At 41.4% G+C, this 72,089-nt stretch overlaps 2 protein-coding genes across 4 annotated transcripts; both read right to left on the bottom strand.

Moving 5' to 3' along the window:
* Nucleotides 1-18,675: 18,675 nt before the first annotated feature.
* On the bottom strand, nucleotides 18,676-23,436 carry PHLDA1 (pleckstrin homology like domain family A member 1). Of its 2 annotated transcripts, XR_010080253.1 has the most exons (3): nucleotides 22,532-23,135; nucleotides 22,182-22,429; nucleotides 18,676-21,675 (listed from the first exon to the last, which is right to left on the bottom strand). XR_010080253.1 is itself a non-coding variant. In XM_063396439.1 (2 exons), the coding sequence occupies exon 1, from the start codon at nucleotides 22,996-22,998 to the stop codon at nucleotides 22,537-22,539; it is 462 nt and encodes a 153-aa protein (XP_063252509.1). In that variant the 5' UTR covers nucleotides 22,999-23,436; the 3' UTR covers nucleotides 18,676-22,429; nucleotides 22,532-22,536. The 2 variants fall into 2 exon arrangements, 1 of the variants encoding a protein (XP_063252509.1); XM_063396439.1 differs by having other exon boundaries at nucleotides 18,676-22,429; nucleotides 22,532-23,436.
* Nucleotides 23,437-30,071: 6,635 nt separating this feature from the next.
* Nucleotides 30,072-55,898, bottom strand: NAP1L1 (nucleosome assembly protein 1 like 1). Of its 2 annotated transcripts, XM_063396437.1 has the most exons (15): nucleotides 55,752-55,896; nucleotides 42,734-42,768; nucleotides 41,974-42,062; nucleotides 40,783-40,885; nucleotides 39,596-39,737; nucleotides 39,057-39,137; nucleotides 38,687-38,815; nucleotides 38,097-38,168; nucleotides 37,344-37,483; nucleotides 35,464-35,609; nucleotides 35,359-35,378; nucleotides 34,091-34,213; nucleotides 32,827-32,859; nucleotides 32,350-32,400; nucleotides 30,072-30,797 (listed from the first exon to the last, which is right to left on the bottom strand). In XM_063396437.1, exons 2-15 carry the CDS (start codon nucleotides 42,748-42,750, stop codon nucleotides 30,762-30,764), a joined length of 1,182 nt encoding a protein of 393 aa, XP_063252507.1. In that variant the 5' UTR covers nucleotides 42,751-42,768; nucleotides 55,752-55,896; the 3' UTR covers nucleotides 30,072-30,761. The 2 variants fall into 2 exon arrangements, with proteins under 2 accessions (XP_063252507.1, XP_063252508.1); XM_063396438.1 differs by lacking the exon at nucleotides 32,350-32,400 and having other exon boundaries at nucleotides 55,752-55,898.
* Nucleotides 55,899-72,089: the final 16,191 nt, after the last annotated feature.

Genomic DNA, 72,089 nt, shown 5'->3' with positions numbered 1-72,089 from the left:
GAAATGAACTGTGGTGAATTAGACCATCGTCTAAACCAAACCTGGGCAGAAATGGTAACCCCCCAGAGAAAGCTGGGTGCAGGAAAAAGCACGCAGGCATGTTGGCAGGACAGGCTAATTCTTGCCACTGGACTTGGGTGAGCAGCTCTGCATTCAGAGGCAGGCTACCCATCAGCTTGGTTCAATCCCTACCGAATCCCTGAATTAAATCCAATCCTTATTACGGGTGGTAGTGCACAAATAAAACCCAGCGGAAGGACAGCAAGTAGCAGAAGATCTTTCCTGGAAACAAATAACATCCTATTTTAGTGGACCATTGTTGAGACTAATGCTTGATGCACAAGGAAATGAGCATGAGATAACGTTTTCAAAATAGGCCGTGACCCTTCTGCCACATGGGCCCGCGGTATTGTGGTGAGTAATGTCCGTCCTTATCGAGGCGCCGCGCGATTCCCGCCCGGGAGCCTTGCAGGGCGCGGTGCCAGCCTGGAGCCGCCACACCAGAGCTGTGTGTGCCCTCCTGAGGGCCGTGTCCTCGCAGCACAGCTATTGCTGGGACCAGCGCAGAGGCCAGGAGGGCATTCTGGAGCTAATTTAAAACCCTCTTCCTCTGGAGACACATCAGCTCTTCCACATTGCCAGGCACGTGGGGTGAGTTGCTGCAGCGAGAGCAGTCATGGAGCAGAGCCCCGCGGAGAAGGGGAGCACAGTGGAAGGGTGGAAGCCACATTCAGCAGGATTTTGCTGTCCTTGCTCTGATAAACTGCCTGAAAGGTCTGGCACCAAACCCAGCTGGCCTCATATGAAATGTGTCTTCATGAAAGGCAGAGTGATGCCAAAATATTCATAGCAGCCCATGCCATCAGTGGAAAGAAAATAATTCAAGATATGAGAAAAATCGTGGCATATTCTGATCAGAAAGACATGATTCATATTCTCAGTGCCACAGTATACATGTTCTTATTGTCAAAGTTTACACTAGCAATAGCAAAACTTTTGGCACAAAAGAAAATTAATAGCTTACATCAAAATAGTTATTTATTTTCTTATTAATTTCTCTGGATAGATAATGTACATCAGGAAAAATATCAACATTTTTTCCTAAAAAAACCCAATTTTTCCTCAAGGCTCAATCCTAGCCTTTTCTTGTCCCATTTCCCTATCCTCACAATAAAAATTTTTAATGTAAAAAGTAAGGAAAATCAGATAATGTATCTAAATAGATGGAAAACTGCTCAGACCCTTTCACAGCCCAGTCAGGATTTTGGAGTAGGGTGAAGGTGAATGGAAGCAGCTCAGTCCAGGTTACTTGTGTCACTTTATACTCAGGAATTTTTATTTCTTACTTGAAAACAGTTACTAGGTAAAAGGAATTTCAGTGTATACCCACAGCCTTTACAACCATATACTGTTCATGAATCATTTCCTCTGAAGTTAAGGAGATGAGGTACACAACTGTATCATTGCACACGCTTGTATAAAAGGTACAAAAGGCCTTTTCTTTTGAAGTTAATAGCAGGAGAATGAAATAATCTCTTCTTTTTTTACAAGAGAATAGTTTCATTGTTCTGCCCACATACTTATTTGTTGATCTGACATCTGTAATAGTGAAGTGGAAGAGGAAAGGGAAGCGGATGAGAGAAATAAGTGAATTAAAATATTTGGGATAAGCTTTTGGAGAACACTATACGACTATGCTTGAGTAAACTTGACATGATCTAAGTAATAGCACAAATAATCAAACACTGAAGGAAAAAGTCCACTCTGATCTGGTTGCAAACATTGACCTCTCTCATACCATCACCCTTCCTACAGTGTTATTCTAATTTACTTCTAGGGCTGTTCCCTGAAGACCTAATTCCCTTTTGTGAGTAGACAAAATTTCCATGCTGGCTCTGAGAGTTGTTTTTTACTATAATCTGTTTGTTTCTGACAGCAGCTCCTTGTGCCAAGTTAACTCATTCAAATTAAGTGTGGTTCCTCAGTTTTAGGTGCCCCGTGGGGTTCACACCATACTGCTGTGGACGGTGCTGAAAATATCAACTCCTTGGCAGGGCTAGAGAGTCTTGTCCTTATCTCCAGCCCAGAGTCCAGGTGAGGGGCAGCCCCATGGCCTTGCAAAGTGTGAACCAAAATGTAGGTGGAGGGAGCCTTTACATCTTCACTTCTGCTACAGAACACCAATGCTGGCATCTCCAAGCCACCACAACCAGGGGTTGAGCACCCTCCTCCAGAGGAATAACTCACCTGAATGGGGCTGTCTGGAGGGCTAGCAGCCACCTGACTTGGTGGCCCTACTCCTGCCACCAGGCAGTGGAACTTGTGCTAGAGAGGAGAATGAGACGGAACCGCATAGAAAAAACATACCCCAACGTTTGCAAAGTTCTGCTAATGAAGGCAACAGTCCTTGCACTCCTTCCTTGTGCCAGGGACTTGTTGCTGAACCAACAAGATTTAGGACCTTGAATAACAAGTTAGAAGAATTTGGCATTGTGCAAGGAAGCCCCTCAAATTTTGCCAGTATTCCTCAGCAATGTCTCTGCTTGTTAAATATTTTCTGGGTGTAATGAGAGGGATAGCTTAATCACCACGTACATTTTTATGTGGAGCAGCTGTCTACTCTGTCTGCTGTCAGAAATGAAAAGTCCTCTGGGAATCCCTCTGAGAAAACACATTTTGTCTTCTAGGAATAGAATGGTTTTCTTTTAATATCCCCTTCAACTGTAACTCATTTAGCTTATAAATCTTGACAACAGATTCCGGCCACTGATGTACTGTTTTCTTATCCTAAGCCTTTTTTTTCTCTCCTTCCTCCTTGGATACCTTATACTCTGTGTTTAATGTGAGACACAGCTGTCTCTGCCAGCAGGAGTTCACATTCTAAAAATCACCAAGCTTTATGCAACAGGTGTTCCACCAACCCACTGTGAAAACATTTTCTTCATGCAATGAAACAATATACTGGCCTGGGATAAAAAAATAAATCAAAATAAAAGAAGGAAAGATTTGCTGGCTGGAAATAAGACTTGGCACAACTTCAGCTTAAGAGCTGAGTTTTTCTTTTTTGTCTTACAGGAAACCTAAATAGCTTCCATATAAGTGGATGGGTGAAAATAGGCAGGTAGAATAAATAAGTAAAGGATTGACAACGGATAATCAAGAAGAATCTTCTTTTAAACATATGCATCAGTTGCCCAGTGCCACTTCATTGAATAGTCTGGGTACACTTATCAAGCAACAGAAACAAGGCCACAGACCAATGCATTTCCACCTCTTGCAACTTTCAGTCCCGCAATGTTTTTCCACTCCATGATATGTAGAGTCCTGAGTTGAAACTTTTAAGTCTAATAGCTTTTGCTTTTTTCTTTTAGTCCCACTTTGAAGATCCTTCAGTTACCCATAAACCACAAGTTTAAAATGATTGCTCAAGTCAAACAAACCTCATGGTTGATAGAAGCTACTCACATCCCCAAAAAGCTGAAAACAGCTACTAATAGTTTTAAAATATATGCACTGTGTGTATAGTATATGTATATACAATGTAGAATGTCATTATATTTTGACATGTGATACATAATATTATAACAAAAATGCCCCTGCTGCCAGGTGGTTGCAGAGAGTAGAGCACTTAAAGTGTTTTATTCAATGCTGTAAAAAAGCGCTTAAAATTTCATTCAGTATGTATGTAAGAGACAGAATGACAGTCGGTACTGAAGCCTTCAAATGGATCAGATTAACAGTCTCTCAGGAGACAGAGTTATGAGCTCAGGAAGTGCTTGAGCACTTATCTGCGTGCTTTCTTCTGACAATGTGTTGGGAGGCAGAAAGTGGGGACAGCAAGAAAAGCAACAATTTCACAGGGGAAATACACAGTACAGAAAATGGCACTCGAGATCTGGGAGCAGGATCCTGCTCCTTCCATCTAAAAGAAAAACTGATTTGATAGTTCAAAACCCTTTACAAAGAGGACTTTCAGCCTGGGCACATCTACCCATCTCCTGCCTCTCCCCAAGGCCAAGTGTTTGAATGGCCTTAATTCACACTCAGGAGTAAGACCACACTCCCCTGAGAGTTGTGTGGTTTTAAAGACAGGTGGAGCATTTCACCCTACCTTCTCTAATAGATTTATGACAGATAGAAAGAACATAAGCAAAAAAAGAAAGTTGAAAAAAACCCCTATCATTGGCTTACATGCACAAGGTTGATCCAAACAGTGATGATAGAGAATAGATAAGACAGTGCTGATCATGACCATACATATGTCTCCTCAACGCTAGTAACATATTTGAAAAACAAAGTCTTGAATATTTTGTTTACATCAGAGGTTTCACTATCAAGGCATGAAAGGAAAATGTGCCAAATAGCTGTGACTAGGGCAAAAATGAAGGAAGGATTTTTGAAGTACAGGCAATTCATGTTACTGTCTAGTGGATACCTAATGGAAGACTGTAGTGCCAAGAAACTGAGCACAGTCCAACCTGGAAAAGCACTGTGCAACTTCAAAATTATCTCATATCCCTTCCTCAATTACAGCTGATCAGTCAGTAAGACAAACCTTCTGCCTTTCAGTAGGCACAAAGGAAGCAAAACCCTCCAAGGGTTACTGTGTACCTGAACAACAGTATCAATAAGCTCCTGAGGGAAATAAGAAGAGCCAGCCAAATGTTGACTGTGAGGATTTAAAACTCTGCTGAAACATGTGTTTCACATTCAGGCTTTTCCTGTGAATTAGCTAGCTGTTCTGAGGGTACTGAAGATACATGAGAAAGACTTCAAGTCCTAAAGTGAATGGAGGGATTATATTTGTTAATACTGTTCCAGAGTGCCCTGAATCCCCGAGGACGAACAATATCTGCCCGCATATGTGATAATTACTGTTTCAGTTTGGGACTGCCAGTGGACAATTACTGTGCCTCTTTGCTAATCAGGTGCAGCCATCAGCACTACAAGCATTCAGCACCCACATTGCATTATTGAGACAACATTTGTTTCTGTGGTGATCAGAAGTGGCTATGGATTGCTTTCAGAGAAACTTCAGGTGTGTGAAATGCTGAGACTTCGTGCTGCCAGTGTGTCTTGGGTTACGTAACAAAAAAAAAAAAAAAAAGTGTATTCTATTTCATCTGTTGAAACCAGTTGGGGAGATTTTTTTTTTTCTTTATCTCTTGTGACTCCAGAGTGGAGGGGGGTGGATGCCTTCTGATAATAGGCCAGCTGTTAAACCAGGTGGGGCAGTGTTTCTTATCTCTTCCACCACTGTCCAATCTCCAGGGTGGGGGGGATATCGTCTGTTAATGGGCCATTAAGGCTCACCAGTGACATGACACATTACATCATCCCATTGTGAGATGCACCACCCAGTGTGGGGGGAGCCAAACATTCCTATCCAGATAAAAAGTGAGATGTAGGAACACCAAGCAGCCTCTTTTTCACTAGATTCTTGTAGGAAGACCCTACCCATCTCACCAGCACTGGACCCCTTTATCTACAGGATCATCTCTGCTCCACAGAACCACATCTGTTACTCCAGGAAGACTTATTTGGACTGCTTCCAACACCCTGACAACAGGGTGTCAGATCGTATCTCTGACTCTGTCAGGGTTTTCTAGGACTTTTGTTTGTCTGTTTGTTTTTTTGTACTACTGCATTGTACTTTCAATATTCCTAGTAAAGAACTGTTATTCCTATTCCCATATTTTTGCCTGAAAGCTCCTAATTGCAAAATTGTAATAATTTGGAGGGAGGGGGTTTTACATTCTCCATTCCAAAGCAAACTCCAGTTTTCCCTGACACATACCTGTCTTTCCAAACCAAGACACAGTGTCAGTCACAACCAGCATGGTGGCAGCAAGACCAGCTCAGCTGCCTGTGCCACACTTGCATTAGGCCACAGGTGGGTACTTCATTTTGTGCTTTCTGCTCTTAAGTAAAGCCTCCTTTCCCACCACATGGTCAGAGTCTCTGGAGGCTGCCAACAGGCAGGGTTACAATGCCAACAGCCCATCACCCAGCCGAGACTGCCAGCAGCCACGCTCCCCCTATGGCTATGCTGAGCTGGTGGGCACCATCCCTGCACAGGGATGTGCTGCAGAACGTGCTCAGGCACACCCTGCTGAAGTGGGAAGGCCATAATGCACAAGCACACCTGTTTCCTAGCAGCCTCCAGCACCGCCAGCTGACAGGGCAGGTAGGATGTCCAAGCAGGTTCAGCTCACGGTATCCCATCCAGTAGCAGTGCAGACCCTCAGCTGCCAGGGTCCTCCCCTTGCCTGAGAGCCCTCAAGGTCACTGTAAATGGAAGCTCTTTGGCCGAAGATAAGTTATTCCTGCAAGGCATGTATTCCTACACAGTGCAAGGGCACCCAGAGGAGCCAGAGGTTTCCCGTACGCTCAGTGCAGCAAGCACCGTACTTGGAAGCAGCTTGGCAGGAGGTCTGAGCCTTCCACACCTCAGACCGAGCCCTCCCCCCCTGGCCTGCCTTTTCTGCCCTCAAAGAGGGAGCACAGTGTAGGTTATCCCCTTGTAGCCCATCTCCCTTTTAATTAGATTTCTTATCTTCAGCTACAATTATTGCAGTAGGGCCATAGCCATATGCAGCAGTGTAAAAGGCCGAGCAGAAAGTTGCATGTGGCTCCAGGATGATGTTCAGATGGATGCCCTGTCAGGGAAACAGCTGGGAATATTATCTGGAAGTGGCTCACCCAGGAACCACCATCAGCTGACGTACTCCCCCCTTCTACTTTCAGCTCCTCAAACCTTTGCCCTCTGACAAGGGAGCAAAGCAGGGAGATATTGACTCCAGCTTCTGCAGGAGCAGTCCCACACCAGGGTGGAGATGGGATGGATATGCTTCCCTCTCAGATGTCTGACAGCCAAGAGGGACCAGGCATCTGCAGCAGGGACAGTTCTAGGATTGGCCAGGCTCTGTTCTACCAAATGTGTCTAGACCCTGAAGAATACTGGGGGAAACTCAGCCCTGCTCTCTCCACCTGTCCTGGCACTGCCAGCCTCATGTGTGCCAAGAAAAAAGGGCATGCTGGACCTTGAAAGGATCTGGTGAAGAAGGAGCCTGACTCACCATTGCACTCCTAATAGTCCTAATGGCAGCAATAGAGAGCAAGGGAGAAATAGGGCAGTGAAAATAAATAGCTCTACTCTAGAGGAAGTTCTGAACATTTTAGAGGTTGCAGCTGGGCAGCTCTTCTGGAAAACATTTTAATACAGGGAACTAAATGTTTTCCCTGGAAGTCTGCACTAAAACTGGATCTCTTGAGTGAGAGGATGCATCCTTTGGGCGGTAATTTGCTGATGCTATTTCAAAAGTGTTGAGGTGGATCATGTACAACTTGTCTCAGCATCTCAGTCATTTCAGTTTTATGTTCTGCATTGTGGGAATGGGCTTTTTCCAAGTTTTTGCAGCTCATAACACAGCAGTACTACACTAGCTTCTCAGTGCTAATACAAAGACAAAACCCTGCAGCAGAATCACTTCTGCACTAACATAGAAACCTCATTACAAGGGGTAATCAATCCAGCCTTAGCTATTCTGTTTTATCAGGTCACTTCCCTTTGGGAAACCTCTCCCTCTCCATAACAAACAGGCATTTCAAACACAAGTCCATCTTCATAATGGAGGAAGGCAGGATAGGCTTCCCTCTGTCTGTTTGCCATGTGATAATTGATTAGCCATCGGGCAGTCATACATTTGAGTCCTTGCAATACTTCTGAAAGAAACAAGATTTCTTACAGACATGGTAGATGATACCTACAGAGCCTACAGTTTTAAGTAACTAAAGATATTTGTGACTGGGGATGTGACATGGTGATGGTAACTTGGCTGCAATGTTCAAGAGTCACTGAGGATCTGAAGGTCTTTTGCTTGGAGATCGTTGCCTCTCCAGGCTGCTCTTCTGTGACTCACTCCACAAACCAACCTCATTGCCACAGCCAGGAGGAAATGATTCATAAATGCTGACCTTTCCCCTTGCCACCCCTGCAAAATGAGGTCTGTGTACAAGCACTCACAGAGCTGGAGCCATGGGAATTACAACTAGATAAACCATCCACTGACGGCAACATCACGCAACCACTTCCTTGCCTGTGCTAATGGTGGAGATGTTTGCTGTGAGCCAGGCACACTCATAGGAGAACATAACTGGGGCAAAACAGACAAATTAGGCAAGGAGAAGGTGACTCAGAATAGGGGAGGTTGAAAAGGAAGGGTCAGAGCTGGATGAAATCTCTTGGTCTCCTCTTTGCAGATACGTGAAGTCAATGTCTCATAGAAAAATGGACAGAGTTAATAAGACTGATATCCTTCATGCAACATATAGTCTATGGGATTCACTGTGTCAAGTCAGCAGTCATTAAAGAATAATATTGCTTTGTTATTATTTGCAACTTCCCCAGGACACAGGATTCCCAGCCTTGGGTTTGCAGCCTGCTGGCATGCTGCACAATCGTGAGGTGCTGAGGGGTTGGGACCCAAAGCACTCTAAGCTCAAGCTCCTTTCTCAGGAGTGGGTACAGCAGATGGGAGGCAAATGCAAGAGGGAAGGATGGATACCCCTTTGTCTGATCATTGTGAGAGCTTGTGAATCATCCTCGTGACCTAGGAGGTCCTCTTCACTTCTAGGCAGACCTGTCATTGAAACTTCCCAGTTTAAGCATCCCAGAATTTATTTCAGTCCAAATACAAAGACAGCCAATAAGACCAAGGTTTTCAACTCTTTATCACACCATTTTGGGCTTCAAATCTGTTCAGCAAAGCAGTATTCCCAGGTCTAGCAGCATGCCTCATACAGCTATCACCAGACATGCCTAATTCAACTAGCAGGAATGTCACCAGGACTTGGCAAAAGAGACTTGCTCCTTAAAGTCCATATTTCTGTGAGGAGTTGCCATGGAGGAAGACAGTAATGACAAACGGTTCACTCTCCTTTAGGGAGAGTTGTCTCTAACAATATGGCATCTAGGTACAAGTTCCTCTTCATGTACCAGAACCTCCACCTCTGGATACAGTGGGTGTGGATAGAGGGTATAACAGCCAATGTGTACTCACAGGGAAAGCTGCAGTCTTTAGAGGTGGGACTCTTCTTCAAGCTGAAGCATTAGGGTGGTCCCAGCTGCAGCACACGGCTGTGGCCAGCCTGTATTGGGGTCAGCAGCCAGTCCCCAGCATGGCAGGCTGTTCTGGAATTTGGGATGCAGCCCCCCAGCATTGCCCTGCCTTGCCCCCATGCAGCCAGCTCCCTGAGCAACCAGTCCTACAGATTGACAGCGTGAGGGCACGGACTTGCAGCCAGGGTAGGGGGTGTAGGACCATGCAAAGGCAGATTAAGGACCTGCTCCTGCTTCTGCTCCCAGCACCCTGTGACGAATTTGGACTTCCACGTTTTTCCCCCCAGCACTGACAATGTTTTTGCAAAGGAGGCAGCAGCTGTGAATCCACCCAAGTGTGGGGTGCACAGGGTGCTGGCTGCCCAGGAGCAGGCAGCTGCCTGGCAGGGCATTCTCAGGCAGCCTTGCAGCTGGGGCAGTGCCCCCTCCTCCTTGGCCTCCCCGGTGGCAAGTACCCCCCTGCACAGCTTTCCTTGCAGGCTGCGCGGACAGCATGTCAGGGCTTGCAGGCAGCCTCAGCAATAGCATAAATACAGCTCTGCTTGCAAAGGCTGGCTCAGAGACAGGGTGAGCAACGGAGGAGAGAGCTCAGTAATTATTTATGCTGCACAGAGAAAAGAATCATTAAGCAGATGTTGGCAAGCAGGCAAAGGTACCAAGATAAGACAGACTTCATAGTTTAAGGGTTCTGGGGAACCAGGGACCAAGAGCAGCATTTCAGCCACTTGATGTCTTATAGACCCAACTCTGCCAGCATGACAGAGGTTTACCTTCTTCTCTGATGTCCTCAAAGCACTTCTCAACTGCAGCATCCTGCAGAGAAATGTAAGTAAAGAGAAAGACAGCAAACTTTCATCATTATTGAACAATACCCATCTTGTTGCCACTAACACATTTTGAATTCCCAGAGACAATTGGGAAAGTCGAACTGTTTTGAAATTACAGACTTGGACCCAGGCCAGTTGTCCCTTCAAGGGTGCACAGCTGGGTACCATGTGCCAATGAAGCTCTTTCTTCCTTATCTAAACAAGCACTGGAGCTTCTTCTGGGACCAACGGGACTCATTTCTCAGAAATCATCCTACCAAAGGGCGAATACCTGAATATCTGGTACTTTTCCCTTTTACTTCTCTTCCCAACAACTGAGTAGCTAAAGCAAACTATGACAAATGCAACTGATTTTTAAATGTCTGTTTCATATCAAATACAAATTGAATAGGATGCCATGCTTCCCATTTTGATTGCAGATTTCCTAAAGGGGCAAGTCCTTCAGTGAAGTCAGTGAAATTCTGTCACAGATTTCAGCAGTGCCATAATTACACCTCTAGAGCTTTATTCTTTATTTTCCTGAATGCCCCACTCACTTCAGCTGTTCTAAATTTTTGGAAAGGTTTAATCACTGCTGTTAGCATGGCAAAGGTGGCTGCACCAGAAATATGTTCACCTGGGGTCAAAGGGATCTCACTGGGTGGTACCCATCTCAGCAAAGCCAGGTCTGGTCTTCACTAAAGCTTCCACCAGTGTGTTTTGAAGTCCCTTAGAAAGATTCCATCAGATAGGGGCACTATCTGATTACAAGGCCAGGGAGGGGCAGGGAGAGGCCTTGGTGTCCCATATCCTCAAGACCTTTCACAGAGCTGCTGTGTTTGAGGTCACTGTTTCTTAGACATTTCATTAATGTGTCACTCCCTCTAAAGGACCGAGGCTCTCCCTGTGCCCCTGGGTAATGCTTAGGCTGAAGGGCAAATGTTAAAGGTTGGAGTGTTCTTCCCTTTGGGCCTGCCTGAGATCAAATTGCCAAGGAGGCCAAGCTGTAAGTCAGAAGAAGGGGGGTGAGTTATGCAGCCCCCTCCACCATCCACTTTCCATCAACATGCCGGTAACAAATCCATCCTCTGCAGAAAGAACAGCCTTGCAGTGTGCCAGGGGACCAGAGAGGAGGAATCTCGACATGTCTATCAGGGGCTCACCTTCTTTGTGGGCAGCTGGGCTCTGGCACCTGCCGTGGAGCCCCCTCCATCACCCCCACGAGCGACCCTGGGGGTGTGCGCATTTCCACTCCTGTGCACGCCCCCATGCACAATGAAGTACAGGCATGAATGTCTCCAGTGGAGTAGACCCAAGAGCTTTGAATCATCCAATATGAAAAATTCAAACACTTCCTATGGCCTGAGCTGCAAGATGAGGAAATATGACAGCTTGTCAAGGGTGGGCAGATACTGAACAGCTCTGGCTGCTGAACAGACTGATTTTTCCTCATTCCTAGCACTGCACTTGCACGTGTTGTGTGAGCATAAAGGAACTGAACAGCCTGAGTAGGTTGTGTGCAAAGCTGGGGGCTGGAGATCTCTTTGAAGCTCCTGACAAACTTAAGAGCAAGGTTTCTTGGAGAAGGGAGGTGAAGCATACAAAAACTGAGCTTTCCCCTTCAAAAAGCCGGTAAAGGCTGGAGAAAGAGACAGTTTATAAAAGCTGAGTATTTTACAGGTTGAGAATGGGCAGCAATTAATGTAGGTCACTGCAGTTCTGAGCTATTTAGCCCACTGACATTATAGCATCTATAGCAACACTGCTAAATAAACCAGCAATAGTAAATTTCAGATACAGCTTTCCAGTGTCATGCAGTCAACATCTGGGAGCTGAAAACAGCTGTATCCTGGTATGCCCTCATGAGTGGCCCCTAAATCTGGGCTAACCCTGCCAGCTCCATAGAATGCTATTAGGAGTTAGGCACCCGAATAAGAATCATGCTGAACAAGACCTGTCTTGCACTGCATCACGAACTGAGAATTCTATGTCATAAAAGCATTTTTCTTATCCAAGTTTTACATTCAAGCCACGCCACCCTGATGTCTCCCAGGCTACAGGTCAGTGAGATACTGGATGTACGGAGTTCTGTGAGGTCTAGGCTAAAGAAAGGACACACAGTATTGGAAGACCTGTTAAGAGTATCACATAAATATTCTGTGCTTTTAGACCATTCCTGCCTTTCAGTGCACCTTTACTCTCGCCTGCAGCAGAAGGGCAGCAGTGACAGCAGCAGAGGCAAACCATCTTTCACCTTAATCAATCACATGTGGAAAGCAACTTTAGCATCTGTGAGAGGGGGAGCTCCATCCCATCTCCTTAATGTCTGTGAATGCTTTTCAATGACTGCAACAAAGGTGTGGTAATAAAAAAGACCTTCCTGAAGGACACTGGTGCAGCAGTGCTATTGTAGGGCTTTGCCTACCAAGTACCCCTGGGCCAGTTTGTGCGGACTGTGACAGCTGAATTAAGAACAAGCTCTGGCTATGCTGGAATTTCATTTTACAAGGGCAAATCTAATAGAGGATGTCTGCATACCAACTGAGCAGAGATGTACCTGTGGCTGCTCCAGGGCTAGCAAACCTTTCTTTAGGGGACACTAGCCTCATCAGTAAAATACATAGAGTGGGTGGGGGAGCAGCTGCTCTCATCGCAGGTCCCACTAAATACTGCATGCTGGACTCAGAGATGAGGAAGAGAAAAAAAAGGGCTGAAGAAAGGCTGTCACAGTGCCACAAAAGGCAAAGCATATACAGAGCCCAGCAAAAGTAAATTACTCCTCCCAAACTCAGCTTGATTTAAGGTTTCAACTTTAAGTGAAAAATATCCTTAAGTGAATATTCTGAAAATTAACCATTAAATCCACTTAGATTCAGTTAAATTAAAACAAAGGCAGCAAAACGATCTTTGTAGCCATGACAGATTTGCAAATATACATAATCTCCACTTTTATGCAAGCTTTGCATTGCGTTAGGTCTCTGCCATTGCCCAGAACAAAAATGAAATATTACATTAAGGCTACTTGCATAAGCATTCACCCTTTTGCAACATGTTTCAGCAGCAAAAGAGATTGTTGAGCATTTTCTACTGTCATGAAAATTGACCAAGTTATTTAGAATTATCTCTGAGAAGAAAATACCCTTTGGTAGATGGCTCTATGGCTGAAATCAGCAGAATCAGGGAAAAATTAGGAAGAAAGACCCAACCCTGCAAGTGAAAGTGCCACCAAGCATGGATGCTACAGTCCCACCCCTGGGATGACTGGCACCCAGCCCACTGGGCTAGGGGACCTCTGTCCTCAAGGTGTGTTCACCTCGCACCTTGAGCTCAGAGCACCCATTTTCCCCAGCCCAATTTAAGACACATCACTGGAGCTGTTTCTGAGCTTATTAGCAGCAGAACTGCAGGGTTAAAGGTGTTCTGCAGAGCCCGTGAAGCTTTCTGGCCTCATTCAGCTGCTCCTTGCAGTGCTAGAGCTTGCAGAGCCCTGGTGAGGAATGGCAGTACTGGTGAAGCTGCCAGCAAGGCAGTGGCATGACACAGCCCAGGGGGGCTAGCGAGTGCCTTCAACGTCATTTATGACAAAGCTTGTTCCTTTTCCGTGCAGCAGGAGCCTTTGGAGTGAGTGTGGCCCAGGAAGGCTCCTCTGACCAGACGTACCTAGCAGAAGGGCAGAGGTGAGTGCAGACACCCATCTGGCTGCCCGAGTCACTCCGGGAGGCAGCTCCCGTCCGGGGAGCCCCTCCTCAGCCTCCCTCCCGGATGAGTAAAGATGAGGGTGAGGGTGGCAGACAGCTGACTGCCCCGTGGCTACAGTTTCACAACTCTAGTCATCTGTGGGCCAGGACTGCAAGCTTCCTAAACCCGCAGGAAAACACACAGGAACACTTTCCAAACTGCTTGGGAGTGATTGTAGCAGCTTCCCTGGGGCAGCAGAAGCTAAGTGCCTCTTTGCAGCTGCTGCTCTCAACTGCCTGGGCTAAATCTTCAGCACAGGAACAGGCCCACCTGTCATCCTCTCCACTTACGCAAGCTACACTTTTCTCTTCATGAGGAGGGGAGGTGGAAGGGGGAAATGGCTAATTGTTCATAATTATCATTGTGTTATGATGTCTTAATGCCATCTCAGTCATCAGATATCCCTTTCTCTTTGCTCCCAACGACTCAGCTTGTGCTGCAGAATCGCAGTGTTTGTTTTGAGTTCAGTAGATGCATAGGTCTGACTCTCCCCCTGACTAGCATGAGGGCATCTGACCGTCCCTCTCCCTCTTCCTCAGTTCTGGGAGGACAGTCAGTTTATTTTAGAGGCCCAACCCCCACTCCCCAAACAGCAGCCTTTTCCCAGGCCAGCTGGGTGCCCTGGTGAGGAATGCTGACAATCTGCCGTCCTGGAGCAGAGCTGTCAGCGTTACTTCCCTACCGCTGAGCCCTCAGTCATCACTCACATAAAGGATAAGTATGCAGCCCGCTGCCTTGTGACAAGAGCTGTGACTTTGTTTAGGAGCCAAGCGCTAGGAAAGAGTACCAGGGAAACGTGGCTTAGTGGAACAGGAAATATTAACAATCTGTGATAAAAATGAAAAGAGCAGCCAGTACACATTTAACTCAGCTGGAGGCACAGCTCTATGACTGGCTGCAAGTAGCAGCAGCCTCCGAAAAAAACAATAAAAAAATAGCTTTTCCTGTTCAAGGTTGACTTTTAGAAAAACAGTAATTTTTTCATGTGTTCATCTGCGTACAAGAAAAGCCCCTAAGCAAAGTCATCTGCATATTGCAGTAGCTGCTGGCACAGGAAAGGACATGGAGTTTTCAGCTCCACAGATGGTTGAAGAAGCTGTTGTGAAAGCTCACATGGACTCACACAGGCCCATCATGCTCCAGCAGCAAGTTAGGATATGTGGGTTGGCTATTACAGCTTTGTCCACCAGTCAGTTTTGGTTTATTCTGATAGAAAAACAAGACTGGGATAAATGTCTCTGACTAAAAGGATTTCTCTCAAAGCTCCTTGTTTCTGAGTGAAATGGTTAAATGACAGCAGAATAGTAGAGAGAAGGAAATTATTCCCCCCCCTCCCCTTTTATTTTCCTTTGTGTGTTTTAGTCAAAGCAGGTATAGCAGATATCAGGCTGGAAAAGCTGTGTTAACACTGGATTCATATCTACAGAGTCCTTTCAAGTTATTATGGGGCTGATAACCTCTTTTTGTCCTTGTAATCCACAGCAAATAGAGGAGCTTAATCGCTCAGGAAATAGGGAACAGCTCGCAGATCCCTTCGTTCCTAGTACGCTGTTTGCACAATGCCTAGTACTGGGAATAGCCAGAAACTGATTTAATAATCTGAACTCATCCAAGACTGCTAAATCCCAAGTGAAGCCCAAGTGTTTCTGTCTCCAAGGAGCAAGTAACTGCAACATGATGAATCTTTAAGGCTGGAACTTAAATGGCAAGGCAGTCACTCATTTAGGTCTCCATCCAAGGAGCCGTGGCACTGGCAGGGGGATTGGACACTGCCTGTGCAGGTGATTGCAAGGAAGGTCTCCACCAAGGACAGCAAATGAAGCAGGCTCTGTAGTGAGAGGCAGCACCTCTCACGCAGGGACAGGGACCCTGGCTGTGGATGGAACGCTGCTCTCTGGCTCCCAAGGCATGACCTTGGGCAGGCAGCCTGGGCTCTCCAGTCCCGAGTTTCCTCTTCTCCAAAACAGAGATATGATATACAAGTGGGCTGAGAGCCTTGCAGAGAGGTGCTATCGCTGGTACAGAGAATTATCATCCCAGGCCCAGGTCCAAAGCACACAGCAACATGGAGAGCCATTCCCTCAAAGGACCCTGGCTCTGGTGCCCAACCCAAGAACAGGCCGTATGTGTTCTCCAAGATGCAGGATCACTGCTATACTTTTACCTTTGTAAGAAGCAGTAGGTGCAGAAGGTCCTAAAGGCTGAGCCTCAAAACCCAACAAAAATTAGCAACAATTAAATAATCTCCTCCTAGATGGTACATGACCCAGCTCTTCAGCCTCCTGTGAGTTACAATTGAAGCCATATGTAGTCATAAATATCAGAAATATTTACAAAACACAGACAAGATCTTAAAAACAAAAGCGGTGATTTCTTCATCTCACTGGAAGCCTTACAAAACATGGGGTAAATTGTCTTAATTGAAATATTCTGCTGACCACAGAGGGCTGTATGCTTCATTGTAATGGTTAGTCATTCTATACATATTTACTGGTTCAGTTAATCTGCTACGGCTGCTCACAAACTGTTGCAAGGCAAAGATTGGGAAGCAGGGTCATTAGACATGTTGTTTATGCAAAATCCACTGTGGTCGTAGCACAATCCAACTCAAAAGGTAAATTAAACCGCCATTCATTTCCCCTGCACTGGTGGCTGGCATAGCCAGAGACGTGTAGGAGAAGGCCAGGAAAGGCTGGAAAAGTGGCTAATTTAAAGTTCCCGTGGTGAATCTGTACTGGGATACGTATCTCTGCTTTGATATTTTTCTAAAAGCATAAACAAAGCAAAACAAAAACAAATAAACAAACAAAACCCCAAGCACTTAAACACAGAAACCTCACCTCTGGCTTTTTCTACAAGTCTCCCTAGGGAGAACTCGTAGGTGCTGCAATCCAACCAGGCTGTTGAGGCAGAGCATGAGTTTCATGCAGATGCCAGCTGGCAGCCTCACTTCCCAGTGCTTCATTCAGGAGCTGATGTCCCTTTCCTTGTGAATTTGGTGTGTACCATAAGGCCAAGACTCCACAAGTAATTGAGCCCACGCTGATGTCCCAAGCAGCTCCCAGGTCCTTTGGGTGCCAGGACACCTTGAGGATGTTCAGCTCTTAGCAGGCCCAAAGGCAGCTCTGCTCTGCTCATCTTCAGCACAGAAGGCACAAAGCAACACTCTGAGAAGTGTGTACCACAGTTCTTACCTTACACTCCAAAAATCCCACACTGGAAAGACAGAAAAAAAAACCAAAACACCTATGGTAGAGTTTATAACTTTTTTTTTTTTAAGCTTATGTCAAACTTGTAAGACTTAAATTGAAAGTCTTTACCATGGTTTATTTTATTAAAAAAATGGATAGGTGTGGAAAGTAATTTGTCACTTCCTACAAAGGACTGAGCTGTTCCTGCTAGAAACAAGAAGTCACAGGACTAAAGGCTTTCAGTTAATTCTGGTTTAGGTTCAATTACAAAGAAAATTGTTCAGTTTCAGCTGTGCTGTTATTTCAGTGAAATTGCATTCTAGTCTAGATTTCATTTGGGGGAAGGGGGGCACACTCATTTAGATTGGTCCTCTTTTGTATTTTGTTTTGCTTACAAAGCATAGGTATTATTTCATCTTCCTCTTCCTCTCCCTGTCATTTAACTGAGAAATATGAAAGGCCAGAATGTCAGTGTTACCCTAATCACACACCCTCAATACTGACACAGATCATAGGCAAAAGTCTTGCTTCTGGGGCTTCATTCCTGGGTTTTTGAATCAAAAAAGAAGCAGGCACCATTTGTGAAAAAGGTCAACATCTGTCCCAGTCTGGAAAAACTCTGGTTTATTTCAATGAACTCTGAATCAGATCCAGATTTTCTCTCTGTACCCCACATTGTACTTCAGATGACAGAAAACTTAGGAGAAAACACTAGTATACGACAATATTCCCCATTAGGGAAAAAAATGGCCCTAAATCCAGGACTATTTCATATGTGCCATAAATACAGTTTTATTTTACATCCTCTTAATCAAAAGTTAAAGCAGAGAAGCATGTATTGATGCACTTTTGTAAAGATATCACCAATGATGCTGGAGCAGAAACAACCACAAATTATAAAACTTTTTTCATCTATATTGATGTTCTTACAGAGACACACCACTGTTACTAAAAGCTTATAAGGGATACCGCTAACAGCTGAAAGCAACAGTGGATTCTTGAATAGACAATAAATTTAGAGATGGTTAACTGACTTTTCAAAGCTGCTGAGCACCAGTGCTTGTGAGAGGTCAGATGTTTAAGCTATAGTTTACATCTTAATATTAAGCTCAAATGCCTGTATTTTGACCAACATGTCTAGGTCAATGCACACTGTGTCACTGAAAGTAATACACCTTCAGGAAATGCTTGAGAATGAGGACCTGCTGCAATACAAATAAATATCAGGGGAGTTCAAGACATCTGAGCAGCTGCAACTCTACAGAGAGCTCAAAGCAGCACATTTTTCCTGTCATACCTCATTTCTTTTCCCATGAAGCTAGAAAAGAACAGGTCAGAGTTTATGCCAGATGGTGGAAGTGTTTTTTTCTAGGTTAATTTCAGGTTTCTTGCCATTCAATCATAGTGTTTACAATATATGAAAAAGAGAAACAAGGCACATTTAGTGCTTCAGTTTTAGACTCCTAATGTCTAAAAGACAGACTTTGAAAGCAGAGCAAGGCATTTACACATAACAGTGATGGGCCTGAACTGTGTTTCCCAAAGACCTGCTGCACATGAACAGTGACACTGAATATTACAGAGATCAGCTACACTTGGTGCAGGGGCTCACACATAACACACTGCAAGAAGCAAAACTTCTGGACTCTGAGTCTCATAATTGTGCTATAAAGATTTATTGAAGCATCTGCGTGGGTCTTCAGGTTCAAAGTGTTCTTCTTAGGCTCGTAGATTGTGTTTAAGACATTGGAAAAGCTTAGACCAGGCTTTAATCATCACAAATAGCCCACCAAACAACCATTCTTCCAACATACTGAGAGCTCTTTCAATAGATACCTCTTTATTTGAAATGGAATGTATCTTGAAAAATATGAAAAATAAGTCACATCTCTCAGAAATCATTTATGATTCATATTTACACACAAACTTTTTTTGACGACACTGATATTTCTGCTCACAGGAGGATATGCTAGAAAACATTTTGTACATTGCTGCAGCTACAATTCAGAAGCTGGCATTTGAATATCATGAACCTTAAAAAAGAGGAATTACTTCAGGATGTCACAGAAACAACATCCATCTTCCTTTTCCCTCCGGTTCCAAAATTCTCTTGGTCATCACAGCTTGGATTTCTTGTTGAATCTGCCCCTTGATTTTTTTTTTTTTTAAATTACAAATAATTTTGGCCTCTTTTTGAACAGACTGTCCCCACTTTTGCTACCAAGCATTTGTTGCCTGTGTGTATTTTACCAGCATTTTTGTTTATTCTCTAATGAATTTACTTCAGCCATGTGCTGTCAGATTTTTTTTTTTTTTTTTTTTTTTGTGGAAGAGGAAAGACAACTTGATTTATTTACTTGCAAATCTCCAATAAGATGGAGCATGACGTGCTGAACCTATTTTCATAGCCACTGCTTACAAGGCAGTAACGCACAGTATTAAATCCAGACTATGGATTCAAATGAATCCATATGTTCAAATGAAGACTATGCAGTAATAGAGGGACAAGATGAAAAAAATTCCAGAAGTACCTTTTATAACATCAAACAATTTCTTGGTTTAAAATTACTATCAGTCAAGGAGAGGAAAAAACAAAAAACAAAACAAAACAACAAACAAAAAAACCCCAAAACCCAAACAAACAAACAAACCCCCACAAAACCAAACTAACCCCAAAACCCAAAAAAACTCACACATCGTGGAATTCAGAGCGTGAGAAAGTTATCAGGCTGTCCCCATCAGACAATTTAGCCTAATTTATACTGACAGGGCATGAGCCACACGATCTGAATGTCCCCAGAGGACCCCAGCCAATTTGTTCTCATTCAGTTTCCAGCAGACAGTTTGGAAACAGAAGGAAAAAGTTTGATCCTTACACCCATCCCACCCTCTCAAGCTGGAGGTATCAAGGTAGATTTTGTGATGTGACCACCTCTCACACTAGGAGGCTGGCTGAAACCAAAGTTTTGAAACAGGTAACCCAGCAGGGAGTGACAATCAACAAAAGTTTAACTACATCAGTCCAAAAAGTTTTCAGATCATCCTCAAGACCAACTTAAAGCAAGAAACATGGAAGTGGGGTATTGACCTTGAACCAGTATAAAGGAGCAGCAAATTTGAAATGAAAGTAGTTTCCTCACACCTTCATGTCAATTTTCTCACTGAAATTACAATCTTTAGGTTTCAAAGTACAAGTACTTCCAGAAGAACAGTAAAATTTCAGCTTTAGAATACATCCATAGACTTTGTGGCATTCAGAGGCTTGCATCCACAAGAATAACTGCCTGTCTCAGAGAAATACATGTGTCTCTGATCAAATAGGAATTAATTCTCATCAGCTACATTTGTCCTTCAGTAGGCTAAAATGTATTTTAGTAGGTGAGATCAGTAATACATCTGTATACCTGAAAAGGTGGATTAGTTTCTCAGTAAAGTGTAATTAATCACTCTAAAGAGAGGAGCCAAATGACAAATTACAGTCTATCCTGTGAGTCTTTGACTAGCTCATTAGAGAACCCCCTTGCAGCTCTAACATCCCAGCATTAGCAGAACGATAATGGCAGATGTACAGACAAGTGGAAATTGAGTATTATGAATGCCAAGCCAGCGAACCTAATCCTAGAAGATGCGGGGCACCTTCGATTCCAATTAACAGCAAAATAACGACTTTGTTAGGACAGCTGTAATCTACCACCCTAAGTTCATCACCTTGTCAAGAGCCAGGTCAAAAAGAAGTGCTCAGGAGTAACTACGAGGATGGTCAGGGCTTAAATTCTGCATCATGACATGTTTTGCTTGTCTAGGTATGTGACCCTGACACCTGGGGGAAGGAATAAAAGACGGCTAACACAGACCTCAACTTACTCCTTACGGGACTGAGCTTAAGAGTGCAGAGGAGGGGACTGATGTACACAGCAAATTCTAAAATCTTCCTTTGAGTATCAATTCAGCTTCTTGCTTTAAACATTTACAGAAATAGGCTTGCACCAAGAACGTAAGGCTCTTGCTATCAAGTTACACCTCATTTACACAAAAAGAAAAGCCTTGGGTGTGTAGCTTTAAAAGATTTTGTTTATATTAATGTAAAGGGGCCAAAAGCCATTTTCCTCACCACGCTAGGTAAAATAAGTACCTCCATGGCTTTGATATTTTACTTTGGATCAGAGATAACGGGCCACATTGCTCTGTCCCACTGGCAGCCTCTCCATTTCATTTAAACCAGAGAACTTGGGCGGTAGCAGCACCCAGCGTGAAGCCACCCATCGTCAGAAGGGCGCTGTCCTAGAAAGCTCACTGCCCACGCCTGACTCCCTCCTCTGCACTGGGCAAGGAGCTCCGACCCACTCCCGCCAGCACCAGCAGCCAAACTCCCACTGACTTTTAAGGGGCAGAGAAACACACACCAGCTGTGCAATTAGCCCTTTGTTTTCCAACTTCATGGCTTCATCAATGTCTTCAGAGGCAAGATGGCACTCCTCTCTCAACATCTGACAGTGCTAAACACCAAAATTAATCTAGTTCATCTCAGCTAGAGAGCAACTTTAAGCTTATGAAAACTGTGACCAAAATAATCCACTTACACACTAAGACATACATAAAACAGATTTTAAACTGTTGACTGCTTTAATGCAAGACATTAAAAAACCGCCATGAAAATGTAACACAGATTGAGAGTCCAGATCACTTCAGAACTGAGCGTGCAGAGGGAGCCCTGAACTTGGACACTAAGAAACGTTCATGAACACTTCATGTCCCACCTCTGGCCCACCGGCCTAGGAGCAGGCACACCACACAGCCAGCTGGAATCCAACTCACATTCCTGTATCACAAAAGAAGCTGGTCAGATTCCTTCCGCTCATACACTAAACAGATTGGTTTTAATCTCAGAATGATGAGCAAAATTGCTTTTTTGGATAGCCAAGCATGAATAACTTTTTATACTCTTCCACCATGTTTAATATTTAAAAAAAAAAGTCATTTAAGGTCCAGACTATAACTGTTGTTCTCATTAGAGAAATTAGGTCTCATATGCAGTATAGGTTTCAGCCAAATTTTGAAACACACATCACATTTTCCATGCTGGTGGAATATAATGTATTTTGGATAAAAAATGATTTTTTTTTGTCAAATTGCACACAGTCAAAGTACCCAGAGTTTTTCCGTTCTTTTAGGGAGCTAACATGCATATTATTTTTTCCTCAACTTTTTTGATATGGCCTACATTCAAAAATGTCTTGCAAATAAGCCTTAAAAAAAGGAAAACAAAACCAAAAGAAAACAACCCTAATAAATAAAATAAAATACATTAAAATAAAGTTACAGTACATCATGTCTCCTAGAAGTCCCATCGCACCAAAGGATCCTTTCCAACGTTCATAAATAATGGATTTGAAATGTTTCTCGGCACCGAGGGCGGCAAAGCAGCAGCAGCAGCTGGCCGAGGTTCAGGCTATTGAGCCGCTTCTCTCCGGTCTACCTGCCCCTCCGGCGTTTGCCCAGTTTGTGAGCCCCGGGAGCAGGTCCGCCAGGAACGCGCCCTGCCCCTCTTCTCCGAAGCGCTCCGTGACCGTAACCTGCAGTGAGACAGAGAGCAGAGAGCAGCCCGTCAGGCGAGGGGCGGCGGGGCCGGCAGCCCCGCGGGTGCCGCCGCGGCGGGCGCGGTGCCGGCTCCGTACCTGCGCTAGGCGGAGTTGGAGGCGCCGCGGAGGCGCGGCCCGTGCGGCGCCGCCAGGTGCTGCTGCTTCTGCCGGGTGGAGCGCACGGCCAGGATGGCCTGGCGGTTCTTGTACTGCACCATCTGCAGCGTGATCGCCGCGTTCCAGCCCTGCTCCTGCGCGCACCGAAAGTCGATCTCCTTCCCCTCGGCCATCACCACCGTGAAGTACACGTACTTGCCCTTCCGCTCAACGCAGTCCACCGTCTTCATGTTCGAGAAGTGAAGCTCCTTGATCTTGGTCGCCGGCTCGGCCGGAGGCGCCGGCGGCTGCTGCTGCTGCTGCGGCGGCGGGGGATGCTTGGGGGGAATGAGGAGCAGCCCCTCTTCGGTGAGGATACAGCGCTTCTTCTTCCAGAGCTGCAGCAGCCCGTCGCTCCTCTTCTCCAGCACGCCCTCCTTCACCGCCTTACAGCCGCTCTCCAGCATCCTTCTGGCAGGGTTAGACGGCCTCCGCCGGCAGGGGCTGGGCTCGGGGTGCAGGCGGCACCAGCCGAGCACTCTCCGCCGGGCGCCGGCTCCGAGGCGGAGCGCCGGGAGCGCCCCGGCCCGCAGGAAGCGGAGCGGCTGCCGCCCGTGCCGCGGCGTGGCGAGTGGCGGGCGCTGCCGGTGCGTGCGGCCGGGGTTGTCGGCGGGCTTTTCCCTCCCCTCCGCTTTTGAACGCGCCTCTCCCACCGCAGTGACACCCAGCGGAAACAGCGGCTCCTCCCGCCGCCGGCCGGGGAAGCCCAGCGCGGTGAGAGGAGCGGAGCCGGGGGCGCGGCGGGGCCGCCCGCCGGGCGGGGCGGGGGCTGCGCTCCCCGCGGCAGCGGGCCCGGCTCGGCTCCCCGCCCCAGAGGCTCCGGCACAGCACGGCGAGGCTGCCCAGGGAAGGGGTTCCCCGCCGTAGCTGACCAGCGCTAATACAGAAAGATTACCGGGACACGGCAATTGTCCGACAGCGCTCCTTCGCCTTCCTCGGGGTGTTCCCGCACGATTAAATGTATTTCCTCAGCCTGCCTCCTTGGGCAAGAGCAGTAAAGGGCCCTCTTCTGCGTGCTTTTGATTCAAGCCAGAAAAACGGTGCCGGTTTTCAGCGGAACCCAGATATTTAAGCGACCATCGCTCCATTAAACAAAAGAAAGCTTGAAAGATCCTGGTAAAAGAGCTTGACTCCTACGCTGGCCTGGGGAGAAGCGGCTTCAACTGTATATATATTTATTTTCTTTCTGCAGCAAATTTGAGTAATGTCTAAAGAAAGACATCCATACCACTTCCCTAAGGAAACAGCAGAACCTCAGTACATGGCAATCGCAAAAGCAGACTAGGGGAAAAAAACCACAACCAAATTTAACAAAACCAAACTGGCAAGCAGCTAGGAGCATTTTTATCATTCTGCTTTGCTGCCACACACTTCCTTATTGTTTGGATTCTCCCCCAAGGTTAGCTTTTGAATAAATTTGAGTACAAAAGTAAAGTGATCTAAGGTTAATATTAAACTATTTCATTCTTAATCCTCTGATGTATCAGACGTAAATCAAAATCCCACATAGCTGAATTTGGCTGACAAAGCCAATGTAAACTGAATGCCAGAAGTTTCATACTATGTCTGAGAGCACTGCTTTTAAACATTCATTTATCACGACCATAAAAAAACCCTCCCATTTCGGCAGCTAGGAAACAGATCATAGAACACAGCACATGCTGCAGCAAACAGACTAGAGAAAAAAATCAACAATAATGATAGCTTCAATGGAGTTTATCTCTGATAACACTTTAAAAAGGATTTCCTCTTATAATCTTTTCCTCTTGAAGTTCAAAGTTAATTTGGATAAATTGTTGAGGGGTAAACGATTTAAGGCAATAAAAGCAATTAAAATTTAGCTGGTTTACCCTTCCCGAGGTAACTGGAAAACACTCAGTAACAAAGGCAACTTGACTAGCCATAAATTAGATGAAAAAGGAAATCAATATCCTAAACCATCCATTTATATAAAGGATAGTCCCTTCTCCTTAGAGCTGAATGGATATGCTGTAAGATACAGGTCATTCTCACAACCATTATATGCCTATTTTAACAGAGGCACACACATTTTCAAAAGATCTCAACACCATTCACCAATTGCCTCCACCAGCAGTTCACAGCCATTTGAACCTAAATTTCCTTGCACAAATATCTGCATCTCCAGCCGACTGTGCAAATACAAAGCTTGAGCAATATAAGAGAATTCCTGTCTTTTCACCTGTGTTTTGCACCTATTTCTTTGCTCCTGATGAGGTCTCTGGTCACGTAACACACAAATTTGAAACTGTCCTACTAAAGCAAACTGGTTAAAATGCATTCACCTATACAGAGCAGCTTAACAAAATACTGAGTTTATATAGTCACACAACACTAGACTAAACCCACGGAAGACCAATTTCTAACAATTCACCTGCTCAGTTTTGGTTGCTGCTCCGCTGCTGTAAGTGAACAGCCATTTGATTCCAGGTAAATGCACTTACCAGTAGTGTGGGAACTCACATTAAATTTGAGTGCCACATGTTACATTATAATAGCATTCAAAAAACTCTCCCCCCACCCCACAACACTGCACTGTAGCACTTAAGGACATTAACACACAATCTGTATAATTTAATGTGAGCTTTTTCTCTTGTTCTCAGTACTGACAGTAAACTGTAATTAATTAAAAAAAAAAAAAAAAAGGAGTGTAGTGTGGAAGGCCAAATATTTTCACCAAACATACAGGAGAAAGATACTAAATTCATTCCACTTTGCCCTTCTGTGACAAGGCATTGAATGTCAGATTTTTAACCCAACTCCAAGCACTGATGGACATACTCTGCTAATATACAGACTCACAACACTTTATTCCTGGTGAAATTCACCTGAGCATGTGGTCAGAAGCAAACATGCAAAACATCCATTTAAATTTGTACTCTATAAGCCAACACATATTAACAACCATTTAAAACACACTGTTTGACCAAAACAACCAGATCAGTCAAAAGCTACAAGACTAGTGCAAGATGAAATACTGACAGTTCCATGACAAAAGAACAAAATAATGTGCAGAATTTGCCAGTAAAGGATAATAAACCTTGTTTTCCTAGATGCAAGTCAAAACTGAGCTTCTGTAAATGTTTCTTACATACTATTTTGAAAAACCACATTCAGCACAGTCAGGCACACTACAATATCCCACTAAGATTTTACTTTACTTTTCTTGAAATACATATTTAAGTCACTGCATTTACATTAAACGCTTCACATCTGCTACCATTATTGAAGTTTCAGTAAATACTAGCCAGGTTCTGCAGCCATTTCTCCAGCAATAGCTGATGTGAAGATGCCTCCTACTGTCAAACCTGAAATACTGCAGTCTGAAAATGTGACCTTGGGTGCAGACTTTTCCTTTCAGGAACTCCATCTCACAGATACCTGTATATACCCCTCAGTAAACGAAGCATAAATGAAACATTCACCATAACTAAGAACCACACTGCCCCTTAACATTTCCTAAAACCCAAGGCAGTACCAAATAAACTGTGGGCAATTTACCAGCTATTGGCATAGCAGCTTCTCCAGCACAGCTTTTTTAAAGTCCTTTGGATTTTTAAGGTGGCTGTAATCCAAAAATATTTCAACTTAAGCAGACATGTAGAGAAAAAAATAGGCTGTAAAGGAGCTTTTAAGCTTCTCAGATTTGACCACTGCAATAAAGCATGCTATGAGTTCAGAACAGTTTCTCCACTACAAGGCAAATATTAATCTGAGCAATTACTTGCTAACACCTGAGCACACAGAAGCAAAGCTCATAACAGCAAGTTCAGGACTCAAGCCCCTCCTGCAGCTGTAGAGCTGTGTTGTCAATTTACAGGCTTTAGTTAGACACCTGCTGAACACAAGAGCCCTTCTGCCATAGCCTCTCAAGCCTTGTGTGCACATCCGTGGTATACACCAGGCACAGACTGGTGGAATATGGAATAACTTATCTGTGCTTGTTGTATCCCTGTCTTTCTGCTTTACTCACTCTGATTTTTCTACAAACGCTGAGACACAGGCCACATGTGGAAGACTACCAGCCTGAGCAAAAGTCTGACAAGAGGATTTAAAGAGCAACAAGACAAATGCCATATGGACAAACTTCTACCTCCCCTTGCTAATGTATAGAAGACTTTATTATTTTCAGTAGATAATTTATGTTCCATTTAGGCAAACATTAGCAATTAAAAGTCAATTATTTCAACATCCTCTTGAAATCTTGTGGGGAACCTCAAACAGGTTACTGAGCAGCTATTAAGAAATTAAAATGGAGATGTGGTTGCAACAACTTCTCTGACCTGTAACTCTTTGATTAGAGAAGACCGCATCTGTACAGAAAAGAGGAGAAAGCGCTGTAGAGCTGAGTCTACTTACTCCAACATGCCGCTCAAGACCCAACCTAGCAGACCATCAAGGCTGTTCATGTTTTCATTATGTACTTTTGTACTGAGAAGTGAAGCATTTTGCTTCCTTAAGCTGCTGAGTGTCACAGCACAATTGTCTGTCCAACAGAAGGCATTTGATCAACAGCTGCTGCATAGACAGCCTAGGAAACCTTTAGCAGAAAGGTGAATTGTTCATCTGCATGTAACTTTCCTATCAATTTCCGAATCAGGTCAACAAAGGGCCGTGAAACACAGGAAGGTTTTGAGTACCAGCTTAAAGACAAAGATGAACACATTAATTTTCTACATTTTCCTATATCCTCCTGGCTTTTTCCACTTGAAAAGTAAAACATGTCAGAATTACAGTATCTGCTATTAGTTTCAGAAACATCAACTTCAAGAACCCAGAAGAGAACCCAAGCTTATGAAGCTAGAAGACACTGGTAAGCAGTGTTGCTATGCCCAGTATTCAAATAATCTGAGGTAATACTTCTAACTCCGATGTCAGACGAACTGACATTGTTCTTCTCCAAAAGTTAAACTTTAGAATGCTAAGCTTAAATGTGGCTCCTGTATTTCAGGATGTTCTCATTATTTTTTTTAACATGAACAAAGTTATATCAGACAGGCACACTCTTCAGTGCTAATCTAATGTAGATTGCTAAAAGCAATTATGAAAGAATTGCAAAGAAGCCTCCCTCTCCATCAAGGATGAGCCCTGAACATCCATCCCTGTCATCCAAAGTCTCACTTATTTCTTCTCTTTACTCACTAACCTCCCACTTTTCCCCCCAGAATAATTCTCCCTTCAATATAGCAAACAAAACTGGACAGAAGACACCATTTACACAGGGGTTAAATTATGCTGCATTTCTGCAACTGCTGCCAAAGACAGCAGTTTCTATTTCAGTGACACATTGTCCCAGCCTGAAATCATTAACAAGTTAACTTACCCTCCTCAAATACTAAATGAGATTCTCTACACCTGGTATAAATGAAAAGTGAAAAGAATGAGTCACAACACTCCAATCAATGTTGAAAGTTTAATGTTCCTGCTACATACCGCCTTTCAGAACTGCTAAACAAGAGTGTCATTGATAACAAAACTACAGTAAGCACCAGAACAGTTTTAATTTAACCAATGCCATAAGAACTGGCACTTCATTTATATTCTTCTTTTTGCTGCAGTCTGGAGAGCACAAGAATTGCTGATTTAGAACTAGCATGTCAATCTGGATAGAAGCTTACCAAAATCTGTCAATAGGATGTATTCATGACCCTGGATCTTGCAGGCTGCAGGTGTGCTTTGACATCTAACAACTCCCCTTTTCAAATATTGTATCCCATTGTATGTTATGAAGGTGTTAAATGAGAAAGTAATCAAAGAGGAAGTCAAATTTGCTAAGCAATTTGAATTTTGAAACGTAAAACTTTTAACAGTTCATTTTCTTTTTAAAATACAATTACCAAATGCCGTTGGCAAAAATGGGCTAGATCTAAGTAAGGACTTCAGAAACTTCCCGTGTCCAGGAGTATGAACCCCAAAGCCCCATCTTAATGACTTTTCAAGCTCAGAACATACCATCACATTTTGGTCTCTACAGGTCCTCAAGTTTAAACTTAAACCTGGAGATGTTTAGAGAAGAGACCATGTGAAACCCAAACACCTGTCAAGGTCAGTGCCTCAAGGGATAAGCATATTTTGGTACCACAAAAACACAACCACATCTACTTTAACACACAGCTACCGAGAGTGGTTGTTAACGTTTCGTAACTCCTTTTTCTATGCTATGATCTGTGTTACCTAAAAACCACACAAGATCACAGCTTCATGGTCCTGCTTTACATACAGCTATAGATAATGAGGTCCTTCTTCCAAATCCACGCATATCTAGAGAGGAGACAGATGAAGCCTGACAGGGAATCTGAAATGAAGCAGTGTGGTGTTTAAGCCTTCATGGAATTAAAAAGAAAAATCAATAACAAAACTAAAACAGTTTAGTCAGAGGACACGAGACCCACATCTTCCTGAGGGGGGCTGAGGATTTAGAAGGGCACTTGGGATATGCTTCATTCTGTATTATCTACCCTCCAGCAAGAGACATGCTACAGAAACTCTTCCACCAACCCTATCCTCGAGTGGTTGTTGCTTCTTGCTTGCCCTGCTCTTTTCAAACCTTTATGGCTAAGCGTGTAAGTGGCACAAAAAAAAATGTAGCTACTACAGAAATAGATCCATGGCTAGTTTAACATTTCTTTCCATCACTACAAGGACCCTTCCATCCCTGAAAAAGCTACCTAATTGCTTAGAAGATCAGAACTTATATAGTTGTGTAAAAGACAAGACCATACAGAGTACAGCAGTATGCTACTGACTAGAAAAACTCAGATAGAATACATCAGTTCATAGCCTCTTTCAGCTCAGTATGTCACATCTCATCAAGCACCTCCACTGCTAGGCTAGAGGCAAGGTCAGAAAAAGACGAGAAAGATCTTCTAGCCCATGTGTTTCAACTGACAAAAATATCCAATATGGACAAAGTATGAACCAGAATGTGCAAACACAAGCACAGTGAACATAGCAATAGGTGAAGAATGCAGAATTTCTTTGAGTTTGTTTCCTCGTAGATGCTCGATACAGTGAGGACAAACTAGAATACAGCCACATGTTTCCAGCACTCCCTTCAGCTGCAGGGCATGTTTCCTTCAGGACCACCTACCTCCATCTACACAGACTGAAAATCCAAGGCACTTTGCTCCAGATTTCATACTAATAGGCAATACCTCAGAGTCAGGCACAGCAATAACGAAGTCCTTTATCAGATCTAGCCCCACTTCTAAGAACTTGTCTTCTCTAAAATGGCAGTGTGGACCAATCACTGAAACATCGAGCTCAGATTCACAAGTATCACACTGCAAGTGCAAAGTATGGATCAAACTTTCCAAACTATTGTGTTTGTTTTTCAAATGCTATATAATTTACTTTTCAGTAATGATTAGCTTTTGTTTCTAATAAAACATGAACTGCAGCATGTAAGATATGCATTACCAGTTTACACATGCAGATACACAAGTAATAAAACAAGACTAGCTTCCGAAAATACTAGGTTTTATTCACACCCCTGTGGTAAACAATAACCTTAATATGATGACTAGGTTTCTTTTGTAGATCACTATGTCACATAAAATACAAAACCCATAGCATAAACAAGCTGACAGTTATGAATGCTTAATGTGGTCTCATCGGGAAATTAAACAAGTTATACTAGTCTTCTCAAGTAGTCAAATCCAAAATGTATCATCATCTCCTAGTTAGTAGAAGTCACTGCCATTTCTATAACAAAGTAATGAAGGCACAGCTAGTGCAAGCAGACTTAAACCCGTTCAGACTACTGGGCTGAAAAAATACTTTGGTTGGTTCTTCAGGAGAGGGTTTTCTCTTAACAAATATTGGTCTCAGTTAACAGTTCTGATCATCTTCACAGCTGCAGTCTAATAGCTACATGACAAAGACTTCACAAGAACCAAACTATGTAGCAATGAATTAACATTCATGCTTTAGGGCATTTACTGCATTCTACATATTGGCAGAAAATTATACTGTTAAAATGCTAGGTAGATTGAACCTACATTTTAAACTGGTTCTTAAGTGTTCAATTTCTTTTTTTAACAAATTGGTTACTTAATTCTACCAAGATACAAAACATAAGGCTGTAAGTAACTAATAGTTGTGTTTAGGCTATTACAGTGCAGGTAATCCTCAAGGCCACAGACACACTGCTTCACTGCTGCTTGCATTCTGCTGGGTTTTGATCCTTCTGTTGAGAAAAAAGGAAAACCAGTTTATAGAAATAAGTATTTTAAAAGATCAACATTGCTAAGCATGCTTCCTCAAGCTGCAATAATCTTCCATCTTTTCCCTTGCACTCATTGTCTAGCATGCAGCAATATCCACACTGCATTTATTTTGGCTTTGCTGGCACATCAGGATACAATCCAGAATAAAAACCTGTTCAGAACTAAGTGTGGTGAAGTACTCTAAAAGACACTGTAACTGGAAAAAAGATAAAAGTGTTGTGAATTAACAAACAACCCAGCTCAGAAGAAGCATGCAGATCCTCTTCACAGTTTGAGACAAACTTCCTATGGGCAGTAACAAGAGTCTGGCCCTATGCCAGATGACACTGTGTAGAGCAATGCAATGAAATGCCAAATCACAGTTCCTAATGCTCTGGAGGCATCTTTTGCAATAAATTCTACTTGTTATAAAATTCTAACACGGAAAATTTCTTCTGTTCTTGAAACAGACAGCCAGTAATATGCCACAGCAATATGGGAATTCAAGGAAGTTATGGGAATTCAAGGAAGTTTGGGTGGGCAGAGTTCAGTTGCAGGTTTTACTCCCCCCAGCTATTCTAGGACCTCAGCACTTTAATAAATTCAGCTGGCTTACAGCCTACGATCAGCTTGCAGCACTATAGTACCACTCCTATCTCTAGCCCTTGAGCAGCTCTCTGAAACTGAGCCCTTTCTGAGTTGTTTCACTGAGAAAAGTAATCTGAAATGGTGGAAATAAGTCCAACTTGCAGCTGGTTTCATTTGGATTCCAAAACTTTCTTGACTAGGAAGCAATTTGAATACACTATAGCAAATCAAACATCACCAAGACAGGCATACATTTTGATTACAAGTTTGTACCCTGCCTTTCTATGTACAATGCTAAGATTACGTAATTTTCTTAACAGTACCTTGACAGTAGCCCAAATCATTCCTACTGAAAATCACTCATTTGAAATGATAAGCCCTTTTAACAGCAGGCATTTTGGAGCACTTCACATACTCCAAGACTGCAACTTTCACCTACCACATCTGATGATTTCAGGTGGCCAGATGTGCCTTTCTCTCAGCTATTAAAAAGCTATGAATTGAGTGGCTCATGATCATTTTTCCAGCCCGATAAGTGATTTTCCCTTCCCATAGAATAAGAAATCTCCCAGTTGCTCTTGGCTGTTCACATTTTAGGACTTGGCTGTAGATGCATTCCTGAACCTTGACTTCTGCTACCTCGAACAATGGAAAACTTGCCATTTACCTAATGTGAAAGAGCCTATTTTGTAATGCCTGACTAACCTCAGTGCTCAAAGCCAAAAGTCACTTTTACAAAATGACTCCTGGAGAAAGAACTTAGTAAAAGTTTCTCTACCAATTTTAGTCTGTCAGAATTAGGCCCGAAATAGCCTCAAAACAAAACATGCTCCCCCATAGGAATTATTGGTTTAATACTTAAACTAAAATCAAGATTCAACATAGATAAAATTTTAAATGTCTGTACGCATACACGAACTTTAAACATTCATTTTAATTCCTTACTTTTGGGTCATAATCAGGATCATTTTCTTCATCTGCTTCTTCTTCTCCCTCCTGAAAGAAAACACTTAATATTTCTCTAGCTTATCCACATTCAGCTTCCGGAGCCATTTTCATCAAAGTTAAGATTGAATTGCACTCAGAAACACATTAATTACCACCTTATGTTACACATATTGTATTAGTTTATCCGCCATAAAGCATATCTTTTGACATCAGTAGCAGCTTAATTTTTAAGATATCTTAAGGGTTGTCTTAGCTTGGTTTGGGTTTTGTTATTTTGTTCTTGTTGTCTTGTTGGTTGTTCGTTTTGTCTTTTTAATTATTCATCTGAGATACACAAAACAGGATGTTCTATCTTATTTCAGAAGTAATTCTTAAACTTAGTGTCCAGAACATGCAAAAACTAAAGGAACTCTTATTCAAGATAACAAACTACAACAGGGAAACTATTTGAATCAAGGACATCTGTCATCTTACCTCATCATCTGCCTCTTCACCTTCCTCATCATACTAGAAGAGAAAATAAATAGTTTTGAGAGCATCATAAATGTAGCCATTTATAGCTCACATAGATGCCAGAGACCACTCTGTATTGTGATCTTAAGAGAATCACAGAATAGTTTGGGTTGGAAGAGCCCTTGAGGGTCATCTAGCTCTAATCACACTGCCAAAGGCAGGGAAACCTTCCACTACACCAAGGTTGCTAAGTCTCATCCAACCTGCCCTTGAGTATATGTAGGGATGGGACATCCACAGGTTTTCTGGGCAACCTGTTCCAGTGTCTTACAACCTTCTTTACCCTCAGTAAAGATTTTTTCCCAATATGTAATATAAACCTAGTCTCTTTCAATTTGAACCTAGAAGCATCTGTGTCTGTGAGAATTAAAAATCTTTTTTGCATCAGCATGAGCAATGTTCAGCATCCCCTGGTGAGCTCTGGCAGAGCAGATGGCCCCTGTTCCTTGCAGCTGATTACACTGTGGTACCACTTGGGGACGGCAGGGGACAGTGGAGCCCAAGGCAACCCGTCCTGTCAGTATCTCCCTCCTCCACAGCCCCAGCCAAGCCTTTGCAACAAGGGCCAACTGTTTAGATTCTAAAATTTATTGTTAAGACAGGATTATCTAAGCCATCGTAACAGTCAAACTGTCCCTGTTTGAGTGGAGGGAGCAACAGAAAAATGTTTTACACCTGTATAAAGTTCTGAGGCTTTGTGCTTTGTCAATTTCAAGCTCAGCTCTTCTAAAACACCAAAGCTTTTGCCGAACTTGTTTTGATTATTTTTGCTTTGAATGTGCTTATCTGGCTTTTTTTTTTTTTTAGTAAGAGAGTACTTTTGAAAAGATGAGGCTTGAATCTCCTAAAACTTCATAGCCCAACATCACTGTAAGCACAAAGAAGAGGCTGAGCAGCTAAATAAACAGTCTCATTTGTTCTCTGGTAGCTCATTACAGATCCTCAAAGTATTGGGTACACTTCTCTAGGAATGCCTATACACAAAATGCTACTATGACATCCTCTAGATGACCAGCTTTACTGCTGCTTTTGCCACAAAACTCTGAAGTCACTACTTCAAAGATGAATTATTTCTATGCTGCTCTTTCCTGAACAGTCTAGGAAGCTCTGCTGCAACTAACATGGGTACATCCCATTCTGAAGATACCAATGTAAGAAATTACCCAAGGTCTTTAAACAGCATTATTTCAGGGTTTTTAGTGTTCTGAACGAACATTATACTTACGTCATCATCATCATCTTCAATAGCTTCTCCAGTGAAGTACAAAACTGACCGGGGAACTATACGTTCACGCAAGAAATGACCTATTTCAAAGTCTGCAGCAAGGATTGCCTCAGAATCATCATCCTGCATAAAACAATATCATTTCCTAAACTGTAAGATGGTAACTACTTTTGACACACACAAGTTACATGGATTTTGATGTGGCCAGATTTACACAAATCCAATTACTGACTGTTTGATTCCAGGAGCCGCTTTACAGAACTGAAACTGAGGGGCCAAGTTTGACACATTCAACAGCCCACCTGCATTGTACAGTGAGGAGCTGCTGCTCCGGTGAGCCTAATTATACACAGTTCTGGAGTTTCTTTTGTTCCAAGTATAAATATTATTTAATATCTCCCACAGACTTTCAGTTCATATGCATAATACTCTTAAAGAACTGAACAACAGCCAAGTAAGCCTACCACATTAAAGATTTTACAACCTACTTCTGGTTCCTACACTGCATCTTCTTCTTGATTTCCATTAGACAAAGCCACTACTGAAGCACCTGAACATCTAAAAATGCTCTCTGATCCAGAGACTTGCAGTCTTCTTGGTTTTCATACCAAGTGTTCTGCTATCTCCCATCTGAGCAATTATTTTCAATTCAAAAGACTTCATATTTTGTTTTTCTAAACATTATGAACATACAGCCTTTGGTGTCCATGCCAACTAGAATTCTAACAGCATGCTTCTGGAAGCTTTAATTTCATATTTCTCACTCAAACTGCATAACATATTCCCTACTGTTAAGTACTTTTAGTAGTTTATCTCCTTACAAAAACATGGCTTGCTGCCACAGTGAGCACACAGAAAAGCAGGCTCTTGCAGTTTTCTGTTCTTGTTTCATTACTTTCTTCAAGAGTTAACAGCTTGAGAAATTTTTAACAGAATAAAACACAAACTGGATACATTCAGCCATTAAATAAAATCATCCAAAGAATGCCTGAAGGGAGAGACTTACACCACCCATTAAATCAAAGACTAATAATGTAGATTATTACATTTCTACAACTGTTAACAATTTGTAAGATAGCTTTCAGGAAGCATAAACTGTTAAAGTTGACTAAACTAAACTCTATCATCCAACTCAAGCACTCTTTCTAAAACAGGAAGTTTAAAATACATACTACTCCTCATAAGTATTCTCAGTTAAAGCTGAGGCTGTTTAGTAAATTCTAAAATGCCATAAACACTCCCATAATTTTTTAAATAAGCCAACTTACCAGGTCTCCACTTTCAGGAACTGTAGAAAAAAGAACAGAAGAAACAAGTGAGTAAGATATATTCTACATTTCAAGTTAATACACATAAATTAGTATTCAGCTTACCTTCAGGAGGACTAAAAAAGTTGAAGAAAGAGTCATTGGAAACAGTTTTTGTCACTGTCCTGACTGTTCCGCGGCCCTTATGTTTTTGCTTCTTCTTAATGGTTTTCAAGGTAACATTCTTTCCTTTTTTCCAGTCTATTTGGCAACTAAAGAGTAAATAAAAAATAAATGACAGGGAAAAAACCCACAACCACCTGCAGCTTAATACCATTCCGCTTGTTACAAGTATCTAATGAGACTATCACAACTGCAAGAGACACAGGGAAGAGAAAATATGAAGGTAGTATTTATTTAGTGCTATCTTTTCATTAGTTTATAGGTTGAGAACAAGAGTAACAGGTTCATTTTAGAATTATTTCCATGCACAATTTTTTTCTTCTTCACGCTATCTCTGAAATGGTAATTTTCATTAGCTACCAGGTACAGCCCAGTTTTCTATCAACAACTAGTATTGCACCATTTTCAGAGCCACCTATCCATCATAAAGTAATGTCATATTTGGCCATGTTAGTAATATGCCAAAGTCCACCACATGTATCATTATAACCAGTAAGTGCTTAAAACAATGCATCAACTAGAGATGCAGTTTTTGGCTGATTTTGAGTTGTTTGTGAGGGTTTTTTCTTCTTGTGTTATATTTGTTTGTTTGGGTTTTGCTGTTTTGGGGTTTTTTAACTCTATCCTGCTTACAGAGCAAAATCATGCCTACAGGCTTCTCTAACAGTCAAAGCATTCTGGTGGCAAGTAAATGAAAAAGTCCCATCAGTGAAACTAACTGCATTTGCAGAAGTTTCTGATTAGATTCTTCTACAGACTCAAAGAAATGGAGTGAATTGCTTTGGGACATGAAGGGGCTGTCTTAGCTAAAAGAGAAAACAAGGATTAGGAGTTAATTATTTTTACAGAAGCAGTGGCATCTCACACCAAACTCTGCCAAGATTCATGGTTTTCAAATCAGTCCAAACTGGGGGAGACAAAACAGTTTAATTAAAGCTACCCAGGAACTTAAAACTAAATCTTACAGGACTTTGTAAAATATGTTAAGTGACTGGGAAATAAAGAGGTAAAATAAGTCAGTATGAGCAACTGCAGATAAGAGTAAAACCAACACTGACTATGCAGTGATAGGCTGTAACTTAGTTGTTATTACTCAGAAGAGCAGTCAAAACATTGGAGACTTGAACACAAAAGCTACTGAACAAATGGGCCCAAGTGTGCTCACAAGGATAATTATGTATAACACAGTTTTCTCTCATCCCTCTGTTCACAAAAAAAGGGACAAGTAGAGAAAAAATTACCTCACTGATTTAAAACAGAAGATTTCATTAAGAAAGGAGTGTGACAGTTTTTTAAATTGAGTAACCATGAATTATGATGACTGTTCTCCATGTCTTAAATAGGCAGACATTGAAAGGCAAACATTCAATGCTTATAAAACAAAATTGACAACAGCAATATAAAAAGTAAATCTGGAATAAACTCCTCAAAATGCTGCATTGTCAGACATACAAAAAGAGTAAAGGAAGCAATCAAATTCTAGCAAAAGCTATCCAGACCTGCTAAAAGATACCACCATCCACCTTTCAATTCACCTTTACTGATTGCAGAACAGTATTTCTAAATAAATACTGAGTGCATTTTAAATTTCTATGCCTATATAATACATATGCTCATAAATTATGAAATACAAATCATATGTTTTTCTATATTGTATTGAAGTTATTGATAACAACTAAAAAACTCGTGTCAAATCTAGTTGGTTACAAGTTATTAGGGGAATATCTTTTCCAGCACCTCCCCAGGATGCTGTAAAACTCTAAACCTGGACAATGCTAAGGAGAGAACATTATATTGCCTTCAAGCTATCTATTAGCACTTACCCTGTACAACCCATGATTTCTGGTCCATCAAAGGAAAAGGGATCAGAATCATCTGGCTCTGACCTCATTCTATATGTCTTTGTCAACACTTCATTTGAGAAGTAGTCGTTTGGTTCGAAATGGAATTCTAATGTGAAACTCTTAAAAAGAATTGCAGAACAGTAACTTTAGTTATTTACAAACACCTTTAACTTCTTAACACCTAAATCCAAACAATACACATGCAACAGAATACATCTTTCTCCAATACACCCATAACTTACTCTAGAATTTGCTACCCAAGCTGTACAATAGATCTTCAAATCTTTTCGTTTACTTGATCTTGCACTTTCTAGTCATTATACTGCTTTCACTAATGACAGATCTCCCAGCACACAGTTTTCCTGTTACTAATGTATAGGAAGAATTTCTAAATTTAAAAATATTAGAAAATTGTCCAATTTCTGCCAGGGAAATATATGAAATTACAGCAGTTACACAAAAAGTACCCAAAGGTATCGAAATGCAGTGGTGAAACTTAACTTATCAGATATTAAGGCCAATCTCATCAAAAGTTGAAGGTTAAATTTAGCATACATTCATTCAGGGTGGAGCAAGACTAGCACTAGACCTTGTACTGCTTTCTCAGGAGCAGCAGCTGTATATTTTCTCATGATTTCCACAAGACAATTGGCTATCACAGACCATGTTGCTAAAATACAAATAATTCTCAAGATAACAGAAAAGTAATCTTGTTTATTAAGTCAAACTAACCATAGGCTGCCCAACTTCTGAAAATTTCACTTTTATATCTTTTAAGTATTTCAGGATAGGTTCATCATGTTCCTGTAGAGAAAACAGAGTGTATTTAATTTTCATAGCATTCAATTATACACAGATTTAAGGCCTCGCAATGATAAAAAGCCATGTTTAGAACAAGTTTTGCTTATAAAAAAAACCTTGTTACAACACTGAAATATTTCCATGAACATGACCAGCAGGTGGCAACATATGGTACATACATTTCATAATGGCTGCGTACAGAGCCTCCAATAAAGTACACAACCAAAACCCATGCAAACACCACGTACAGTTTTTTAGTAATGTTTTACACACTTTTCACATACACTTCTGTAAGCACTGAAAATTTATTAGTAGAATAGGTTCAAAAAATAAAACAGCAGGGAGGTATTTCAGTGCCCTGTACTCTCACTTGAAAAGCTACCAGAGGATGACACCCAAGTGAGAGTCCCATTATTGCTCCCCAACAGATATACCAAGCACTGTAGTGTTTCCACTGCTTTCTTAAAGACACTTGGATTGATTACCAATGCAACTGTAAACAAGGCTAGACCACCACCTACCTGAACCATATCACTGAGCAAGTCCACGTTCTTGAATACTGTCAGCCAAAACTCAGGGATTCCTTTAGGGTCTTCTTTTTCTTCATCTTTTTTTTCTTCTTCGAGCTTAGCTTTCTCTTTCATTTCCTCCTTGAGAAAATAAAAATATTGGGTTTGCTTAATTTTAAGAGTGCCCATAAGGTTCATCAATTCTTTGTGGATACCAGTACAATTAAGTGTCATGTTGATGCTTTAAGCAACCATTAAGAATTAGCAACATTATTAATAGCAAATAATCATTACAAACCTGTTTTTTATAAAACTTCAGCTTACTGAATCTTATTTCATGCTTAAGCTTGAGATATTAATGAGAACCGGTTAAGATACTCACTGAAATTTCTTCATCAACATCTGCTTTCCATTCACATTCTTCTTCTGTAGGTTCATAAATGGCATTGATGATTTCACTTCGCTGGAAGATTAAACCAAGAATATTTTCAAATTTCCTAGTCATTGCAATCAGCAATGCCCTAACCAAAAAATTCCTAATCCTAAATTACACAGCTAGTAATACATTAACTACTTATCCAAATCTTTTCTTCTGGCTCTAGAAGATAGATTCAGCAGTTAGAAGGTTTTCAACACACTAAAATAAACACCAAAGTCCCAGAAAAGTAACGGTATCATCTGACATCTGCTCAACTAAATGAGGTCTGATATACTGAAGTCCTTTTGATAATTATGAAACAGACTCAACTTTTCACTCTGTTAATCTTAGTTGATATTCACTTGGATGGCAAAACTGTATCAATTGAATGTGCACATATAAGACCAAATTAATTCAGAACATGTGTAAGTTTTCTGGTTTTTTACATTCCCTTGTATTTTAGATGAAGCTTAAAAGTATAAATCAGAGTAGCATTAAAATACCTTGTCAAATAAGGGCTGATAGAGAGCAGCATACTTTCTTTCCAGCTCATGAACTTCCTCATAGAACTTGGCTTCTATCTGTGCGCACTGAACTTGAAGGTTCTTGAGAGCATTCACACGTCTTTTAACAACTTTAGGCAAGCTGAAAAATTCAGTGACAGAACTGTTACTAACACTGCATTTTAAGCACATATTGATCTCTCCTTAACCAGACCCCTTGGAAGTTAACCAACTTGTACCACAACACATTTTACACTCTATTTTAGGCTCTAGAAAGTTTAAATAAAAGCTGCAACCAATTTCACCAACAGGACTGAAATCCCTAGCACAAGCTCTTAAACTGAGGCTCAACCACAGTTAAAAAGAACCAGAGTATTTTAAACCCCTGGGTAAATCATGAGAGAAACTTGTGTAATCAGTCTTCATTCTAAAAAATTTTACATTATCAATGAGTAATAAAGTAAAATCGTAGTATTGAATACAACTAAGAAAGGTCTCACCATTAATTTGCTTGGTTTTATGAAAACATTCAAGATGGTTGAGTTATTCTTTGCTAAGAAATTTAATCTTCAAAATTTGCTGCTTTGTTTCGCTGAGTGCAGCAGCTGGTAGCACTGTCTTCAAACACTGTCTGACCCAAAGTGAGCCAGAACTGGTTTGCTAAATGAGCCACTGCATTACAAATGTGTACAAGGAAAGCAATTACTGCATGCCTCATAAATGCAGATCAACTAAGGAAAATTTTGGCAAGAATTAATAGTAAGCTTTGATACAGGAGAAAAGCACATAAGTACTGCTAATAACATTCCTGTATCATCAAATCGTTACAGTCTAAGCATAAAATGACTGTACTAGAGACACCAGGGCTCCAAGTATCTGTCTACTGGTTAAATAACTGATGTTTCATGACCAAGGCAAAGCTACAAAAGAGATTCCAAGGAGCAGGAAAGTATCCTAAGAAGCGTGCCATAGTGTAACTGCAGAGGAAAACGTCAGCCATTGTAAGTTCTTCTCTTCAAGAGACCTCAAATAAAAACTCTTCAATTCTGAGATGCACTACAGACTATATTAGTTTTTCTGCTATCTGAGCAGCACAGTGGTTTACTACCACAAATGCTATAGACAACACTGCTCACCAAACAAAATAATAATTTTAACACTCTGCTCATACTAAACAAATGTTGTACCTTTCTATGTATCCTGCAGATGTTCCTACCAGACCATCAAGTCTTTCCTGAAGGGCAGCAAGAATCTGAGGATTTTGCATCATCTGCACAGTCAACTGCCGAGCTGAGTTTAAAAAGAAAATTATGTAAGCACAAAGTGCAACTTTTGGACCAATCTTTAAAAAAAGAATTGTGCATAAAAAAAGGGAAAATTGGACAAGCAAGAATTACAGATGAAGAAGAACTGTTTAAAACTGTGTCACGTTATCCTACTACCAAAACAAGTTTCTGATTTATAAAATCCAATTTCCCTCCAGGATTCCTACAGTATAATTTCCCCTCTGATTCTCACCTCCAATAGATGGGAAATCGCCAAAAATACACATTATTCATCTCTAGGTTCCTGTGGGACACCTGAATACTTACCATTTAATTACTGTATGCCATTTAATTACTTCAGCTAATGAATGTGTTCCCCCACGTTTTGCAATCCAGTTTTGAAAACACTTCTTTCAACAGATTAGCAAAGCATAACACCTTGAGCAAAATGTTCTAGTTTATTGTTATTATTCTGTTCAAGCAACCACGTAACATGCAGACATTATTAGTTATTTCTCTTTTGGCTAATTGCTCTTTAGATTCCCTCTGTGCCCCCACACTTTAAATATAAAGCATAATTAAGACTGGTCAGCATTGACAAAACAAGTATTTTGATATGTGCTTATGTTTCTTGTTGAGGGGGAAATAAAAAAGCATTTATTAACTTTAAGAGTGGTAACACTAAACATGGTTTGTTCTGTTCACTGTCAACTCAGCAGCAAACTACAAAACAACTCATCAAAAAGAGATACACACATATACATGCACATCAATTTTTTATACCTAAAGCTTTACATTTGTGAAGTTTTTTCACTGCTTGCAGTTTTGAAATAATCCAGTCACATATTCACAACAATCCTGTCTTTTCCAACGATACAGGTGGCCAGCACTGCCTGAACTTGGCATTAACATGACTAAAATGAGTAACTGCAGACAACTAATAAAAAATCACACATTTTGAAAAAAGTCCTTGCTTCAGAACTTAAAATAAAATTGCACATCTGAAATTATTTTACCATTTCCTATTATTTTTTGAAGTAAAATATTTTAAACACACTAACTAGAAAGCACATATGTTTTTAGAGGTTTAGAAACTCTCTGTTTCAACATTACCTTTGCTGTTGCCATCTTCACCAGTTTCTTCTTCTTCTACTTCTTCAACATCTTCCATATCCTGCTGATCAAGTTCAGACTGTTCTTTGCTATTAGAAATATTCAACAGCATCAAGAAATTAATTTTATAAAATACTACAATGAGCCTAGTTCAAATTAGAGATTATGTGGGTAGAAACAAACTGTTGCATCTTTTCATCTATGACAAACAAGTCTTAATAACCAAACAAAGCCAAATTTGTCTTCACAGCAGTTTCACGTTTGACAAACCCAGCAAGGTTTAAAGAATTAGCAACTTTCCAGAATTACAAAGTTTCCTTTAGTAAAGAATTCCTTCATCTCCTGTCCTTATCAACCAGTCAAAGCCTCCTTCTGCTCCACATATCCTCCTTAAGATGTGCAGGCCTTGAGAACTGTGGGTAGGATCACCTAAACTATACTTCAAATGCCACAAAATAAGAGCACTCGAAGTATAGAAAAAACCCTATCGTGTAACAATAGGAATGGGAAATACTATCTGGTTTTCCCCTCCAGAATTCCAACTAACATAGAAAGTTGATTTGTGCCTTCTTCCACTTTTATGTTTACTTACAATTAAGATCACAAACCCATTTATCATGAGCAATATAAGCTTTTCTTCCACGTGCTATAAACCTCAGCTCTTGCCACAGTGCTCAAGGTCAGTATCTGGAGAGCCCAACCATGGCTAGTACGGCACAGAACACACTCAGAGCCTCAGTAACATAGAGATTTTACTTACTTGTCTATGTCTGCCATTCTGCTCGATTTCAAACACTAGAGAAAAAAGAAAAAAACCACATAAGAACAGCAGCACTAGATTTCAGTTACAAACTCTAAGATCATGTGCCATAATACTAAAAGAAACACAAACCATATCAGATTTATGAAACATGATAAATACATATTACAGTCTGAAGAGTGGCACATCTCCCTTGCACATTTTGAGCTCTCAGCCTAAAACATACAGAAATATTGAAAAACTTTGCTCTGGTTTAGAACCTCTAGATCTACTCACATAAATTGAAGCACCAAGTACCAGAAAATGCCATGTTGAGTTTTGGATCTTAGGACTGTACTAAGATCACTGACTGAAAATAAGTCTTAAGTGTAAAATTGGAATATAACCTGAGAAAAACTGAAGCAAAAAGGGTGCTGGTAACTGCTTACTCATTTCCAGCATGTGATTGCAGACAGAGCATACTTAGCTAATAAATCAATTCAAGTATGAAGATGCCTTTTTGTGGCTTTACTTTTAATCTCAACTTTACAAAACCAATCCAAGTAATTCCTCAGAATATCTACAATATTGCAACACTTTACAAAAAAAATTGATGCCAGGTGCCAGGCTATTTAACATGAATAATTCCCATGTCCTGAATGATCATAATTTTTTAAAGTATCTCAGTATAATCATACACATATTCCATACACAGCAACTAGAAACATTTAATATTCTATTAAATACTATTGCAAATCTTCCATACCATGAAGAACCTATGTTCTCAAACATATTACAAAATGAGTAATATTTTCTACCCACAAGAAAGTACTTAGGAGTCTCGTCTCCAAAAGGATGTTTTAGGTAACTTTAAGTCAAAGACAATACCATGCACAAGGAAACACTGTTCCATTACTACCATCTGCCAGTAATTCAGGAGGCTACAACTACCAGGAATAATTCACTGGCCCTGAAAGCAAGGAAACCAATGCTTTAGAGTCTCCAGTTTTCCTGCTGTACTGTAAGCTAAACAAATTCAAGTTTCCGCCAGGAATTTCAACTCCTTACAATGCATTCAAATGGGAATTTCAGCAAAGTGTTGGATGGATGTGTTCCAGAAAAAGTGAAAACTGTATTTGATCTGTCCAAAGTGTAGCACAAAAACACAATCCCAGTAAATCAGAACACTAACAGTCAATACGAAGAAACATGCTAGAATCTAAACTTCAGAATTAGACACCTACATTTTATGTAAATATAATCTAAATTCTTTTTCTGGTGTCATAACTACTTCCCAACAAATAAATGGAAAGAAAGGATCTGATATCCTCATTTAGGACCACAATTTCAAAGTGCCAAATAAAGCTCTAGACTGTAATTAAAAAGATTCAATTCCCTAATATGCAGAAAAATTAGAGAAGCAAGTACTTGTCCATCTCTTTCAAAAAAATAAATACAGTATTTGCTAATAAATAGAATGGCAGCTTAACGGAAACCAAAGAACATCTAACAATTCAGGAAGGAGAATTATAGCAATATTCTTGACTCATTTTATTCAGATCACATTTGCTTGTCTTGTAATTTCAGTTTTACACATGTAACAATTCCCTACAACAGTTCCAAAGACTCTCCTTTGAATATCATTCTTGAAGATCGCATGGACTGAAGACCTACAGAAACTGAAAGCATACTACAATTACAACTCTCATATACAGGTCCCTCTTTTACTTGAGCAATGCAACAATTAGCATTATTTTTGATGCACACAACATTGTATCCATGAAAAATACATAACCTTCTCCTTACACACTTCCTCTTAACTTGTTTTTAATGCAGGACCATTTCAAGGAGACTGACAGTATTGCTGTGCAAAAGAACATAAGATGCACAGCTCACCTGCCTTTCATACATTTTTCTGCAAATGCAACACAGTGATGCTTCTAGCAGAGATCAGCATTTCCTTTCTCTGTTCCTCCTATCAAAAAAGCTTCAATTTCCATAAAAGAAAAGGTAGTTCTTTCAACAAAGGTGTGACCAGTGGCAGCACAACCCCTGTGGTCTCTCCAAGTCAGTGAGCTAGATGAAACAGCAGCTGAAACACCTTAGAGGTTTTCTGAAAGACATCAACTTCCAGTTCATTTAAACATTTTTTTTCCTAAATGAAGACAAGCTTGACTATGAAAAATGATGCCTAAAAACTTTAAGAGGCAATCCAGCCCATCTCCAAAAAGGGCCATTAGCCACTGTCTTGGAAAAAAGCAATGACATGGTAAGTATGCCCCCAGAAACACATTCAGAAAAAACCACTGGCTCAGAAGTGCAGGCATTTGACAATGTCGTAACAATTTCTTATTTCAGAAGTTAGTCCTCCTTTTCCCCAAAACCACGCAGGTAAGCTGATGATATCACTCGAGTTTCTGAGTTGTAATACTCATCTCAAAGATCAGATCTAAGATTTTTCTACACTATGCAACTGTGTAGCAGAGGAAGCTTCACCAGCAGTCTGGTGTTACTGAATTCCTCACGGGGCCCTTGTTTTCACCTCTGAACAACCACTTGTCATCACAAACTTTCATCCATCCTTTCGTTGTTCATCCTCTTTCCAAGATCACTTCTGACAGTGCTAAAGGCATTCATCTACAGCACCCTGTGGGACTCCAGCATCTGCCTCTCTCTCCCCATTACAATGGGCAGTTATCACCCTCTGCTTCTGGCTCTTAAACAACCCATGCAAGCACTGTATGTTTTCAAATTATGGCCCAGTTTATTCAAAGACTTTGAATAACATTCTTCAAAGATTTTTTTGAAATTAAAATAGACTGTATCAAGCAGCTGTCAACTTCCGAGCCTCCCTCTAGTGTGTTTTTCTCTCTGTCTCATCCAATTTTTCCTATTCTCCTTGCAGCAGTCTTTTTCATGTCCAATCCTTTAATCTTCCCTCCACTTTTTACACAACTCAGTATCAGAATGTACACAGTTGGAAGAGTTTTTCTGCAAACTGAGAAGATACTAGTGTCTGTCACGACAATTATCTGCCAGCTCTAGACAACTGTTCTTGAGTAAGGAGACAACAAGGCACTGCCAAGAAAACTCTGCTGGCAGACATTTAGGCTAATCTGTGCAACCCACTAACATGGAAGAGATGTAGCTGTATCACATTTTGTTTACTGTCATTTCCTTAAACAACCATAAGCTTCTCTGCAAACACAGCTCTACTGGCTAAAAAAACCTAAACAGAAACAAAAACACTGTAGAAAAGCACTGAGAAAATGTATTCCTCAAGAGCAAACAACCTCCATTGTCTCTGCACAATGCCCAGTTCAAGGTCCTGGTCTAGTCTGCAGAGTTTCAAATACACTACATACCACAATCAATAACATTAGAATACATCACTGCTGTATTTATTTTGCAGTACCTCCCCAACACTAAATATTTAAATATAGAACTGGTATCACTCCACTTTCCGTACGACACAGCTGTCCTTCCCAGTTCGTTCATAGGTGCATTTAGGTTCATAAACAGCAGGTGCACCTTGCCATGTGTGCAACAAAACCACTAGCACCACTCCCTGAAGTAATGCCAGGGAGATACCAGTTCACCAGTTGTCAATGCAGGGTTATAACAAACCTGGATATATCTGATGTATTACTTCAAGCTTCAGTGCTAGGTGATTGTTTCGGACTAAGATACTGCTTGGAATCTAGGCCTTCCAACTGCATGAAGAGGCTTATGAACACAAATAAAGGCCAGTCGACATCCCTGTATAAAGTCAGCATGCAAAAACCACCTTACTAGTAAAATATTTTATTTCCCTGTTACTAGAACAGCTACAGCCACTAACTGTTTGAATAAAGTAGACTGCATTATAGTCAAATACAGAGAGCCCACAGGCTTCACTTACAATGTTTTGTTGCTCATTGTAAAAATATGCAGAAGAAAAGCAACAGTTATCTTTTCAGGGATGGAAAGAATGTGTAGGAAGTTTGTGCTACAAAAAGAAAGCAAAAGTACAGAAAAGCAAGCTACAGTGGAAGTTTCCTAAAGGTTCAAATTTAAAACTTCTTTCATACAGGTACCTTAAGCCTGCCTGCATCACAAGAAAGCATGTCCTTTATCAAAATGGAAAGGTTAGAAGACTTAATCCAGCACTAGTTTAACCACAGTTTTGAGTGCACCCTGCAGAATTACTAAAAATTAGCAAACCCCTCCAAAAATTTAAAACTTATCAAGACTATGTGAGAATTAGCTTCATCAGGCTTAAAGGACACTTGATGTTGATAAACTGTCATGTTCTTCAAGAAACGGAGTTTGATACCATGCAGAATGTTCATGTGTTCATCCTCAAGTTAGTCATTAGTGAGCTTTCAGTTTTCAAGGGTTATTGTTTCTTCACTAAGTGATTTTACATAAGTGAACACAGAAATACAAACTCTAAGTGTTCAGCACTTCCTAATCTTTTCTTTATCCACACAGAAACTAATCTGAATTTGCACAGAGGCACTAGCCATGTTACAGCTAGGACGCAGGCTTTGGTGAGAAGCCTTTTCTGTTTCAGATCAGCTTTCTGAGTCCCAAGTAAGCACACCACTATTAGATTACCCGGACATCCGCTCGCCCTCAGGAAGACAGGTCACAGCGAGGTGAACTACAAGTCTGCTGAGGCAGCAAGACATTCCTGAGACACAGCTCCTCCAGCAAAGTAACAGCATTTTTGCACAAGCCCCAAAGCTGGCAGGCTGACAGCACATCTCAGCAGTTCAGCATCTCTGAGTGTACCATGCCACAAACAGTCCCCATACCTTCCCTTTCAGGAAACACCTCTTCCCCCTTCTCTAGATAAACTGCTCACACAATTACCTTGGAATAGCAATTAAAAGGAAATTTTCAAGTTGTTCAAGAGCCACAAACAGGTTTTTTGAGGCTATCAGACCCCAGCTACAGCCAAGCCTTATTAAGTCACATTTTTAAAAGAAACTATCCTTTTGCCCAAACTGATTTCCTTAGAACTCAGAAACTGAGAGCACTACAAACACAAGTCAACTTGTCCAGAGAGTAGCAAATCAGCCTCTTCCTGTCCCTGGCAAGCCTTGGGAAGCTGAACGCAATACACTAAGAGAAAACACCTAAAACAAATGAGCCCTGTGTGGGATTCAGAAGCTGCAACGTAAGGTAACAAACTAAGTGGCGGACTAAGATGTCAGTGAAGAAAAGAGGTCCAGCTGGAGGACAATTAGTTGCATTAAAAACATCATCAGGATTAAGTCTGGTAAACTATTTGCAATGTGTGCAGAAACCAAAGGTGCCAAACAAATGACATTACACCAGCCAAGTTCAACTATCACCTAAGACTGGGAAACTCAAGAGCAATACATTTACTAGAAGTTACTTTTAACTGATGTTCTTGCCTAGAATTCCAGGACAACTTGTAAGATTTCTCCTTACATAATCATAATAAAATACAAAAAAAACAAAAATTAAAATAGTGTAGAGGCCCATGAGAAAATACTCTTTGACTGCAGATGTTCAAAATAATTGTCTGGGGTAGTTTGCTCAAAACGTCTAACAGAGGTTCAGAACTTTGAAGAGCTCAGATGCTCTGCATAGTGATCTTAAAGGTGTTTTCCAATGTAAACAATTGGGTAAGAACCGAGTGAATTGTTTAAAAAGTGCACAGTACATGGTACAGAGTTTCACACTTCAAATGTCTTGGTACTACAACCCCAAAACTGCATCACTCATTCCAAAACTGTTAGTAGAAGCAATAATAGCAATCACCAAGTAGGAAAATTGTTGTGAGAAAAGATCATACAGTTCAGTAATAACTAGAAGAACATTTAGCTCTTCTTCAAAAAGAAAACTGAATCATTCACTATATGCAAAAGTCATGCACAGTTAACAGCAGAAATGCTAACTGGCATGGCAATATGTGAGAATCTTTAGTAGAAGCTGAAGTAAGGTGTCCTGACAAAGCAGAAAAGGGTAATAAATTTGAACAAGAATCAGTGTTTCACAAAACACACTCAGAACTTCTAGCTACGCACATGAGCTTAAATATTCAAGATGGGAAACACTCATATCACCACATGAGAGATACATTCCTTCCATAAAGGGAACACCCAGTTTTTCTTCTGAATGATCTTCAAGTCAGAGAAAGCAAACCCTGCTGGAAAAGCTATTGTAGTTCTTCCTTAGCTATGCATAACCCCATATCCTCTTCCTTTCACCAATGCCTAAATGACAGTAAGTTAAAAAATGTTCAAAGCATGTCTTTGTACAGTGTCAGACCTTCAGTTACACAACTAACAGCAGGGTCAAGAGACAGGCTGCCACAGGCAAGTACCTTTCATAACAACTCATGAAAAGGGTTAGGCAAGTTTGAAGTTACTGTGAAACTACTGCTACATCTCACTTACAGTAATATAGCAAAATTCAGAATCTGGCTGTAGAGAACAAAAAACACTAAAACATGATAATGCTGAACCAAGTAACAACACAATTGAAATGGCTCTCTCCCCTTCAAGTGGTATTTTTTGCACTACCTAATAACTCCTGAGGTAAAGGCATCAACTTAAGCCATTTGCCAATGCAACTATTTTACTAGTGCTTGCAGGTCTCCGCACAATACATGTATACATGTTACAGAACAAAAACACTTTCCACATTTCAACTGAAAAGTGCTCTACACTTGTATGAGAATGCCAGTTGATGGGAAAAAGTCAAATTCTGCAAAACAAAACAGAGGGATAATATATAAATAAGTAATATTATTACTCAGCTATTAGTAACTGCAGGATTTGTTTTCATTCACATGGAAACCCATTCTAGGCTTTTCCCTGAACTAACTTTTCAATCACAAAATGACAATTCAATCAACAAATACTGAACTCCTCTCTTTGCAGTATTTTTACTGCATTTTACTGAGGGGTAACCGAGGAGACGGACTATAAAATTTCAAATTAAAATCAGGACTAAATTATATCTGCATGCTTGTCTATGCTACTGACCTGAGCTCCCTGATCATCTTCTAAAAATAGGGTAATTAGCACGCAATGTTGCCTTTGTTCTGAATGCCAAGATTCTGTAGCAGAAAACCTAACAATTTCTACTTAGAACAATCTTTCATTATTAGAAAAGTAACAAGTTTAAATCCAAACTTGGTAAAAATTAACAAGTATCTTTATTTTTTTTTATCAAACTACCCAATATAGCTTTTTATGGTTTTACTTTCCATCATGGATAATTGGGAAAACAGCAGCCATCTTAGAGGGTCAAAATCAAAGTCTTAATGTATAAAGAAATGTTTGAAATTTCCTAAGACAGTTCTTCTCAATACAGTTCATGTTGGTACAGGTATTCAGTTTGTTAAAAAGTGGCAAAGTAATAAAAAAATAATTGTGTTTTAACAAAGTTGTTCAGGTAGCAGGATGCACTCTAACAGTTAAAAAAACAAATCACTTGTGCATGCCACAACATCAAACAATGGGAAAGAGAGCATTAACTGGCTGCCTAGATCACACATAATCAAACACAACCATATCGGCAATTACGTTGCTATCTGCAAAACTCACATGATGCAGCATGAAAAGTTTTTATCCAATTTGACTTCAAAAACATCTAAGCATCCTTATGTGAAAAGAAAGTTAAAAAACACTGAAAAATATGTACAGGTTTCAGAAGCATGCTTTTTGCTAGAATGTCTGATTAATGCAATTTTAAATTCATTCACTAACCAAGAAGCCATTCCTAAAATGTATTTAGCAACTTCTTTGTTAGCTTCCATTCAGTATTTTTTCCATGAAGCCAGGCCACTACTAAACTACCAACTTTAAAACACCCAGTTTTCAACTACCAAGTTAGTGTGCACTAAAAAAAGAGAACACAGTCACAACTTTTCACACATTTTGGAAGCTGTTGGGATGAGATGTTACAACTGGCAGTAAAGACCCAACAGAAGAATGCCCATGGTTGTGGTTTCAGCCAGGCACTTTCAAATGAATACAGCTGCAGTTTAAAAAGCAATTATAAACATGTAGTAGAGAACATGAACCATGGCACTTGAGCACTGTTTACAAAGTCATCTTCAGAAATACTCCCTTGCAAATTTCACTCGTCTGGCCTTTGGCACCAATACAGAAGTATGTGATAGCTCCGAAACACTGAAGATGGTGGTAGAATAATCAAGAGGCTGTGCTATGAAGATCTTACCAGTTCAAGCATAGCAAGCATGTTTCTGGTAAAGCCACCCTGCACACACAAGAAACAGCATAAAGCACTACAGCAGCTCACACTTAAACATTCAAAGATGAGTAATTTCCAAAACTGTAGTATCACGAATTAACAACTGCTTAAAGGGTGACCCAGGTGAGGCAAAATAAACAGTACTAAAATCTAAAGTAACAAATAAAAAGATGAAATTCCAACTACTTTAGAGGTCAAAAACCTGCTATGTAAAGACATATACAATGACTTGCAGCCTCCCAAAGACTTCTACTCAACATGCAGAAGTGGCAAGATCTGAAACGAATGCACAGTGACTAAAGCACACAATACAAAATATGATCATTGTCCACTTCCGTAATGCATCCGTAATGAAAATACTGCATTCACTGCTCAACACTGAAGAGAGGAAGTAGCTCAGTTAAGGACCTAGCAACATGAATACCTGAACAACAGAAGCAGTTCACATTTTATATTAATAGTATTTGAGAGGAGTGCAACAAGAAATTACACAAAAATATGTAGATTAACAAGAAGTTCAAAACAAACTGATTCAAACTTGGTTTCAATATGAACAATTTTTTTCATGTACCCTCTCTGTGTTCCTCAACTTGACTTTTCAATGCCTGTCAGGTTTTTAACTAGGGCCAAAACTTTCCCTCATGGGCAAGTCATCCCACAAGAAATCTGAAAGAACTGCTTCTCCTTCCTTTAAAACACTGCATATTAAACAATACCTAAATAAAGTAATGGATTGAACCAATCATCGTGCAGATGGTCAGAAAAGATAACAAACATTTATGTTTCTAACCTAGGTCTTAGAAGTCTAAGGGTTTGTCCATTCCAGATTTCAGGCATCCACTACATCAAAGAATCTCTAAGATTCGGCTAATTCTAATATCTCTCATGGTCTGGTTTCTTTGTTGGTTGTTTGTTATTTGGGTGGTGGTAGTGACGGTTTTTCAAAGAATAAATGTAAAATCGTCAATCGAATGCTTCAAAGCTACAGGTACATCCAAAACCCCGAGTTTTTGTATCTAAAATTTGCTTTCACCTTTTGAACATAAAAGCCTACCAAGGAGAAACCGGTAGTACTTTGTTCTATAGTCCTCAAAGACCAGGTGAAACAGTTGATGTGCAAACTGTCTATTCATTATTGCAGGTTAAGATTTAAACTGAGACATCACCATTGCAAGTCATGTCTGTGCAGACGTAAATTTAAGCACACAGACCCCAAATGCATCTGTATTTTCCATTACTGAAATCTAAAGAGCTTTCCATCTAGAAAAGACCTGCAGTTTAACCTTTGACAAGTAGCTAACATGGAGATGATGTCTTCATTTAAGCAGATGACGCAAGTTCATTTAAAGGATGAATCTTTCAGGAAAATACAGGTTAGTTCATATCTTAGAATACTTATATTTTTAAGTAATTCTAAAGCATCCAAGATAAATTGGTAAACTTTTTTTTTAATGCAACTGAAGCTTTATACTGCCATATGTGAAGTCTTTCTGAAAACTTAAGGTCCAAAGTTATGACTAAATACACAAGGCCACATCAGTAATTTGGGTTTTTCCTTCTGCATTAACTTTGCTGATTCAGAAAACAATAGAATCATTTTGGGTAGGAAGCCCTCAAAGCCCTCATATGTTGCTTCTAAATAGTTTATTTTTTGGAAGGTCATCAAATGAATCCCCAAGCAACTTTTGTGATGCCTTCCAGGCATGTCTGGTTTTCTAGACAAATACATTATGACACCAGACCTGCTCTCCAGATTAACAATGTTGGCTGATGAGGAAATACACTAACCTCTGAGCTGAGTGAGAATCAGCTAGATTGAATTAGCTTTAATTATAATCACTTTTGAATGCTAAGTGATTTACAAATGAAAACTGACCTATAAGCATTAAACCCATCATCACAACCCTTTCTTGGATTAAACACATACTATGAAGTTGCACTCTATTATTTACTAGCCACTTCCCTAAGGAGAAGCTCGATGGAATGCAGTTGCCCAGACCAGTTGAGAAGACTCCTCCAGCTGTACTAAAATAAAACCAGCATTAAAAAGTCTCCTTTCTGTCTGCAAAGTTCTGTCTTCTGTGTAAATGGCAATTAGTACCTCACAAATACCAAAGCACTCCCGGGTCATGGAAAATCACAGAGCTGAAGTTCCACTGAATGCATATACAGATGAAGAAAAACAGGCATTGAAAGGACACCTGCATCTGCCTTTTCTATAACCTGTCCAATTCCTGCAGTTTCCCTTAGAATCAGATCTTTAGTTAAAGATATGCCATGTTTGCACCTGTTTCACTAGAACCTGAAGATGAACTGCATTACAACTACATTAGCAAAAAGGTGATGATACCAGAGACATGGTTTATTATATCTGTTGTTCTACTGGAATAAACTGGCTTTCACCAAAGGATTGAACCAAAATTCAAAACGAGATTCTTGTCTTATTCCTCCGAAGATTTTTCACAATTGAAATTAATATCCTCAAGCTATTTTACTCCCTGAAGGAGTGCAATTTCTGCCATGATGAGTTGAGCTCTTCCTGTTACATTTGCTTTAACTTTTAGGAGCTCAGTGAATAAACAGGTTTTTTATCCAATGTACAGGGTAAGCTGAAGTTTCCTCATAGATGTGGAGTTCTGTATCAGCGGACACAGCCTGGAAGATCCAAGTCTCAGTCAGGGTTGTGAAAACTCTGCTAACAAAGGTTCATTACACCATGCCCACAGCACCTTGGTTTCAGTTTCATTTGTGCGCACATGCTCAAAGCTAAGGAAAAAACCACACTACCCGTTTCCAGGGCGTTCAGTAAGCAGGTCACCACAAGTGCCCCCTGCTTACAGGAATAGTTTCTGAGTGAGGCAGGGGCTAGATGATGCACAAGAACGGTAGGAGCATTACTGTGTACATGTAAGCAGTGCTGCAGCAGATCTGGCACTTCTGGCAACACTGGGCTGGCAGCACAAATGCAGCACGGTACTTCTGCGTGCTTCCAACACTCACTTCCTAGACTTGTCAAAGTTAGAGAAAGACCAGGAGCTCTGAAAAACACCAAACCACCACCTGTGCACAGGACCAACATTCTAAAATACTCTGTCCTCAGAAACCAATAGTACATGATATCCAAGGCTTGTCATAAAGCACAGAAAAAGTGGGGGCAGTAAGATTGCTAACATGTATCACTCTCACAGGACTAAGTGGGACACACACACAAGCTCCGGTGTCAGTGGCCTGTTCGAAGCACTTGTATCAATGTTTTAGGTACCCAAAACCTGAGAGGCATCAACTTTTGTCTGGTACAGAAGCATCCAAGTCACTTAAATTTCCATGTATGTACATTCCCTTAAGGATTAATATAATTTCTGGATTTACAAGAGACTGGAAACCACTCAGCCTGCTTCAAAGTACAGTGCTTCTCTCATTCTTTAAAGAGTACCATTGTAAAATGGGCACAGCAGGAAGGCTGCTAAAAAGCTACTAACATTTTTGTCAAAAATACCTTCAGCAGTTCACAGCCTTAGGCCGTAACTCGTCTCTTAAGTTTCATTGCATGACTGTAATTAAAATGATCAGGCACTATCTCCTGCCTGATTAATGTTGGATCTACCAGCAGATGTTAAAATCCCAGGCGGGGCCAAACAGAGGAAAGTATTTGTCATACCTTGCAGATATCGTGCCCACTTCTCTTACCTCCACAAATGAGTTAGAACATTAAATGTTAAGTGTATCACAACAGGGCTTCAAGCATATACTTAACTGCAGTGAGCTTGGAGATAAACTGTGGAAGGTGCTGCTATATTACTACTATACCGGTTGCTTCAAAAAAGGTTTGTGTTTTTTTCTACAAGCAATCGAAGTAGGTTTTTTTATTCAATATCGAAAGCCTTACAAGCATCGGCAGTGTAAGGCCCCTAAACATTCAACACGGGACAGAGTATGTTTTATATGTGCAAAGATCTAGATAAATGCTGTACACAAGATAATACTTCCACTTGTAGTTACTAAATCTTCCAGGCAGTTTCTCAGCCTTCCTTGGGAACACTAATTTGGGCGATACCAGCTAACAGGCACCCGGAGAAGCGACATGTTGAACTCCGGGCCACCACTTTACCCTGAGGCAGGACGCGGGAGCTGCCCGCCCCCTGGCTGAATCTCTGGGTCCCCCTGCCAGCAGCACAGCACAACACAGCCGCGCCGCGGCTCCGCACGGGAGCGGGAACAAGGCGCGGGAGGCGGCACAAGGCCACGCCGCGCTGCCGTTCGCCGCTCCCCGCTCCGCCATGTGCGCACACACCGCGCCGGGCCCGCGCCGGACCGGCACCGAGCCCCTCCCGCGCCCTCCCCACGGCCGGCCGGACACTCACCCGCTCCTCCCCGCGCCGCTTTCCGGCCCCGCCGCCCTCCCGCTCCCCGGGCGCGGCCCCGCTCGGGCGCCCACGTGTTGCGGGGCCGACCCGCCTCCCCCCAGCTCCGGCCACGCCAGGGGCCCCGGCCTAGCGCGGCCCGGGCGCTCCGCGGGGCGCGGCGGAGGGACGCGCGGGAGGCGGCGAGCAGCGCCGCCCGCTGCGGGACCGGGGGCGAACGGCGGCGCCGCCGCCCCGCGGGCCGCGCGGGGGGAGTACTCGGTGTGGCACGGGCACCGCCGGCCGCCCGCGTCCCGCCAGCCGCGGGGCCCCGCTAGGCCGGGCCGGCATCCACGGCCTCCCCGCCAGGGAAGGGGGCCCAGCGCCCCCCGCCCGCCCGCCTCCCGTGCCCCCCACAGCCCCGGCCCGGGGCGGCGGCGGCGGCCGCGCTCGGGCGGTACCTGCGCGGCCCGCGGGCGGCGGTGACTCAGGAGCAGCGAGGCGGAGGCGCCGCGCGGCCGGCGGTGAAAGGACCCGCGCTCCCGCCGCTCGCGCTCATATAGAATTAACGTCACCACGTAACCCCCCTCCCCCGCCGCCCGCGTCTCTTGGCAACGCGTGCGCGCGCCCTCGCGCCGCCCGCCCGCCCCGGGAGCGCGCGCCGGCCGTTGGCCGAGGGCGGTTGGGCGCGAGCGGCGGCGCGCGCGGAGCCGCCCCCGCCCTCAGCCCCGGGGCGCGTGGCCGTGCCGGCCCGGGCGCGTGCCCGCTCCCGCGCCGCCCGCCCGCGGGCCCAGCGGAACGCGCCGCGCGCGCGGCGCCGGCAGGTGCGGCCCCGGCAGGGCCCGCCCGCCAGCCAGGCTGCGATGTTACCCCCGATGTTACCCCCGCTGCCTCGGTCCGCCCGAAGCCCGAACTGGGGAGTCTGTGAAACACAGGTAGAAGTTAGTCGGGCAGGTAAACTCTATTCACACGGGCCACAGGTACCACAAACCCACAGTCAGTACTAGCTTACCTGGAAAGACCAAGCTGAGCGCCGTGGTGTTTCATCAGAGTTTCGACCATTTCTGCCTTGGCTGGGGTGAACAGCCAGAGGCAGCCACAGCTTCAAGCCTCCCATTTTGGCTTGCCGTACTCGCCTGCCAGAGACCTGGTCTCCTGCAAGTGCCGGTCATGCCTGATTTCGAGCTCCCAACACAGCCCTTCCTAAAACGGATTCCTTTCTAGGGCTTCTCTCCCATGCTCGTGGTCTTGAGTAACAGCATGGAGCACACTTGGAGAAAACATCTATGATCTACACTAAACTTGGGGAAATGCAAATGTCTTTGAGACTTCTAGCTCCCCTTGGCTGGAATGAGCCATTAATTCCAAACATAATTAGGTGGGATGGCCAGACGCATGGTGTGATGGCCTAAGAGCTGTTTGCTGAGGATATATTGCAAAATATTTAACGTGTCTTCTTTGGAATTTACCAAATTCTTCCATCTACTTGTCTAAGCAATTTGCAGCCTAAATGTATCTATTTAAATAATGGAAATGACAACAGAAAGCAAAAGAAGAAGAAAAAGTGGTGGATCTGCCAAGTATCTGCGACACATTCTATATTAAGAACAAGGAAACTATAAAGGATTCTATTCCGTATGGTGCCACACCAGCTTTGTTCCAGTGTTTGGAACAACCTCAGCCCCCAAAAGCAGATGTCTTTGTGGCAAATAAATCCCATCTGCAAGACAGAAGTTTATGGAGAGAACTTAAGGATGTCCTCCTATTCTCCAACACACTGAATTTTTGAAGGTGGGCTTCTTTATATCATGCAGTTTTAAACAGTTTGAAACCACAAGGCTGTAAGGAAGAAAAAGAAGGATCCAGGACAAGGGTCGCACAGCGAAGTCCAACTGATAGGAATTAGGGAGAAACAGAGATGGAGATGCCACATGATTCTAAAATTAAAATACCTGTACCCCCACTTGCAACCTTATTAAAATTGTGTTGGATACTAATGAATTATTTATCCAAGGTGTGTGGTTCTTGGGAATATGAAGAGGGCAGAGATGTCCAAGAAGGCATTTGGTAAAAATGAGCAGTCGATGGCTATTATTACTACAACAATGAAATGCTATTGCAGGCGTTCCCTTTATTCAATCAGCTGAAGTGGCAATCGACTGTAAACAAGTGATTCACCAGGCAGTGGCTCGCCTTGCTTGTCTTTCTGAGATGTACCACCTCGTGACATGCAGAACCCTGAGGTGACACCCAGTGACCCCTGTGAAGGGCTGCAGAAGAAATGAGGCATGCAGAAGGCAGCAGTGTGGAGTAGAGAGCATAAGGTGGTCAACAGCCACAGTTAAAGACTGGGCACAGGCCTAAGCATGTCTAAGCTGGAAACGTACCTCTAGGTTGGACAGAAATGTCTTTTCAACCAGAATTCAGAAATGACTTTTGGGGTTTTGAATTAGTCAAGTAAGTCAGCCCCTTCTCATGAGACAGAATAAAACCAAAGTTCTTAAACAAGGGCTCTTTAGCAGTTTTTGAAGAACAACAGTTATGGAAACATTTTTCAATAAAAAGCAGTTTATGTGAAGGGTTAGAAAAGGACAAGTGTCAGGATATAAGGACACAACTCCTGCTTCCACATGGCTCCTGCCATCACAGATATGTGGAAAGAGGAAAAGACAAACTTACTTCTTACCTGAATTGTATGTACATGTAAGCTTTATAGTTTGACTTGTTTTGCTGTCAAATGGTTCAGCTTATCCTGACATTTTTACAGTCATGAAAATTATATAAAGAAACTTCAGTTAAACTTGAGTTTTAATGGCTGATATATTTTTCTTTGCTTTTTGTGTGTTTCCAATGAGCATGCTTTGTAACTTTTAGTTTCGGACTGTCTGGATAGTTGAAGTACTGCCTTGGAATTGCACAGAACATCAAACTAATGCCATATTTTGAATAATGGGAATAAAATTAGAGAATAATAATAAAATCTGAGAATACCTTAGATATTGAAATAGGTATATTTTCCTTGTAAACATGTTGTGTGGGGTTTTGTTAGTATTTCTTCTTGAAACTTTTTTAAAAGTCTCATGACGTGTAAGAATCACTCAGGTATGGTCACTGAGTGCACAGAGACACACTGTTTTCTCCCAGCTGGGACAAAGAACCTTGATAAGAGACACTAGGAGAACTGCCCTATGGTATAGAGGCTGAGATATGTCTTTTGGGGACAGTGTCTTGAGGTCACATTGCTGCTCCAAATCAGCAGAAGAAGCGTTTGAATCAGGTCCCCCACGTGCCTGTTGGGTGCCCTACACATGGAGCTGTACAATACCAGGGAATCTGACCTCTCCCTCGGTGCCTAACACTTGTCAGGAGTGCTCCCTTCTGCATCCTGCCCCCACAGCTTGCATCACGGACTCAGTCGTTGCCTGTGGAGGGGGGCTCAAGCAGAGGCTGTCTCCAGGAGCCTGGAGGGCACTCAGGGATGGAGCACAGCTCTGGGTTTGTACGTGGAGGGCCTTGAATAAGGTCAAGCACTGATGCTGTTGCAGGAGGCTAAACCAGTATTTCTGTGACAGCCTGTTGCAACAGACGAGTTTGGCACTGAGATCCAGGCTCAATCTTGCTAAGCACAGCACCCAGCGTGCTTGTGCTGCATTCAGGCTACAGCCAAGCTAAAGCAGCTGTGCCCTAGCTTAGAAAAATACGTTGGTCATGAAGTTTAGTATGCTTAGGATGATTACTTATGATTACTTTGGATCAAGAACTTCACTGTGGCAGGTGATTCATTGAACAATAAAGCTGCTTTCATTCACTATTGTACTACTAGAAAAATGCCAAAGGTCCTTAGTATGAACCTGGAAGTGATTACCTGAACACCTAGACACCCCTTCAGTCTACTAGGCACAGTTTTGGCACCTAACAGAGGCTCAGTTTCACAGGATTCATGTCCTGCTCAGTTTCACAGGATTCATGTCCTGCTCAGCACTGCAAACCTGCAATGTATGAAAAGCTGTGACAACACATTCTCTTCTGATCATGGCTGATTTCAGAACAGCTTGCCCTGACTGTTTTCCAAAGGACCAATTGCCCAAGGTTACCCTCTCCTGAAGTGTGTTGGCAGATGTGAACGTTGAGTTACAGCAATGGGTGATACGAGCACTCCTTGTCTACTTGTGTCTCTGGCAGCTGGCAGAACTACAATCACCATGGAAGTTATCATCAGTCACTGGAAATGAGAACACTCACTGAACTATTTACAGAGCAAAAGCTCCAAGTGTCACAAAGAGATGCCTTTTCCTCAGTACGATTTCAAACAGCACTGAAACTCTGTGCAGAACTGCTAGGTTTATCAGTACACAGTAGAAACAGAGAATCCAGAGTATTCCTTTAGAAAGACTAGATTGCTTTCTTGTGGCTAAAAGCAATTCTCTCAACTCTTAGTGGACGATTATTCCAAATTACGTGGCTAGACAATGAATGACACAGCACAGACCTGGTTAGTTTTTCCATGTATTGTTTACTTTTTGAGGAGCTACTTGTTTTAGAAAGGAAAATACATCATCCCAGAAAGCAAGTCATAGTTTAGAAACAGTGCCACAGGCAGCGTAGAAAGTTCTGCTGAATTAACACATAGCAAATCATGCAAATCCCTCTCCAGAGCTGAGTGAACAGCTCTCATAAGTTTCTGGTTTGCACTTCTGCTTTTGTGAAATGAGTGCAAATTTTCCCTCAGTGAACACAGGGATATCAGGAAACTAAAGAAATAACCGTGTATGAAACCTTTGACATACTGTAATAAAAGACAAAGAAAAATTACATGATTTGAAAAAAAGTGAAATTCTGAAATAAGACTATACACTTTTTGATATAATAAACCTTTAACATCTGTCATTTTCAATGTTTTTTACTGTTCACAGACTAAATCATGACCTTTACATTAGAGGGATTGCTCATAGATACAGAAGGTAGAAATGAAAACTAACAGGAAGAAAAAAAAATAAAACAAAAAAAACCCCAAAAACCTAGAGGAGAGAGAGAAAATAGGGTATGTGGTGTGTAGTGATAAACTGGCGGGGGGGGGGGGGGTGGGGAAAGAAAGAAAAAAAAAAGAAGTAAATTATTCAGGTGCATTGAAAACAATGAAGAAATGTATGTACCATTATTTTAGAGGTAGTACAGAGGTTCAAATCTCAAGTATGGCACACTTGGTGTTTTAGGGTCATTGCTGGGGGCTAGCACTCACTGCAGGTTTGGGGTTTTTTAAATATTGTACTTAGTGTGAAATAATTTTATTGGGAAAAAATCAACAGCGCTAACTGAAAGGTCACTGTAGAACAGACTTTTTAAAGAAGCTGTATGTGAAAACTGATGAATTATTAAATCACTACATTAGAAAAAATCTTTATATAATATATGTAAATTAGCTAAATAATAAGAGGAAAAGAAGCTGTATCTCTTGTAGTGCCTGCAATCGATGCTGACATGTCTAACACTAAGACAGTACCTAACACTAATGTATCTAACACTAACAGTAAAACTATGTCCAGAGGGGTTGTTTCTAGTATTATCACTTGATAAAATAAATGCCATGAAAATGGATAGTTATAGTCAGAGTTTGCTTTGGTCTGATAAGGATGGAAGTAATATATTGTTTAAAGGGTGTCCAATAACTAATACATAAAAGGAAGAAGCTCACTCCCTTAAACTACTCTGGTTCTTCTTCAGGTTTTATGGTTTGGAGTTGAGTTTGATCTGGTTTGCTTTTTCACAGTAAGAGAGTATACTAGCCATGCCACAACTCTCTCTTGTTGTTAAAGTGCCCACAGTAGCACCCCTGGATATATATTCAGCCTCACAGTGAGGCAGGAAATGGTTTGGAGCCATATGAAAAAAAAGATAGCATCCCAAATAAGGGCGAAAAAACCAATAACCTGTTCTTGTGGGCAGAATTCCCTCCCTGCGTTTTCCCCTCTAAAAAAATCACAGATGGAGCAGTTACAAACATTCTATTCAGATCATCTTCAGTTGTTTAGTTTTATTCTATTTCACTATCTCTTTATTAGCATTAATTCCAATGTTTGCAATTAAAAATCATAATAAAGCCAAATCTTACATTTTATAATTTTAAGATATTAAAACATTGACAATTTTAGCATTTTTGTCCCATACACACCTCAAGTTGAAACATTTGCTGAGACTATGCCTTTTTGGACAAGCAGTTTATTTTCAATGAATTGACAATTACACATTGAATCTATGACCTTGACATTTAAAATAAAATTTCTCAGCAGCTGTAGCCAGAGTATGACCTGACACAGGAGAGCTACTTCCTTCCTCTCTTGTAGCCTGATTTCTCAGAACGTGATGAACCTTCAACGAGCAGACACAGCCACTACTTGCTTTTCTCAATGCATTTTTCTAAGTCTTTGTTTTCTTTAGCAACATGAGCAAAACTATTTTTTTTCTTTTTCTGAAGGCAGGTGCCTTGGCACCACATAGCAGTACAGAGTACAAGTGGAAAGAATTGTCTGGAAGAGTTTGTACCACTGGGGTTCTCAGATGCTTAAATCCTGTTTACTGCAATAACCAAAGCACACTTTTGATCAGAAGATTCTGCTGGGTATTGATATTGTTTAAGGCCCCCATCTACCCACCTGAACTGGTTTCTAGAGAGGTTTGCTACTTGCTAGGGGCTTAATCTGGCACATTGTGGAGACACTGGTGTGGCTTGCCTTGTCCTCAGAATATTGACCCTAGCTGCTCTTCCAGGTGGACACCAAAGCTGCTGTCAGGAAAGTCAAAGTGTATGGAGTGTGTCCACATGACTGTGGGTGAGATGGGTTTGTTCTTGATCCTGCTGGTGAGGGGGAAAGGCTTGACGTGGAATGAATGAATCCTCTGCATCAACAAGTGGTTGTGCAGCTCGTGTCAATGAACAGGGATTTTTTAATGAGTCTGGGTCCTTTGTGAGGATCAAAGATCATTGGGGAAGAGATAGGATCCCACCATAGTAGGCAGACGAAAAACTTTTTTGCCAACAGGCTGGCCAATATGGTAAAGACATTTTGAAAATGGGAAGGGTGGGAAAGAGAAAGGATAACCATAGTCAAGTGAGGAAGGGATGAGCTGGGCTGACAAGTAAAACGTGTAGGGTGAACAAGAGAGACCTTGAAACCAGCAGTGCAGGACTGAAGGGGACCTTGAGCATACACACCCAAATAAGAAAGTGCTAAGATAGCAACATTATAATGGAAGCTGTCCCACATTTTTTGGTAAAAGGCCTGCTCAGGGATCTACTTAGATGAATCCCATAGGAGATGGGCCTGCAGAGAAGAGAGGTCCAGGTGAGTTTACTAATTTTTCAAGGACCCCATCCTCAAAGCTTAAGAGCAGTCCATCCTGATCTGCAGAAAGCCAAACAAAGGTGGCAGGAGATCTTCGTGGACAATGAGCTCCTGGAAAAACACTGTCATATAAAGGAATCATCACAAGATGTGGAAGTAGGGAAAGGTAACCTGTGAGGAATATAGAGATGCTGTCTGAGCATGCAAGAATATCATTAGAAAAGGCTAAGCCTACCAGGACTTGTATCTGTTAAGGGATATGAAAGGCCATCAGAAGGGCTTTTATGAGTGTCTCAGCAGGAAAGGCCCTGTTTAATAGGACAACAAATGACAAAAAAATGGCCAAGATACATAATGCCACCTTTGCCTCAATTTGCACAGGTAAGATTTGCCTTCAGGACTTCCAGGTCCCTGAAGACAGGGTGAAAGTTTGGACCCAACAGCCTCCTGGGTTTCCTCAGGTCTAGTGAGGTGTTCCTTCCTCTCTGGTCTAACCTGGTGGGATGTATCTGTAGTGCTGAGTCCTGTCCTGGGCTCTTCAGCAAGACATGGATATGCATACCAGCTCTGGAAAAGAGCTGTCCTGATTAAGAGACTGGGGCATCTTTCCTATGAGAAAAGGCTGAGAGAGCTGAGACTGTTTAGTCTTGAGAAGGGAAGGCTAAAGGCAATTTTATCAATGTTTATGAACACCTGCCTGGGGGCAATAAAGAAGAAAGAGCCAGACTCTTCTCAATGGTGCCCAGTGAAAAGCCAATGTGTGAATGGCACAGGACACCAGTTTGAATCCTTGGAGATACTCAGACTCCAACTGAGTACAGCTCTCAGCAACCTGCTCTAGCTGTTCCTGCCTTGAGCAGGAGTTTAAACTAGATGACTATTCTGTGTTTCAATGGTATTTACATAAAAGCCTTGTTGACATTTGATGTTCAAGGATGTGAGATGGAAAGGCTTCAAAAAACTCTCAGCTAAAGTTTTCATTATGAAAAGTGCAATGTAATACCATTAGTTTAAAACCACCAGAACATTAGCACAGCATGCCTAACATACACAGTGCTCGCATGTCATCTAATTAATGTCCATGAAGAAGGCAAATCAAAATTGTTTGCTATGGTTTGCATGACAGATTTGCATGGGGAAGGAAAGCATTCATGAGGAAGTGGAAGTTGGCTATATTCTCTGCTGTTTATTAGGTCTCTTTCTAGAAAGCCACACTGAGTCCCAGTTATAAATATAGCATTTTAGTGTTCTGCAGGACAGCAGACTGTTTCTGCATCATTTGGCCTTATAATCTCTATGCATTTCAACTCATATCTGTAGCCTAATTTAGGCTGTTTTCTTATAAAATATACCAGTATTTAAAAGCTGATGGTACTGCTAAAACTGCTTTGACTTTTTTGCTTGTCATTTTGTTTTGTTGCTTTATTTTGATGCTTTTGCTTTTCATCTCTTTCTCTGTCTCCCACTGCAATAAGCAGACTTGGGGTTCTTAAGAACTCTGTGGTATTGCTACATCAGCTGAAAAGGGATGCAGGGCAGAAACTAGGCAGAAAAATAAAGGGAAGTTGCAAAGTATGAGAGAAGAGCAAAGGAGAGAAAGTTTGGTGAGTGAAGTAACCAAAGCCTTTAAAAATAAGGTGTTATTAATTCCACCCAACTTCAGATGTTCTCAACTTCAGTATCTCCACTTTCCTGTGTTGCATTAATAATGGAGAAAGATAAGCCTACATACGGTATAATTCACCCAGCCCTTTTAATTGTTGGAAGGTGGGAGAACTTAAGCTCTAGAAATGTCTCTTTCTGCCTGTTGACAATACAAGGTCTAGAGGAAGATCTCAAATATGTGTGTGTAAATACACATATTTTCTCTAGCACTGTTTTCAACACCTAGAGTGAGGAACAGAAAGCTGAACGTTAGAAGCAGTCTGGGCAGCTTGTACTGCCAAAGTTGAGTGCCCAAGAATACCTGGAACACAAATTGCCCAGGATATTTATTTTGCAAGATTAGTATTGTTTTTCCTTTCTGTTTTCCGCAGTGGTGCCTGGGCCTGAAATGCAGAGGGTATACATACATACAAACAGGTTGTTTGGCTTGTGTTTAGATCTGTAAGCATAACCTCTCTGCTTAATTTCACCTGGCTCCCCAAGTCTCTTTTCCTCTGGTACTCCAAATTACTCTATGATGGTTGCAAAATTCCAGGTGTGGGCAGATGTGCAAATATTATATGATGTGTTTCTTCTTTCCCTTAGCACAGCTTTGTTGTTTTGGTGCAGATTGGTGTTTGTCCTCAAGATACCTTTTCTCATTAATTTGCTGCTCCAGGAAGCAACACATCTTAGTATTATTGCTGATGCCAGAAGGACAAGAAAGATGGTCAAGATTCCTGAAAGGTCTAGATGATGGCCTAGAACTGCTATGTGTCCCTTGGGTGAACAAATCTGCATTGAGCTAGAAATACCTGGTCATGAAGCAGCATTTAAGCCTGGGGAATTCATCCAAATGAGACACCATACAGGTAAAGAGGCAATCTAATGCTACAGTGAAATTGTGCTCAGAGAAAAGACAGAAAGCAGGCTAGTTAATCTAAAACTGCATCTGTTACATAAACAACTTCTTGAAAAAGCATCACTGTGGAATAGCTTTTTTTTTTTTTTAGCTCAAAAGGAATAATAAATGGTAGATAAAATAACAAGAAACTCAGAAGACATGGTGAAACGAGCCTTTCTGCAAAATCCCTTAAGGGATTCTGAAAAAAAGATTTAGCCGTATGTCAAAGGCCAGATTCTCTAATTTCTTCTAAACAGCTGATCATCCAATCATTAATTCACTGCTAGTGCACAATGAAAAATAATATGATTACAACATAAATAATTTATAAGCATTAGCCATCACTGGCAATACAGACATAGTTAAAAAACATTTACACCTTTTATTTAGAAATGGACAAACATAATTACATTTGTTCTGTAAAAATCAGGTGTCCTGTGTAAATTCAACAGTATACAATTAAATTTTATGAGAAGTCTTCAGTAAATTCCAGAATTCAGAAATTTCTAGGGAACATATTTCTGTTCACAAAGTAAATTGTACCTTGGAGCTCTTGTGATTTCCCTACCAAACCAGTTTTACATTTAGAGTAACATATTGATTTTAAATTATCCGTAGCTACTCAAGTAGTGGCATTTCACATATCAATATATTATGTACTATAAAATACTAATATAAACATTTACTGCTATAAAATATTACATTTTATTAGGCAGTCCATCATTAAAGCATTTTTTAAAATATTGTTTCCTATTAGATATTCAGATATTAATATATTCATTAGAATGTTATGGTATTTATAGCACCTTACACAGCATTTTTATAACATTAAAATGGAATTACTTGTATTAGAGGAATAGGAATACAACAATTAAGTAATTTGTAAATGGGATATGAATTCATAAGCAAGCAGTGCTCCAAATATTTATGAGCATACTCAAAGCTCTAGTTTTTTTAAATGGTAAAATATGAGTTGATGAAATACTGCTTTGCAAATATATGCTCTTGACAGTCAATGAACTGGAGGAATCCTGCTTCATTAAATTGATTGCTTACTCCAAAAATATCTCCATCTCCAGCTATTCCTCCCAAATCCCATGAGGCAGACAGCAGCAGCCAGCCACCTGAATGCTTTTCAGTCTCGCAGGATCTCATTAGATGCGGAGTATTCCAGCCACGCTTCTGTTCCTGCTGCCCTCGTTTCAATCAGTCTAATCCCAGTCCTACTGACTTCTTGTCCTGTGCCAAAATGGGCAGTATTGCTGAGCTGCCCTCTGAGCTCACCCTCCTGCCATGCTCTTGTGTTCTCCTCATTCTGGCGTGCGTGACCTGCAGGCAGCTCCAGTCTCCCTCCTTGGTTCCCCTCGCACTGCAGCTCAGAGGAGTCTCTACCCCTGGCTCCTGGCTCCAGTTTTAGCCTTTGGTTCCTGTAATCAATAACTGGGACTGATAATTGTTATCTAAGGTCTCACTAGCACTACACCCATTTGTTCCTCTACTCCTACCAAGGAGCTGAAAATATCTTCTCCTTGGTGGCTGGGAGAGCAGGTACAGCAAAGTGCAGCTGCATGGACCTGAGGGTTCTGTGAGGAAAGACTTAAGTTTTTCAAACCACTAAAACAATAACTATTTTCTGGTTGAACTTTGGCACCTTAATAAAAGGCACTTTCAACATAGCTAAAATCAAAGAACAGCTTCAAAGGAAATAGGAATATGTGGCCTCCTGAATTTTAGTTCATTTGCTTTGGCTAATTAACTACTTGCACTATGTGTATAGATATCCTCTTTACTCTCATTTGTTTACTTACCACTGTGGATTTTGGGAATTATGTTTGTTGTTTTTGTTCTGGAGGTATTTTTGGTTTTGTTTTTGCTGTCAGAGTTTTATGGAAAAAAAATGAAGCAGATGCAGTGAAAGGTGATTGCAGGCCTAATCTTCTTCATGCATTACTCAGCAACAAAAATAATGAAGTTGGTTTATAGCCTGTAAAACACTCGTTGCTTTGGACTTAGATGGACATTGTCAAGACTGGTTGAAGTGTTTGGATAAGAATCTGCACAGGAAATCTGTGGAAAAAAGCAAGTGTTGAAATTCCTGCATAGCCATTGGAAAAAAAATTAAAAGTCCTCCAGGATTAAGCAGCAAGCAGGGCATGCATCAGCAAAGGAGAGAGCTGCACATCTTTGCAGCGGTCCTTGAAAACACTCTGCATAGATGCCAACCTGAACAGCCCAGCATCTTTCAGCCCCACCTAGAATTGCTTTGATTTTTCATCCCATTGGTGTGCAACTTTTGTTTAATGGGATTATTGCACTGGAATAGTATAATTGAAGTTCTTTTCTTCCTTAGTGTGAGCATGTGTGTTTCATCTGCCTCATCTGCATTAGTCATGTTTGCTGGGAGTATGCAGCCCCTAAGTGGGTCACCTGGAGCTGGATGCCATGCCATCAACCACACACGGATCTTCCCAGCTCCCTCCCACACGCTGCTTTGATGCATTCGTCCTCATGGGTAGAACAGAGCACTTACTACTCTGTTCCAGTGTTCCTGAGAACAGAGAGACATTATTCTGTGCTATTTCTTGTCTTGACAAATTAGTTTCTTCCTCCTGGAAACGGGAATTTCTGCGTGCAGCCCTGCAAAGTGCAGCTTGATGCTCCTCCTCTCTGTTCCCTCCTCCTTTCCACAGGAGCCCAGTGCACTTCAGAAGCTCCTCCAGTAGGCTCGTGGCTACTGATGGCCACTGTGTCATTTTAGGGGAAAACCTTAGATCTGCAGGCTGTGTATCCCTTTCTTAACTTCATGGTTATGGCATACAATTAGAACACTTTTCAGGGCTCTAGATGTTCCTTTTGACCTGCGTGCTGCATTCAGAGTAATCCCTGTCAAGTACAGGTGGCATTTTGCAGGTGCCATAAATAAAATATGGAGTTGTGAAAAACAAAAAAAAACAATGCAAATTCTAATTTGAAGTATCTGTGATAAAGCCCCACAGACATTTTATGTGGGAAGAATGTAATTTTGAAATTATTTTGCAGAGGGAAGAGATGAGGCAGCTGGGAAGATGAGGCAGCTGGGAAAATGAGGCTACATACTAGTTCTTGCTTCTCCTTTGCCCTTCATTCCTTACCCTGCACTTAACCAACAAGAGGTGACCCTGAGGGCAGGGTTTTTCTCTTCTCTACAGAGTTGATCTGAGAGGCAGGAGCTCCCCTACGCAGCAGCCATTTCATAAAAACACCATCCAGCCCAGAGCCTGCAGCAGAGCAAAACCATTAAGAGCATCAGCCTGAGCACCTAGCAAGGATTTCCTGGATTACAGCTCAAGCTGATTTTACATCAAAGATGACAGATGAACCTAGAGATTAGGATTTTCCTCTGTTTCTGGTGGATCTTACTAGAGCCCATGCAAGCACTGTAAAGGGCCAAACCAGGTAGGATTGCTCATCCTGAAGGATGAACACAGACATGTACAAGGAATGTGTAGCCATCCACCCCTCTTTGGTAGCCTGCGTATTTGACAGATAAAGTAATATACAGAACAAAGAAAATCTCAGGTCCCTAAATTGATGGACTGCATGGAACTTCAGAAGAGAAGCACAGATTGCAGGAAAACTGGGGAAATGCAGGCAGGATTTTAATGGCCAGGAATCTACTTGCAGTCATAGTACCATCAAAGAGAATTCTATTTATAAAGGATGGTCAGGCCTTATAAGGAGACAAACTCCATTCTTTGCTCAGCACATGGTGTAAAAAGGATCAAAAAGAGGTGAAAATACTATGAGTAAGAAATGAGTAAGAAATTTCTGACTCTGCTGACTTCATCAATGGGCTCATTAGCACCTTTTCAATTATTAATTGCTCTGGCTGCTGCCGTTATTACTGATCCATATTAATCCTCCAAGGAAGACAAGATGACAACACTGAGTCATGATGACCTTGTCTTTCCATATGCTACTGCTGATCAGGAATTTTCCAGTGAAACAGCTGTTCACTGGAAAGTGTAAATTTTCAAAAAAATATTTGTTTTTGTTGGAAATAAACACATTGCATTGATTTCTGTTGGGGACGTGGTTTTTGGTCTGACACGGCCTTTCTACAGCTGATATTTATGAAGAGGGTTTTTCCTGAGGACATTAGATAAACAGGCTTTCTTTCTTCCTGGCAATTCATACAAAGTGAATGAGAGGAGACTGAGGAACACCTAACACAGACTGGTTCTAGGCTGACCCACCTTCAAGACCAATTTTGCCTACACAGGCCTCACACAATGTGGCAGAAAAAAACCACAATCCCAGACCTTAACAAAACAACAGGAAAGTGACATCAACCTTTGTTATTTTTGTCATGAGTGTTTCAGACATTTTGTAAGAGTCACACCTGTGTGAGAAGAAAACAAGAGAGATTAACCTTCAAACACCAGCAGTTCAACCAAATATTGAATTAAATCTATTGCATTCTGAAAGAAACAGGTTCTTCTTTTTTAATAGACTTTAAAATTATTTAAATTATTTTTAATATATTTTAAAATACAGCTGTGTCATTTGGTTCAATATCTTCTCCCTGAAGTTCAACCAAGGTCCACTAAAACTAGGGACAATACAAAAATAGTCCTATGTGCATTGAAATGCTTTATAGTCTTTTAGTATAATTATAGCATTTTTTCCTTTCCTTTTTCCATACTCCTGCATGGTTCAGTGCTCTTTCTGCATATTCAGCTGAGTAGTGGTTCTGAGCAAGAAAGAATTATAAGTATGTGATTAATGGTTATATTGAAATGAGCAAATTTATCCAGTCTGGAAAGTCTGCTGGAAGCCAACAGATCCAAGAAGACATCAACCCAGGCTTTGTTATCATGAAAGTTTTTATTCATCTTTGCATGTGAGATGAGCAGTGGTCTCTAGAAGGCTCCAGAGGAACCAAAGAGTTGTTCCTTTTAGTGTGAGAAACAAAGATCAGGAACAGCAAGTAAATGGCCAGTGTGCCAGTTACAAGGCCAGAGTGGGATGAGGTAAAAAATTGCTAGGAAAGGGAATGAATGAGATAGTAGATTCATGAAAGAGGAAGAAGATAGAAGGAAACCCAGAATAGAAGATGAGTGAAGATAAAAAGAAAAGGCTGAAATCTGGTTTTATAGACTGAAAGATGTAAGACATACTAATTACTATTAAAATTATTATGATTGCTATTGTTTCCTTTTCTTTAGCTATAATATTACTAACAGAAATGTGAGGAATTAGGACAAAAATCCCATAAAAATTGCAAAAGGCTCTTAAAGAGAGACAGAAGTTTGCATAAGTGTGAATTGGTTTGGTTGTTGGGTAGAATTTCCCCCATTTTCCATTTAAAAATTAGTGGAAAGTCAATATTTGTGCAGTGACCTGGAGGCAGGTGTTGTCTTGAATGAAATAGAATTAGGGCTGATCAGATGAATGTGAGAATTCTTCAAAAAAGGATTACCTGCTCAGAGGGAAGCCACTCAAGGTGTTCATTTTTCTGGATGCCAGAAATGTTTCATTTCCATTCCCAAGTCAGTAGCAGATGCTCAGGAGAGGGTGCTCACATGCCAAAACTCTCCCTTTGGTCTCCAGAGTATCATGGTTCTTAGGAAAAGGGTGTTCATGGCCTAAAAAGTCTCCCAACCCAAAGCCACAGAGATGTTTGAAGGTTGGTCTGGAGTGGATTGCCTCCCAGGCAAATCAAGAGACAGTGAAAGGACTGAGCTCAAGGCAAAAACTTTGTATTTTTGTATTTTTTGGAGGAGGAGGAGATGAGTTGTCCTCATTTTGAATTTAGATATTTTTTAGAATGTCATTTTAATTTAATTTTAATTAAACAGCTCCAAAAGCTCCAACAGCTCCAAAAGCTCCAAATTTGAATTAAATCGACAATGACAGGAACAAGGGTGGTGAGAAGCAAACATGCTACCTAATTCTTTTCAGAAGAGCATCCTTTTTCATGGGAAGGAAAAAGGAATCAGAATCCCTCTAAGAATGCTATTGAGCTCATAGCAGCTAAAGAGAGCTTAAAAAAAAGATTTGCAGTAGAACAGCATAAGAAAAAATATGGAGCAGCTGAAATAAAATTATACTAAATACTTAGTCTTTACAATGAGAATATCATCAGACTGAGCATATCCTTCCTTTCAACTCTCACAGGACACTGCTTCTACCATTCAGTCATGTTTTTTCAATTCTCTTTTATTCCCGATGAATGCAATTTAATAAAGCTGCATTGCCTGATAGGCCACAACTATGTTTTCTGAACATTAAGTCCAGGGAAATTCCTTGGACTTCCAGGTTTTGTTTATGTTTCTTTTTCTACGGCTTTATATCCACATGGATAAGCACTTCCAATGCTGGAATTCACATTGCAAGTGGCCTGTACAAATGATATTTCCTTATAAGAGAAAACTTAGCAAGGTGAGTCCATTCAGTATTAAATCTCTGGAGAAGCGCCAAATAACCCTAAACAATAAAGAATTTTGTCTTTAGCTCTTTTCACCCTCATGTTTTCTAATGGGAAGAAGAAGGAAAGGAAAAATGTGGTTTTCGCCTATTCATGTCACTTTCAGTGCATGCTAAATGAACAGAGATGGTGTGCAGGTAGAGTGGATTTTTAGCAGTCAAGCAATTTGTCTGGTAAGGTTTTTCCTCCTTAGTGCCATTTAGCACCATTATTTTTCGATGAGACATGTTAAAGAGGGAAGAAATGGGCTGTGTGAAAAAATGCCATGCCTGGATGCAATCTCCATGTGAATTATTTTAAATCTTCACTTCCAGGATGTCAAACATTAGAACAAATGCAGATAATCCTAGTTTCTTCTCTGAAGGAGCTTCTAAGTATGAGCTTACACTTTTTGGAAGGTCAGATGATGCATTAAAATCCCATAATTCCAACTTTGAGTAGG

This window comes from Prinia subflava, chromosome 4 (assembly GCF_021018805.1).
Source record: "Prinia subflava isolate CZ2003 ecotype Zambia chromosome 4, Cam_Psub_1.2, whole genome shotgun sequence".
Taxonomy (NCBI): domain Eukaryota; kingdom Metazoa; phylum Chordata; class Aves; order Passeriformes; family Cisticolidae; genus Prinia; species Prinia subflava.
Note: the sequence above shows the minus strand (reverse complement) of the source record. Positions and strands in the feature narration are given on the sequence as shown.

Coding starts and splice junctions, on each gene's coding strand:
- NAP1L1 (XM_063396437.1), bottom strand. Junction 37,484..38,096: donor CAGAAGTTGGGCAGCCTATG/GTTAGTTTGACT, acceptor ATTCTTTTTAAG/AGTTTCACATTAGAATTCCA. Junction 30,798..32,349: donor ATCCTGATTATGACCCAAAA/GTAAGGAATTAA, acceptor TTTTCTCAACAG/AAGGATCAAAACCCAGCAGA.
- PHLDA1 (XM_063396439.1), bottom strand. CDS start 22,998: ATGCTGGAGAGCGGCTGTAAGGCGGTGAAGGAGGGCGTGCTGGAGAAG.